The following is a 72,089-nucleotide window of genomic DNA, read 5'->3' as shown; positions in this document are numbered from 1 at the left end:
GTAGCACAGAGGCCACATAAGGCCGGACCACACTGTACGCAAAGACAACACGTAAACAGAAACGTTACAACAACCCCCATGATCATCAGAATCTTCCAACCCCAAGTTGCTATCAGGCCCCAAATCCATCCTAGAAGCGTCCAATTACCCTCGTCCGCGTGTATGGACTCGGAGATCTTATGCAACTTCGAGATGGCTTGGTAAACAGTTGGAGCGTTGTCAGGAATGAAAATGCAACAGCTCGAATGGATAACTTTGCACACACCACCTCTATCTGCAAGAACAACATCTAGAACCATACGGTTCTGCAACGTCATAAGTCTATCCGCCTGAAGTTCCGCTGTTAAATTACCAAGAGCACTCGCAGTTATGTTTGCAGTCAATTCTACCACACGGGTCAACTGTCTCAGGTTCCTACTATTAACCATAGGTCCCCAAAACGGCAAGAAACCCTTAAAGAAGTCTCCTGCTTCTTGACCCGCAGTGTCTTCTTTGCTGACAACGCCTCTCACAACTCTAGTTTTATGATAGTCGGAGGCAACTGTAAAAGTCGGTGGCAAAAGATTCGCAATATAACAGGTTCCCGAGAAGTCACGGGGCAACCATGTATATGCACGCTCATAAGATACGAAATAGGTACCCTTGGCAGTCAGGAAAACAGGGGAAGAGAGCATCGGTAGAACGTACGTGTCAGTACAAGCACTGTCCCCAAGCTGGGCTCTCGGATTTCGACCAAGACCTTTCAAGCAGAAATTACCGAGGTGGGGTACGATCCATATTGGAGACGAGCTCTTGAGCTGTCTATCACCCACTGACATACTATACTCAGCCTCACTCAGATCTTTATATGCTTGTATCTCTGCATCTGGAATAAGTGATACATCAAAAATATCTCGATCGAGATCAGCAATCGCTATCGCCAAAGGCTTGTGGTACGAACCAGGACCAAAGTTCGTGGAACGTGGCTCTCGACTGGGGTAGGAATCTAGTGCACTACGGAATATAGTTTGGAATGCTCGAGCTGACCCCTGGGAACTATAAGGAAGAACCAAATTCGGAATACTTCTATCCATGGTATGTGGCATTAACCCACACACCCAACAGTTGGTAGTATTCATCACCAACTGATGCTGATGCAAGAGTTGAACAAAGGAGTTATTCATGAATTCCGCACGTCTAACCTGCTCATGTTGGGGCAGAGGATGAAAGGAATGTGGAGAAACAGTAGTAATGGAACTTAGTTTAGGAGAAAAGGTAGGTGAAACAGAAGGCAATAACGACTGTATCCCAAAATACACTCCGCCCACCAATAGCATAGAAACAGTCAGAAACAGTAGAAATACCTGAAACAAAAAACATTTCGTTCGTACAATCTTATGCAATTTTGATCTTTGCGCCGACATCCTTTCTACTTCCAACAGCTTAGAGAACACCATCCTCTAAAAACCGTCCGTATGTTCTTGACGCACTTCGTTCTGAGTAGCAATTATCAATCCCCAGGAGTTCCCAGGAATCGACAAAAGGTAACTGACCTAGTATCAGGAACCTGCTAAACAGAAGGAAGTACCCGCACGGCCCTACGGTTAACCCAGATGATAGGTTTTCTTAAACAAACATCCAACTTAATAAAAATCTCTTAGCTGTAAAAAAATGCACGTAGAAGGAAACTCAAAAATCAGCTTAATGTTCGTGGCAACAGTAAAGGAAAATATAGAAAAAATTATTAGTCTTTGTCATGTGAACGAAGAAAATATCGACATCTTCCAGGTCGAGTCTGCTCTTCAAATAATTGTTCAGCTGGTGAAACAATGTTCAATCGATCAGATGACAATTCAGACCTTGAGTTCTCCAAAACTGACGACTCAACAGATGTGTCCGGCTGCAATGAATTGTCTACTACAGGTTGAGCATCACTAAACGGCACGTAACGTAGAGGAGTCTCAGTTTCCGCTGTCGCAATACCAGTTCTCACCCAATTATCTGCTGGTGAAGGGATCGAAACCTTTTTGGTATGGGTGGCATGCACCCAGTTCTTTCTGCCTTCCAACCGAACTGCAGTCCTTGTTGCCAGCAGCACCTGAAAAGGGCCCACAAATCTCGGCTCCAGATTGCGTTTTCTGCCAAAATTGCGGGTAACAACCCAGTCACCCGGTTGGAGCCGATGTCCAGGACCCTCTGTCTGTGCCGGTAAAGCTTCAAAGACCTGTTGATGAATTAACCTCAGTTTAGCAGTCAGATCATGAAGATAATCAATTAACATTGGATACTCAAGGCTATCAAAGGCCTTAGGCCTCGGGACTCCCCAAATGTTTGCAGGGTGGCCGAACACAATCTCATATGGGCTAAGCCCTACTCGAGAGTGCACAGTCGCCCTGGTTGACAAGAGAGCCAGAGGCAAAGCATCAGGCCATGACAAACCAGTCGTAGCTTGTATTTTTGCAAGTTTCAGTTTCAGAGTACCATTGTACTCTTCAACCAAACCCGCTGCCTGAGGATGATTGGCGCTATGGAATTTCTGTCGAATTCCAAGGCCCTTACACACACTCTGCATCACACTTCCCACAAACTCACTTCCATTATCTGGCCACACAATCCGTGGCATTCCATACCGAGGAAAGTATTCCTTCAGTAGGACTTTCGCTGTGGACAAGGCAGTATTATCCTTGAGAGGATAGGCCTCTATCCATCTGGAGAACGCACAAACCACAAACAAAACGTACTTCAGATTATTGCATCTCTCCATATGGATGAAGTCCAGCTGGATAACCTCAAAGGGACATGTAGGAGGGGCAAAATTGCCAGGTGGAGTGGGAGTGCCCTTGCCAGGATTGTACATCAAACACACCATACAATTCTTAACCACTCTCTCAGCACATTTAGCGATACCATCATTCTTCCATACAGGAGACAATAGCTTACATATACCTTTCGCGCTAATATGTGACAAGCCGTGAGCCATAGTCACAACGGCTAGCACATATGCATCTGGTAACATCCACCTCTGACATTCTGACAAGTCAACCCAACATCCATAGGTATCTAACTTTCCCGTACTTTCTTTCCACTTGGTCTTTTCAGTTTTAGTGGCCTCGTTCTGAATTGCTTTCACGCTCCCAACAGTGTCTTCACACATACCAGTCTCCGTCGGCCACCGCACTGAACTCGTAACATACATTCGGGATGCAAGATTCCTTGCCGTTTCCTTAGCTATCTCATCCGCAAATGCATTACCACGACCAACATCATCCGTAACCTTTCGATGCGCACTACATTTAATGATCGCCACCTGTTTAGGCAATGTAAGTGCATCCAAAAGATCATTCACAAGCTGTCCGTGTTGGATCTTCGTACCATGCGATGTCATAAATCCTCTCTCTCTCCACAATCGGCCAAAGCTATGTGCAACACCAAATGCATACTGACTGTCAGTAAACACATTCACTCGCTTTCCCTTAGACAAGACACACGCTCTCGTTAACGCAATCAACTCTGCCTCCTGCGCTGAATTCTGACTCAATCTCGCAGTTTCCACAACCGTACTCAACGTCACCACAGCATACGCAGTCGTCACATCACCATTCGGCAACTTAAAACATGAACCATCAACATACAAAGTGCCATCGGGGTCTATCAATGGAGTGTTTTTCAGGTCCACACGACCCTTCGTTTCTTCTTCAGTTCGTAAATAACAATCATGTGGTGATACATCAGTTGATTCCACAATAATCGGCAACAATGTCGCCGGATTCAGCACATTACAACGCTTGATCTGTATATGACTTGCCAAAAGTGTTAACTCGTAACCGGACAACCTTGCACTCGTCAGATGTTGAGTTTATGTACGATTCAGGAGAGTGTCAACTGCATGCGGAACCATCACTGTAAGCATATTATCCATAACCAGACCTGCGGATTGTCGAATAGACACCGCAGCTGCCGCTGTCGCTCTCAAGCAACTCGGCAACGCTCTAGCTACCGGGTCTAAGGTCGAGGAAAAATATGCACATGGACGCTGCTTACCACCAAATTGTTGCGTCAAGACGCTCAACGCACAACCTTCTCTCTCGTGAACGTATAGTGTAAATGGCTTACTGTAATCAGGAGTACCTAACACAGGAGCCGAACACAACGCATCACGCAGTTCAGAAAAACTTTTCTGACATTCTTCCGTCCATGGCAAAGGAGTCGAAACATTCTTGCACGTGAGAGCTATCAATGGCTCGCTAACAGTGAAAAGTTTGGGATCCACTGTCTGCAGTATGACGTGATACCTAGAAAGGCACGCACATCTCTCTGAATTGTTGGCACCGTCATTCGAGCAATCGCTGCAATTCTTTCTGGGGTCAACCTTCTTCCCTCCTTTGACAATAAGTGACCGAGATAGGTTACTTCTTGACAACAATATTGCAATTTAGAGGGTGACACCTTGTGATGTAAGTCACATAGATGCTGTAACAGTGATACTGTAGCAGTTTTGCAAATCTGTTCAGTGTCAGCAGCTACCAACAGATCGTTAACGTACTGAATCAAGGCCGCACCAGTCGGTAACACAAACGCATCAAGTTGGCTCTTAAGCGCTTGACTATAGATCGATGGACTCTCACAGTAGCCCTGAGGTGCCCGTTTAAACCTGAAACTGCGACCACCTAACGAGAAACCAAATAGATCTCTGCTTTCCTCAGCAATTGGAATGCTAAAGAAGGCATTCTTCAGATCGATTACCGAGAACCATGATGCAGAAGCTGGAATCAGAGTCAGCAAAGCCGTAATGTCGGGCACTACGGGGAACTGTGGATTCACAATTTTATTTACCTCCCGTAAATCAATAACAAAACGATACACAGGAGGCTTAGATGGATCAGTACGTTTCAAAATAGGTAACACAGGACTATTACACACGTTACCCCGAGTTTCTTCGATGACATCTTTATCGATCAAATCGTAAATGATCGCTAATAGTGCTCGCTCACCATCAAGAGAGATACGATACTGGGGAATGCGTGGTAAGCGCACATTTGATTTCAATTGAACAACATAAGGCGGTATATCCAACAGGCCCACATCGTTGGGACCCGTCGCCCACAAAGACTTAGGAAGAGAACTCAATTCCGGTGGGAGCTTACCAGTCGACAAATACATAGGAGAGATCACTTTCTGACCCAACGTAAGCTCCACTCCCGCAGGAGAACAGTACAAAGTCGCATATAACCGCTTCAACAAATCCAGGCCCAAAAGATTCTCACCACAACCAGTAGTCAAAAGCAAAGGAGCTTCTAACTCACAAGACCCAATTGTAAGGGGCAACGGGCTAGAAACTGGATTGCTAACGGGGGCGCCAGAGAATCCAACGGAAACATTCGTTAAGCCAGACAAAGGCGCGCCAGGGAGTTTCGAATGCATGATGGAGCTTTTCGCTGCACCAGTATCCAACAGAAAAGGCTCAACTACGCCCATTGTGGCAACTGTAACGTAAGGCCCTCTCTGATCAACCGGAACCGATACCACTCCCTTTCTTTGTCTATGGCTGTCCTAATAAGGACCGTCAGCAACATCATGCTCAACATAATAGTCGTCCACATGATACTGTGCAGATCTACCAGCCGATAAATCGCGCCGATCAAAGCAATTTTGCGAGTCTGCTGAAGTGGCAAAACGCTCATTCTGATTCTGAGTAACACCGCGACCTCTACCACGTGATGCTTGTTGAGGACCACTACGACCTCCTCGAGCCAAAACACCATTGTTTCGGTCACGCAAAACTGGACAATTAAACTTCAGATGACCCTCACCCCTACAATATGCGCATTGATTATACCCCAACATAGTTCGCGGTGTAGAGGAGTCGGTACGCGACTGTGACCTAGAAAACTGCGACTGTAATCAATTTTGCTGTTGCGAGTTATTTTGATTTGAGCGCGGGGAATACGCTTGCTGCAATAAGACCTTAGTTTTAAGATCCTTCGTTTTCTTATCTGCACGTTCGCTTTCTTCTTTCTCTCTATTTTCGTAGTATTGGGCCGTAGCTAATATTTGAGCAGTGGTAGAAACAGCCCACGAACTTTCAGAATTCTTCAATTTGTTGCTTAGTTCAGGCAGCAGATTCGATACAAATTTATCAACAAACAGTCGCTGACCTCCCTCAGTGCTCATATCCTGACCACTGTGATCAATGAATGCCTCCTCAAATCTCGTAAAGAAATCGGAGACACTCTCGTCCTTCTTTTGTTTGCACGCGGACAGTTTATCCCAGTTAACTCTTATTGCCGGCATAAGTGTCTTCATAAGTGTAATTATCCTCTGGGGCAGATTCTCAATGAGCTGTTCAGGTTTAGCCCCACCAACTTGCCGTGCGTCAGCCGCAGCAAGAGCAGCCCAATCACCGCCTAACTCGGCTACGTGATTCTCTTGGCGGATTTTCGCCCAAATCGGTTGAGGTACTACATTACCGAACAACATGTCGATGTCAGCAAGGTTCATAATAGTAGCATCCACTAGTTGGGATAACTCCTTATAATAACCTGCCGGATTTTTGCGGGGGTCAGGCAAAGTTTGCTTCACCTGCAAAACTTCCGATCGCTTCCAGGGGAGGTGTATCCAAACTCTCTGAAAGTGTGGCGGAATGGCAGGGTTAGCAGCAGCATCACCTGGCATCCACACTGGGGGAACTTCCCGCATAGGGTACTGACCAGATTGTGCCATCCGCTCCTCAGCTTCGTCCTTAAACAATGCTCGAGGTGATACCGTAGATCGAAAAGATAACAAACGCTCTAAAGCATGTCGGACATTACTACCCACAATCATACCACTCGAAAAGTGATTCTGAAGTTCAGTCATCTCGGGCGGTACATTGTCTACCGCATCAATATCCCACTCTTCTCGCAAAGATTTACACATTTCCTCGTACACAAATCTTTGTGTGGGCTCATTAAACTGAGAAAATGTCTCGAAGACTATACGCGAAGTGTACTTCGCAGGATAACTAATCCATTTACGCGCCAGTTTTACCAACGACTCACGTTCCCTACCATCAGGAATTTGGCTACGCCTCTGAGAGACATCAGAAAGATCGGACCCAAGTATCGGCCCAAAAAGCGGAGAATAGAGATTAGCGACAGCATTAAATATGCGACTACGAACAGAAGGGGAAGAAGAAGGAAGCACAGGAGTAACTACATCAGGGGTAACCGTAGAACTAGTAGAAGTAGTCGAGATAGCAGGAGTAGTAGTAACAATAGGCTGAAGAGGTACAGGCAAAGGAGCAATAGGGAAAAGAGCGGGTAGCGGAGGATGAACAATTTGCGGCACAAGAGGATTCGGAAGAACAGGAGGAACAACAGGCTGTCCAGCAGCCGCCAAGACAGCAGGTTTGGGAGCAGGAGGAATCACAGGACCCACAGTATCTGGTGCATAGGGAGGTGGTGATTTCAATAGATAAGACAATAAGGAATCCTCGACCGTTTCTTCTCCCGTCTTATCAGGACTAGACGGTAAAACCGGATAACATTTATCCACCGCCATATGATGCAATCTAGCAGAAACTTCCTGCTCCTTCTCATCCTTGTCTCGCTGATACTGTTCTGCATTTTGCATCACCGCAATGACACCTTCTCTCTTATTTTTCTTAGACTGTTTAATTTCTTTCTGCTTGGCCTCTTTACGCCATAACCGAAAGGAATCAAACATGGCTGGCCTAGCCTTCTTTTTAAACAATTTAGTTTCAAGATTATCCAATATTGCAGTTTCGAAACTACCATGTGGTGGCCAACTAAGAACACCATCATTTTTAGTATATCGAATCCAATATTCATTATATACGATAGGACCTACTCCATGGCGACTATAGAGCTCATAAATTGGAGTTCCAACTGGAGGTATCGGACATGAATCCTCTAGTCGGGAATCCGTGCTGCAACATTTAAAGAGACCAAACAAAGTACTACGGCCAGGCATCGTGCACACTAACCGAGTCTACAAACTTCAAGGGCTATCGAATTACGATGTCCTCGCAAAAAATGCAAGACCCTTGGTTTTTGGCAATTGCAATTGTCAAATAAAACCCAACAACTAAGAACCAATGACTAAGAACCACAAATGCAATGGAACCATGCAAACAACCAAGTCTACTTTGGGAGCGACCCACAAATACTTAACTGAAAGAGCAATGGCGTCACCAGGAAGGCCCGTCTATCGTCTCGCCGTACAAAGGACTACGCCAGGCGCCAAAACAGGTCGACAGTCAGGGCATCAGTCTGTCGCAGCCGTCAGGAGGCGGGAATCTTCGCGGGAAAAGTCTTCAGGCCACTTATTTCGACAACTGGATCAATGAAGCGGGGTGCACCTTCCCTCGGAGATTTCACACGAAGTTCCTCACGATCGTCGGGCTTTGGACCGGTACCGCTGATGTCGCCCCACGTTGGGCGCCAACTGAAGGACTGGGCTATTCTAAGGCCCAGCGGTGCCAGGGGACAACACCTGAAACCTTCGTGGGTTACCTGTTCCGGCGTACAAAACACAGAGACACGGGACACTTCCTGCGGCGTCAAAGATCAGCATTTATTCACTGCAGGGATACAGAAATCGCAAGAAGTACACAACGTGTAGGTTCTGAGAGACTGCTTCGAATTGCACAAGTGGATCGCTCCTTTTATACACATTTTCGTCATTGCTCAGCATGGCGAACAAAAGGTTACAGCTTAGTTCCCATAATAAAGTTCAAAAAGGTCGCATTCATGTTTTCAGAAACCCGAAACATAATTACAGCAGCATTGCCGGTTCCCAACTGTAAAAGCACATTAAGCACATTTCATTCTGACCATAACGAATTAGAGGAAGGGACAGAAACAGATGCAAAGGAAAAAGATATGGATGTACAACAGTTTAGAAAACAGTGTAGAGAGCAATAACGGAAACTTGATTGCAGGATCAAAGGACTCGTGCCTAATGTATGCACGACTGAAACAATAAACGGCATGGCAAGATGAGCCTTAAGCGGGGCCATCTGCCTTTGCCGTGTCAGCCCCCTCACCATAAAAGACACCTTCAAAGAAACATGTGTCCTCCACGAAAGCTTGGGAATCCCAGGGTCACGAAGCGGACAGTGTCCGTTCGCTGGCTACTTGAGGGCAAGAGACAAAATGGACGTCGTATCTAAAATGGAACCCAAGGGTTCAGATGGACATACCCAAGAATGAGACGAACCATACATAGTAGCGTAGCGAAAACGCGTACACCCACTAAACTCGTCATTTGCGGTTCGTAGATACCAAACTCATCCATATTCGAACATACCCAAAATGTCAGTCAGATTCTCACGGAACCTCACTATACACCTCCTGAAGCCGCGGGGCCAGTTGGTCCAAGTATCTACCATAAAATTCTATCGGCAGGCCGTCTAGGCCCGGGGTTTTATTCCGCGCCATTCGGTTCACTGCCCCTCTGATTTCCGCGAGGTCGATATCTCTGCCCAAGGCCTCTGCGTCTTCCCGGTCAAGTCGCGGCAGTTGTAGTCCTTCTAAAAAGCCGTCGATATCCTCCTCCCGTCCCTCTAGCGCGCTTGTGTAGAGCGTCTCGTAGTACGTGCTAAAGTCCTCCAATATATCCATCTGGGCCGTGACCACCCCGCCTCCCTCCCTGTTCAAGGCCAAGATTGGTTGGCTACGTTTGTTGGGGTTGGCCAGCCAAGCCAGCAGCGTCCCCGCCTTATCCCTCTCCGCGTGCGCCCTCACCAGGTAGTTCTTGTAGTCGAAGCTGCGGAGCCTCTCCACTTCAACTGCCACCGCCTCTCTCGCGTCACTCACCGCCTCTTGGCGCTCGGGGTGGCCAGGCCGCGCCAACTCCGCCGCCCTCAACGTCCCCTCCGCCTTGTCCAGGTCCACCAACAGAGTCCGCCTCACCCCGGCATATTTCCCTATGCAATGCCCTCTGATAGCAATCTTGAAAGCGTTCCACTCTATCGCTCTAAGCGCCGTGGACTTATTGTTCTCGTCAAAGTATTGGGTAATCCTATCCCCGAGTGCCACCCGGTATGGCGGGTCGTCCAGCGTTTCAGGCCTTAGCTGCCACGTTGGGACCTTCGAAATCTCAGTCACCCAGTCCAGCATCAGTAGCAAGGGATGATGATCGGAGAGTGTTCGGTTTAAGTACTCGGTGTGCGCGACTGATTGTATCACGGTCGAGGAACCTAGAAAAGTGTCCAGCCTAACATGGAGGTCATGCAGTGTCGAATAATATGAGTAGTCCCTCAGTGTGGGGTGCTGCGCCCTCCAGGCATCCTCCAGGCCCCATCGCCCCTGCCATTCAAGCCTACGCTTCGCTAGCTGGTGTACCGGGGACGTGGCTAGAGGTGGGTGGGATCTATCAAGCACGGGGTCCGCTATCCCCCCAGAAGGATAGGGCCCGCCAAGTAACCGGCCAGCACTCCGGAAAGTCTCGCAAAGTACGGCCCCTGGTCCGTATTAGGTACGTATACGCTACACAGTACTATATCTCGGCCCCTAAGTTTACCCTCAACCGCCACATACCTGCCCTCTGGGTCTATCGTGTGCCTGATTACCTGGAAGGGGGTCCCCGCACGGATCCAGATCAGAGTGCCCCTTGCAAAAGCGGAGTATGTGGTGTGAAATAACTGCCCTCGCCACCTACGCTGCAGCGCTATGCCCTCTTGCTTTGTTAAGTGCGTCTCCTGCAGAAGCGCAATCTGAACACCCCTGCGCACCAGGTAAGCATGAATCTTATGTCGCCGTGCCATCGTGTGAAGTCCCCGTACATTCCATGTCACACATTTCACCATTCCAGTATTAACCATAGTCCCATGTCCATGGCCAGGTTGCCTCTCCCCTCCAAGTCCAGTCACAGTCCGTGGCGCTATCCCTCCCTCCCCCTAAAGAACCCTGTACCCCCTCCAACTCCCCCGCCTCGAGTCCCCCCAACTTCTCTCAGCCCCACCCCCCCAGAACAGGACCTAACTTCGAAAAAGCAGCTCCCATCCAAACGTAAGGAAGAGCAACCTCGCTCGACCACCCACCAAAGCCGCAGTCTACACTGCGGCGGCCTTAAGGGCCTCTAGGGTGCGACCCGGTACCAAGGGCAGCAACCACAATCCCGTCCCCCCGCCCCTCAATCCCCCCCATAGTCACTCACGAAAATCCAAGCATTGCGGCAGCTTGGCTCATCCTCAGGAAGAGCCGGATCCTCCGGTCCCTGCTCTCCAGCCACCCGGGAGGGCCCCTCCTTCAGCCTTCCACGATTTCTCCCGAGGTCTGCGGGGTCACCACCGGGCCCCTGGCCCCACCAAGTTCGGATTGGTCCGTGTCCGAGCTTGTGACACGGCTCTCCGACCCTGACTCGCGGGTCGACTGGGCCGCCGCCACCCCCGACAAGCTCACCACCGCCTGCAGGGCCGCCTTCCTCTCTTCATCAGTTTCCTCTGCCGGAGCCTCTGCGATTTTCGCACAGGTTGCCATCGTTGCTCCCCTGCCACTCTGGGTCTCGCTCCGTCTGTTCCCGCCTTGCGCTCTTCCCACCACGCCCAGGCGTCCTCCGCCGTGGGGAAGAACACCGTCTTATTGTCGACCACCACTCGCAATTTGCCGGGAAAAGGAGCGAGTACTGGATTCCCTCTGCTCGCAGCTCCCACTTGAGCGGCAAGAAGGAGGCACGCAGCTTCTGAGTCTCAAATGTATAATCCGGGAACATGGTAACGTTGCTGTTAGCCACTCGGAATGGGCCCGCATCCCTTGCTCGCTGCAGTAGCCAGTCCCTGTCTTTGTAATGCAGCAGCTTCATCACCACTGGGCACGGTGGCTGGCCCGGCCTAGGGGGTCTTGCCGGCACACGGTGCGCCCGCTCCAGCGTGAAGAAGGGCGAGAGCCCGTCCGGAGCCACCTCCGTTCGCAGCCAGGCGTCCAGGTACCCCACCATGTCATCCCCTTCTGTTTTCTCCGGCAGGCCCACCAAGCGAACGTTGTTCCGCCTGCTGCGGTTTTCAGCTTCTTCCGCCCGCCGCTCCAGGACTTGTATACGGTCCAGCGCTTGAACCAGCCTCCCCTCCAGTGACTTGCGCGCCGGCACCAGCTCCTGCAGCGTGTCTTCCACAGCCGTGACCCTGTCCTTCAGTTTACCATGGTCTGCTCGCAGGATTCCCAAGCCGGACGCCACTTGAGCGATATCCTGTTGCAGTGCGTCTTTTGTGGCCGCTATGGCCTCCAGGATACAGTCCCGCATCTGTTGTAGGTCTGCAGGGCTCTGGGTGGCCCCATCTCTCACCTCCGGCTCAGACACCGCCTCTCCACCTTTAACCCTGGGTTTGCCCATGGTGCAGTCACGTCCGCCGATTGCGGTTCTCTCGCAGTGCCGGTGCCGTCCTCCAGGTAGGTCTCCTCCAAGGTACTCAGGGGGCCCGCGGGCTCGCGCCACCCGTCCCCGGGTTCATCGCAACACTGCTCGTCCTTGTTCTAGGGATTCCGCCGCTCCGCCGGCCTTCAGCGGCCTTGCGCGGGGTGCCACCGAAGCGCGGGGGCCAGCGCAGCCCAGTGCCTCTCCTCCTCAGGGCCTGCTCTCCGGCAAGTGCCTCCCCCTGTACACCTTGTGGGCGCCGTCCCCGCCTCGGCCTACCGACTCTCCCAGGCTGCAGGGCGCAGTTCTCCCCCGATAGGGCGCTCGGTCGTCGTACTGCTGACCTCCGTTTCAGTCCGCCACTGCAGTCCTCGCTGGGGGCCCCGCTATTCGAAGGAGGCGCTATCTGGTGCCCCTCCACCGCCGTCTTCAGGCGCGTCCGTGCCGGTCCAGGGGCCGCGGCAGGGACAGTGCCCCCCAGATCTCGCCCCCACTCAAGCTTCCATCTGGGAGCGTCCCCTCAAGCTCTTCGGTCTCCTCCCAGCACAAGGGATCCCGGCGTCGGGGGCCCCCGGCCTCTCACCTCCTTCGTGCCATCCGCCGCCCCGGCCGCCTCGCCTGCCACACAGGTGCCGGCCCCTCTCGCCAGGTCCGCCAGCACCTCCACTGTTCGGTGTGCAGGCCCGCCGTTTCAGCGCAGGCTGCCCAGATCGGCAATCCATCTCCGGGGCCCCAGACAGGGTCCACCAGTCCTCGTCCTCTCTGGGCAGCTCCCTCCACCTCGATCCGCCGCCCCAGAAGGTCACAGGCCTCAGGGAGTGTGCCGGGGGAGCCGCATTCTCTGACGGCCGATCCGCCGCCCGCCCAGCTACCACCAGCAGGACTCAGGGTTTCATCCCCAATCTCCCTTCCTCAAGCAGGGTCATCGCCATCTCCAGCCCTGCAGGGTCCTCGCGGTCCCGGTCCCCGCTAGCAGCGCAGGTCCGGAGTCGCGGCCGCCATTTTAGGCCGCGTCACTCGCCAGGTCGGCACTTTCCTGCCCCGGTCGTTCTTCCTTGGATCCGCACCGGAGGGCGTCCCTCGAGTCGTCGCTGCCCACCCCGCACTCGGAGCCCCACAGGGGCTCGGTGTGCGTCGGATTCCGCGCTGTCTGCAGGATGTTCGTGGGGATCGGGAGCGGAGCTCTGAGCTCACGCCGCCATTCCCTTCGGCATTCAAGACACGCCCCCTATACAACCTCTCATACACCCACTCACACATGCAAACAACCAATCATGTACCCATTCACAGACCCATACAAGTACTCACAGAACCAGTTACTCATCTATAGATCCACTCACACAACCACTCACTCACCCATACAACTACTCATATAAGCAGTCACTCACCCATACATCCACTCACACAGCCACGCACTCATCCATACAGCTACTCACACACACACGTATTCACCCATACAGCCACTCACACAGCCACTCACTCACCCATACAACCACAGGCACATCCACTCACTCACCAACACAGCCAATCACACAGCCACTCACTCACCCATACAGCCACTCACACACGGATACAGACAGCCACACAATCACTCAGGTGACATATGTTAGAAATAGTATCACTCATAAGTAGTAGAAAAGTCAGTTAACTTATGCAGTAGCTTAGTATATATCTTTAAGTCTCAGAAACGTTTATGAAATATTTGCACTCAGCATTAAGCAGTGCATTGCAGGAGCGTATGATATAGGTAGCTCAGGTAACTATAACTGCTGAATATAAATATATATATTTATTTATTCAGCAGTTATAATATCTATATATTATTTATATATATATAAATATATATATATGTGTATATATATATATAAATATTACCTACTGGCGGTCGCCAGTAGGTAGTTATAGTTAGGACCCTGTTTCCATAGGAAATCCGCAACATTCTATTTTGAATAACTTTGGCGCCGGTCGACGAATCCTCGCGAATTTCTCAAAATAGGTGGGGCGCTACGCTCCGCTCCTACCCTGAAAGTCTCGGGGGGATTCGTCAAGCGGGGGCTGAGATAAAAGGGGGGTCCCAAAACGCGTTTTTCCCATGCATTTTTCCATAGGACCTTTAGACAGGGCTACAGCCCGAACGGCTGAACAGAATTACTAGAAATTTGGCAGAGAGGTAGTCCTCAGGTCAAGGAAGTGCCTTTTGTAGGTTTGGTGTAAATCTGTTCAGTAGATTCTGAGAAAATAGCCTTTAAATCAATATATATATCTGAGCCAGCTTACGGTACGCTTACCGTAAGCTTACCGTACGCGTACGGTGGCGTGCGCGAGCGCGATTCTGATTGGCTGTTAGATCTTAGTAAACATTCGAATCGGCAGAAACCAGGAAGCGGCGGCCGCCATTTTGTGTATTTCACTCCGGTAAAAAAGAGTGATATCTTGAAAAGGGGGCAAGGGAGAGAGTTACAGACCCCCTAACATTTGTAAGGGGGTCAAAGAAGGACAGAAAAGTACAAAGAAAACATTTATTGATTTAAAAAAAAAATCGCGGGGTACGCGTACGGTAAGCTTACGGTAAGCGTACGGTAGAAAAAAAATGAAAAAAAGAAATGAAATTCAGATTTAAGTGTTTAGATATTAGGGGGCTCTAAAAAGAGCCGTTGTGTTTATTAAGTGATTTTTTAGTGGTACCTACAAGTAAGTACCGATGCAGAGTCTAAGGTTCAAGAGGAAGACTCTGTTCCCTTCATCATTGAAGTGCACACCATCTCCTCTATAAATGTCTTGCATGTCGTAACGCAAGTTGTTGTGGTAAATGGAACCCATACCATAGTCACGGAGGAAAGCAGAAACAGATTTGTTGACGTGCTTTCTTGCTTTGTCAATCTGCGGACAGAAATGATTGGACCAGTTCCATTTTTGCCTTTGGCATATGTTAGAAAACACAAAGGCAGTTTTAGGGAAAAGTGAAAACAGTTGTGCAAAGGTGTCCTTCATAAGCATTTCCAGACCTACCCCAGTCAAAGTGCCTAGGTCATTGCCACCACAGTGCACTATTATGAGGTCAGGGTGTTGGATTTGCATGAAGGATTTCACCAATGGCATCAATTGGTGCCACTTTAACCCTCTCTGACCAATCCCTTTAATGTCTACATTTGGCAAAGCAAGGTCTCTCACCATACCTGTTTTCTCTGCAAACTTTTCACTCCAGAAGACATAGCTGTGCCCTACAATCCACACTGTGAACATCTTCAAAGGAGAACTGGATGCACTCAGGAGGTGTCTTTCAGTAGAATGGCAATATGAAAAGAAAGACAGTTTGGAAATGGAGGCATACATATTTTTTTCAAAAAAAAAAGAACTGATTGGCTGTTTCATACCATTCTAGAATAAAAACTAGGCTGTATGTGTAAATTAATAGAAGCATGTTTTGTATTGGTACAGAAAAATGTGTTACCAAAGAACAGTACTATGGATTTGCTGTTAGGTTTGAAAAGTCAAGCACTCTTGCTCTGTGGAATTGAAACATTGTTTGGCGAACTTCTGACCTGACTCCACACAGCAGTGTTCCATGAGCTGTTGCTATGGTAGCAGGCAGAAGTCAAGTTGGGGGAAGGGTACTAGGCAGAAGTCAAGTTGGGGGAAGGGTACTTTTGGAAAAGGGTTCGTTTTCAACCAATAGAAATGTGTGATTACATTTGAAAAAAAGGGGGAAGCACTGAGATTTGAAACTTACATGTATATGTGTGGAAAAATAGAGGGAAACTTTGCCATTATCTGGTTCTGCTGAGAGGAGAGAGGTGTAGAGAACAGAGATCCTGGCTCTGATAATCTGCTGTTTGAGTGCCACATTTCTTTCACAACTAACTAATTTTAAAGGTGAGTTTAGAGTTTGAGAGGAGATGTATATGGTAAATTAAGAAATGAATAATAGAAATGTAATTCTTTTTGTTGAAGTTGTGTTTATTATTTTCTGTTTTGGGAGAAATTTAAATGTGAGGAACATGTAAAATAATATGGACTATGTTTTCACGATAAATTAAGGTGTATTGGTATAAAAAAAGAATAGTTTAAGGGTTTGCGGTTGGACTCAGTAATGCAAATACATTCAGCATCACTAAGGCTGGTTGCCCTTGCTGGAGTGTAGGCAGTCACCCAGGATACACATGGTGGTGGTCTGAAAAAGCAGTCTGGACATGGGCTTTTTAAAAAATCTGAAAAGTGGATTCATAATGTGTCAGTCTGTAAAAGTGATTATCACTTGCCAAAAAAAAAGAGCAGTAAGTGTGCTTTCAAATTGGCAAAGAAATTTCGTTTTGTGACTAATGTGAAAACATGACTCTGTGTGCAAATAGGAATTACAGGCAGAGATTTATTGCGTTTTGCTCTGGTGATTTCACAGTTGCATTAGTAGGAAAAAGGGGGAGCGATTTTTTGGTGCAGAAGCAGACTCTTAGCACACACCCAGCTCCTTTCCATGTATAATCATGCACAGTATTTACAAGCGAGTGGGGTTTGAGGTTTCAGTCTGTAATGCAAATACATTCAGCATCACTAAGGCTGGTTGCCCTTGCTGGAGTGTAGGCAGTCACCCAGGATACACATGGTGGTGTTCTGAAAAAGCAGTCTGGACATGGGCTTTTTAAAAAATCTGAAAAGTGGATTCATAATGTGTCAGTCTGTAAAAGTGATTATCACTTGCCAAAAAAAAAGAGCAGTAAGTGTGCTTTCAAATTGGCAAAGAAATTTCGTTTTGTGACTAATGTGAAAACATGACTCTGTGTGCAAATAGGAATTACAGGCAGAGATTTATTGCGTTTTGCTCTGGTGATTTCACAGTTGCATTAGTAGGAAAAAGGGGGAGCGATTTTTTGGTGCAGAAGCAGACTCTTAGCACACACCCAGCTCCTTTCCATGTATAATCATGCACAGTATTTACAAGCGAGTGGGGTTTGAGGTTTCAGTCTGTAATGCAAATACATTCAGCATCACTAAGGCTGGTTGCCCTTGCTGGAGTGTAGGCAGTCACCCAGGATACACATGGTGGTGGTCTGAAAAAGCAGTCTGGACATGGGCTTTTTAAAAAATCTGAAAAGTGGATTCATAATGTGTCAGTCTGTAAAAGTGATTATCACTTGCCCAAAAAAAAGAGCAGTAAGTGTGCTTTCAAATTGGCAAAGAAATTTCGTTTTGTGACTAATGTGAAAACATGACTCTGTGTGCAAATAGGAATTACAGGCAGAGATTTATTGCGTTTTGCTCTGGTGATTTCACAGTTGCATTAGTAGGAAAAAGGGGGAGCGATTTTTTGGTGCAGAAGCAGACTCTTAGCACACACCCAGCTCCTTTCCATGTATAATCATGCACAGTATTTACAAGCTAGTGGGGTTTGAGGTTTCAGTCTGTAATGCAAATACATTCAGCATCACTAAGGCTGGTTGCCCTTGCTGGAGTGTAGGCAGTCACCCAGGATACACATGGTGGTGGTCTGAAAAAGCAGTCTGGACATGGGCTTTTTAAAAAATCTGAAAAGTGGATTCATAATGTGTCAGTCTGTAAAAGTGATTATCACTTGCTAAAAAAAAAGAGCAGTAAGTGTGCTTTCATATTGGCAAAGAAATTTCGTTTTGTGACTAATGTGAAAACATGACTCTGTGTGCAAATAGGAATTACAGGCAGAGATTTATTGCGTTTTGCTCTGGTGATTTCACAGTTGCATTAGTAGGAAAAAGGGGGAGCGATTTTTTGGTGCAGAAGCAGACTCTTAGCACACACCCAGCTCCTTTCCATGTATAATCATGCACAGTATTTACAAGCGAGTGGGGTTTGAGGTTTCAGTCTGTAATGCAAATACATTCAGCATCACTAAGGCTGGTTGCCCTTGCTGGAGTGTAGGCAGTCACCCAGGATACACATGGTGGTGGTCTGAAAAAGCAGTCTGGACATGGGCTTTTTAAAAAATCTGAAAAGTGGATTCATAATGTGTCAGTCTGTAAAAGTGATTATCACTTGCCAAAAAAAAAGAGCAGTAAGTGTGCTTTCAAATTGGCAAAGAAATTTCGTTTTGTGACTAATGTGAAAACATGACTCTGTGTGCAAATAGGAATTACAGGCAGAGATTTATTGCGTTTTGCTCTGGTGATTTCACAGTTGCATTAGTAGGAAAAAGGGGGAGCGATTTTTTGGTGCAGAAGCAGACTCTTAGCACACACCCAGCTCCTTTCCATGTATAATCATGCACAGTATTTACAAGCGAGCGGGGTTTGAGGTTTTAGTCTGTAATGCAAATACATTCAGCATCACTAAGGCTGGTTGCCCTTGCTGGAGTGTAGGCAGTCACCCAGGATACACATGGTGGTGGTCTGAAAAAGCAGTCTGGACATGGGCTTTTTAAAAAATCTGAAAAGTGGATTCATAATGTGTCAGTCTGTAAAAGTGATTATCACTTGCCAAAAAAAAAGAGCAGTAAGTGTGCTTTCAAATTGGCAAAGAAATTTCGTTTTGTGACTAATGTGAAAACATGACTCTGTGTGCAAATAGGAATTACAGGCAGAGATTTATTGCGTTTTGCTCTGGTGATTTCACAGTTGCATTAGTAGGAAAAAGGGGGAGCGATTTTTTGGTGCAGAAGCAGACTCTTAGCACACACCCAGCTCCTTTCCATGTATAATCATGCACAGTATTTACAAGCGAGTGGGGTTTGAGGTTTCAGTCTGTAATGCAAATACATTCAGCATGACTAAGGCTGGTTGCCCTTGCTGGAGTGTAGGCAGTCACCCAGGATACACATGGTGGTGGTCTGAAAAAGCAGTCTGGACATGGGCTTTTTAAAAAATCTGAAAAGTGGATTCATAATGTGTCAGTCTGTAAAAGTGATTATCACTCCCCAAAAAAAAAGAGCAGTAAGTGTGCTTTCAAATTGGCAAAGAAATTTCGTTTTGTGACTAATGTGAAAACATGACTCTGTGTGCAAATAGGAATTACAGGCAGAGATTTATTGCGTTTTGCTCTGGTGATTTCACAGTTGCATTAGTAGGAAAAAGGGGGAGCGATTTTTTGGTGCAGAAGCAGACTCTTAGCACACACCCAGCTCCTTTCCATGTATAATCATGCACAGTATTTACAAGCGAGCGGGGTTTGAGGTTTTAGTCTGTAATGCAAATACATTCAGCATCACTAAGGCTGGTTGCCCTTGCTGGAGTGTAGGCAGTCACCCAGGATACACATGGTGGTGGTCTGAAAAAGCAGTCTGGACATGGGCTTTTTAAAAAATCTGAAAAGTGGATTCATAATGTGTCAGTCTGTAAAAGTGATTATCACTTGCCAAAAAAAAAGAGCAGTAAGTGTGCTTTCAAATTGGCAAAGAAATTTCGTTTTGTGACTAATGTGAAAACATGACTCTGTGTGCAAATAGGAATTACAGGCAGAGATTTATTGCGTTTTGCTCTGGTGATTTCACAGTTGCATTAGTAGGAAAAAGGGGGAGCGATTTTTTGGTGCAGAAGCAGACTCTTAGCACACACCCAGCTCCTTTCCATGTATAATCATGCACAGTATTTACAAGCGAGTGGGGTTTGAGGTTTCAGTCTGTAATGCAAATACATTCAGCATGACTAAGGCTGGTTGCCCTTGCTGGAGTGTAGGCAGTCACCCAGGATACACATGGTGGTGGTCTGAAAAAGCAGTCTGGACATGGGCTTTTTAAAAAATCTGAAAAGTGGATTCATAATGTGTCAGTCTGTAAAAGTGATTATCACTCCCCCAAAAAAAAAGAGCAGTAAGTGTGCTTTCAAATTGGCAAAGAAATTTCGTTTTGTGACTAATGTGAAAACATGACTCTGTGTGCAAATAGGAATTACAGGCAGAGATTTATTGCGTTTTGCTCTGGTGATTTCACAGTTGCATTAGTAGGAAAAAGGGGGAGCGATTTTTTGGTGCAGAAGCAGACTCTTAGCACACACCCAGCTCCTTTCCATGTATAATCATGCACAGTATTTACAAGCGAGCGGGGTTTGAGGTTTCAGTCTGTAATGCAAATACATTCAGCATCACTAAGGCTGGTTGCCCTTGCTGGAGTGTAGGCAGTCACCCAGGATACACATGGTGGTGGTCTGAAAAAGCAGTCTGGACATGGGCTTTTTAAAAAATCTGAAAAGTGGATTCATAATGTGTCAGTCTGTAAAAGTGATTATCACTTGCCAAAAAAAAAGAGCAGTAAGTGTGCTTTCAAATTGGCAAAGAAATTTCGTTTTGTGACTAATGTGAAAACATGACTCTGTGTGCAAATAGGAATTACAGGCAGAGATTTATTGCGTTTTGCTCTGGTGATTTCACAGTTGCATTAGTAGGAAAAAGGGGGAGCGATTTTTTGGTGCAGAAGCAGACTCTTAGCACACACCCAGCTCCTTTCCATGTAGAATCATGTGCTGGAGCAGAGTTTTCAGTTTGAAAATTCTGGGGCTTTTTGAAGCTCTGGCATGTCTATTCGTTGTATTAATTTATTAATAATTAATAATTAATTATTTGTCTTGTGCAAGTGCGTTTATATTAATTAATCCGTTTGTCCTAACAAGAGAGGAGAGAGTTACACGTGAGTGTGCATAAATGTGCTGTTTTAAAAAATAACGTGCATGTTTTCATGTTTAAACGTTGCTATGTGCTGTTTATTTTTTAGCACAAAACGCTTTCTGAATTAATGCTTTTCTATGTTGCAAGTGCTAGATAAATGCATACACATAAGGGTATTAGTGGGGTTAACACTGTTTAAATCACTATGCTGTAGTAACGTTGTTTTTGTCTCTTTTAATTAAGATGGTCTATTAAGGACTATGTTGGTCTAAGAAAGGATGGCCGAATTATGAGCCTGGCTGTGATTTATAATATGAAAACTGTGACGAGGGAGACCCGTGCTGGAAATGGTCCTGAAGCTAACTGACCATGGTCCTTGTTGAAAAACTTTCCATGAGGACAGCAGCAGTTTTTGGGAAGTCTCCAAGAGAAGTGAAAGTGTCCTTGGCAGCCTTGGGAAACAAAGGAGCCTTAGAGAAAAGCTCTGAACTGTGGCTCGATGGCCGAGGAGAAGCAGGATAATTGTGATACATGTTTTATTTTCTTGGTTCCTGTTCCGTAGTTTTCGTTATGTGTATTTTTCCTGAGCGGAGATTCTCAAATGTAGCAATGTTACATCCTTTCCTTCTCGCTCTGCTCAGCAAGTCCAGCGGACATTATAGTTTTTTCTATGTTCCCAATGTATCTTTCTATTGTTTAGAAACTATAAGAGATGTTAGCCTAGAGAGGCCATTTGTCACTTGCCATTTTGCCTTTGCCGCGTACCGAATCTGCGTTGCTGAGGATTGATGCTGAAGGGACTTCGTCTTGAGAGACATTTACCGAGAGACTTGTCCTGACCCGTTCTGACATTTAGCTAGAATAGGTAACTATGAGAAATGATTTACTCTGATTGATTTCCTTTGACTAATTTAGATAAAGCAATATAATTTTAAACATGGTGTTGGATATTCTTTCTTGTCAATTATTGGGTTTGCGTTATTGATTATTATTGTGCATATTGTATAGATTATGCTTAGGGACAGTCACAAAAACCAGGTCTTATCGACCTCGGTATAGATGCAGGGTGTTTAGGAGTGTTTTCTTTCCACAGGTTTATTGCTGGTAGAGTATTTGAGCGTATGTTAGTGAAATGGGCCCTAGCGTATGACGTATGCATGTGCGTGTAACTGTGAGATTACTTTATCCGTGGTAGTGGGAATATTGTACACACCCTGATCTCTATCACATGCACAGTATTTACAAGCGAGCGGGGTTTGAGGTTTCAGTCTGTAATGCAAATACATTCAGCATCACTAAGGCTGGTTGCCCTTGCTGGAGTGTAGGCAGTCACCCAGGATACACATGGTGGTGGTCTGAAAAAGCAGTCTGGACATGGGCTTTTTAAAAAATCTGAAAAGTGGATTCATAATGTGTCAGTCTATAAAAGTGATTATCACTTGCCAAAAAAAAAGAGCAGTAAGTGTGCTTTCAAATTGGCAAAGAAATTTCGTTTTGTGACTAATGTGAAAACATGACTCTGTGTGCAAATAGGAATTACAGGCAGAGATTTATTGCGTTTTGCTCTGGTGATTTCACAGTTGCATTAGTAGGAAAAAGGGGGAGCGATTTTTTGGTGCAGAAGCAGACTCTTAGCACACACCCAGCTGCTTTTCATGTAGAATCATGCACAGTATTTACAAGCGAGTGGGGTTTGAGGTTTCAGTCTGTAATGCAAATACATTCAGCATCACTAAGGCTGGTTGCCCTTGCTGGAGTGTAGGCAGTCACCCAGGATACACATGGTGGTGGTCTGAAAAAGCAGTTTGGACATGGGCTTTTTAAAAAATCTGAAAAGAGGATTCATAATGTGTCAGTCTGTAAAAGTGATTATCACTTGCCAAAAAAAAAGAGCAGTAAGTGTGCTTTCAAATTGGCAAAGAAATTTCGTTTTGTGACTAATGTGAAAACATGACTCTGTGTGCAAATAGGAATTACAGGCAGAGATTTATTGCGTTTTGCTCTGGTGATTTCACAGTTGCATTAGTAGGAAAAAGGGGGAGCGAGTTTTTGGTGCAGAAGCAGACTCTTAGCACACACCCAGCTCCTTTCCATGTATAATCATGCACAGTATTTACAAGCGAGTGGGGTTTGAGGTTTCAGTCTGTAATGCAAATACATTCAGCATGACTAAGGCTGGTTGCCCTTGCTGGAGTGTAGGCAGTCACCCAGGATACACATGGTGGTGGTCTGAAAAAGCAGTTTGGACATGTGCTTTTAAAAAAATCTGAAAAGTGGATTTATAATGTGTCAGTCTGTAAAAGTGATTATCACTTGCCAAAAAAAAGAGTAATAAGTGTTTTCAAATTGGCAAAGAAATTACGTTTTGTGACTATTGTGAAAAGAAATGTAGTAATATATTTAAATAAAATAAAGGATTTTTTTTTTAGTTTTTTTCAGGTATTGCTGAAGAGCAGTGAACAAAATTTAAGATGCCTACAAAATCCAGAGTTAAAAAAACCCACAAAAAAAACCTATATTTGAAGACAACTGGAGGACCAAAGTTAGTAGAAGATGCTCATGTTGGGAAAAAGAAAAAATCTTCTGGTAAGCAGACAAAACAATTTCTAAAAAATATATTCAAAAGAAGGAAAAATGTACAAAATGTCTGTACTGGAAAGAATGTTTTGAAAAGAAAAGGACAGGAAAAAATTGAGAATTTAGTTAATGCAAATATACCTTCTGCAACTGAAAAGATTTACATAAATAGAAAAACAGCGTTTAAAGAGATACGTAGAAAAATGTTTCAGAGAAGAGTTATGTCCAATTTGATAAAGGATGTGAAGAAATATAAGCAAAAGACTAAGTTTTATAAAAGAAAAAAAGAAATTGAAGCCATTGCAGCAAAGGCATTAGAATTAAAAAGGAAACTATTCATTTTAATTTTGAATAGGATGTGTACATTAGACAAAATGGTTAATGTACTGAAATCACATAGCAAAAGGAAAAGAGTAGTGAACAGAACAAACTTTTGTAAAGTGTTTTTAGGAAAGTGGATGCATAGTTCAAGTAGTGAACCTTTTTTTAATGAAGAGAGCTATTTTCAAAGTAATAGTTTGCTGCATGCAGTTGACACCAGAGGTCGTGCTTACGAAGTGAAAAATGGTTGCATAATGGAGAAGGAGATAATGGTTCCAAGAGATGAGGTAGAAGTGATGGCGGAAGAGGCTATGGGGAGACGTCCTAAAGCCCCAGTGTACACTTGGAATTGTAGTAGTATTTGCACTGTGCGTCAGGAATCTATTGACAAATTTCGTGAGTTTCTAAGAGAATATAGTAAAAAAAGTATAAAACAGAAGATTAAGGTGCTTCAAAGTCTGGATCCATGCAGAGTGAGAGAGAATACTGGTTTGCAGGGTCATTCTCTGGCTTGTCTATCTAGAAAAGTGTGTAATAGTGTTTTCCATCATTTTAGGATGCTGGCTGTTCATCATACTGAAATGAGAAAGTTTGTGAGACGGTTGTATTTTGCCAAAAGTCCAGCAATAAAGTTAAATGAATTGAATAGGGCTCTGTTCCGAGGAACGGTATCAGATGTAGAGAAGGTTGTTGATGAAATTCAGTTTTGTTACTTTGGTCCTGAACAAAACAGTGCAGAGAAGGACACAGTAAATGAGGAAGAAGTGGAAGAGAATGTAGAACCCTCTGTAAGTAAGACATTTAATGATCACATAACAAAATTTGCAATAATCTCTAATGAAAGACCAAATGTTACTTGTATTTGTTGCCGCAGAACTCATTATAGAAAACAAACCAGGTATGTTGATCTCTACAGAAAGAGTGAAAATGAAGATAATTATAAGTGGAAGGATTTTGCCACATATATATTTCTTGAAAATTGTTTTGAATTGGGTGAAGTTCAGCGTATTTGTAAATACTGTTACAACAAGTTAGAGGAAAATAGAAGGCCGACCAGAGCTGTACATAATAATTTAGAATTGGATGCTATTCCTGCTGAACTTTCTGAATTAAATACATATGAGTCTATACTCATTCAATGTGTTCATCCGTTCCAGACCATAGTACGTATGGAGCCCAAAACTGGTAAATTACCTCCTTCAGATTTACTGAGAGGTTTAAAAGGTAGAGTGGTGTATTTGCCCTTGGATTTGAAAAAAAATATGGAAACTATTGATGCGGATACTTTGGAAACTGAACCATTAATTATTCTGGTTAATGGTGTACCTACAAAGAATAAGAAGATTTGGCAGGAGCTGGTAGATGTACGGAAAGTACAAAGAGCAAATTTGTATTTGAAAAGGAATAACAAATGGTATGAATCAATTTATATAGAAGAAGAAGAAGAAGAAGATTTACAAGAAGACACAGAAACACCAACTGGACAAATTGAAAAAGTGGACAAGTCAAAGGAAGAAGAAATTTATGAACATTTTAGTATACATCCTCTTCATTCAAAAGAAGCTATGGGAGACAATATTGATCTGTTTCAGATGAAGAAAGCAAAAGGAACTCCCGTGAGTGTATGGGAGGAGAGCTTGGAAGCTCGATGTTTTCCCCAGCTGTTTCCTAAAGGAAAAGGAGGACGATACGATGAACGTCCGGAACAGATTCCAGCTTCTGAGTATCGGACTACAAGACTATATGCTGAAGATCCCAGATTTCGACAAAGTATTCCTTATTTGTTCCATCTTTTATTTGAAAGCGACTTGTCTGCACTGTCTTATGCAGTAAATCACATTTTAAAAAGTGGAGTACATTTACAAAATGTGTCTGCTAAGGATTTTATGGAGAAAGTGCAGCACCGAGATGATCATTTGGAAACACAACTGATCAATCTGATGGCTTGTCAGCGTGGGACAAATGAATATTGGTACCGACGCCATGGTGAATTAAAATGCATGTTACGGAATTTAGGAACACCAACATGGTTCGTTACCCTAAGCTGTGCTGAGTACGCTTGGGATGATTTACTGGATTTTCTACGAGAGGCAAATTCAAACATTAAAAACATCGAATACAAGACAGCAGGAGAACTGTGCTCATTGGATCCGGTTAATGTTTGCAGATATTTCAATCATAGATTTGAGGCTATGATGTCCTTCATCTGCAATAAAAAAAATCCACCTCTTGGAGAAGTAGTAGATTTCTTTTGGAGAAAAGAGTACCAGGCAAGAGGTGCTCCTCATATTCATATGCTGTTGTGGATCAAGGATGCTCCAAAGTTTGGAACAGATACTGATGAAGCAGTGTTATCTTACATTGAAGAATATGCAACATGTGCTATACCAAAAAGCACAGAAGAGAAAAAGTTAAAGGAGCAAGTTTTACGTTTCCAAAGTCATCGGTGTGGAAAATACTGTCGACGGAAATACAAGAGCAAAGATAAATACTACACTAAATGTCGATTTGGATTTCCTAGACCTGTTCTTTCAAGTGGAAGAGTAAACAGTTTTATGTCAGCTGTGAGACATACTATCACAAGAAAATCACCTAAGAATACCTACAACCTAAAAAGAAAAGAAGAATCAAAAAATATAAATGACTACAACCCAGTCATTTTATCCATGTGGAACGCTAACATGGATATACAGTATGTAGCTGACAATTCCATTGCTGTTGCTCGATATGTAACGTCTTACATTACGAAATCAGAAAAAACAGAATTGAAGGAAATGTGGGAAGAGATTTCTCACGAGAAGACTGTCAGTAAGAAGCTGTACAGTTTCAGTTTGAAGATGTTATCGCATCGAGAAATTGGATCCTACGAATGTTCAGATAGGTTATCTTCTGCAAGTCTCTACTCGAAATCAAGAAGAATAATTTGGGCAAGTTTAGGCCTTGCAGCAATGAGAAATCGGGTACTAAAATCTGTTGGAGAAATTGAATATTTGGCCGAGAATGACCCAGAAAGTACAGATATTTTGAAATCAAACATGTTGGACACATATTATCCCAAGAGAAGTCAACATCTGGAGAACATGTGTCTCTATGAAGTGCTGCAGAACTACATTTATTCACGGAAAGCCGCAGAAGACATCAACAATGGAAAATATAAAGTCATTGGTGAGGAAGGATGTTTGGTAAAGCAAACAAAAGGAAGTTTGATAAATCACAGGAAGCTGAGTTGCGACACTACTGACAAGAAGGAATTTTACTACTTGGCTCTTTTACAGTTGTTTAAACCATGGCGTACAGAGGATGAACTACTGGGAGAATTTCAAAGCTATGAAGATTCTTTTAATGCTTGCAAAGACAGCATACAATGCAGTACATTCTCAAGTTATCTGCAAATGTTAAATGAAGAAATTGAACAGGAAACTACAATTGCAGCAGAAATAGCTAGAGACAGTTCTCAGGACAGCCAAAGTTCAGAAACACTCAGTCAAGATCCCCTAGGACAACCAATCGTTGAAAATGAAACATCAATAGCCATGAATGAAGTGGAAACGGCTATGAATCAAGCTCAAGAAGAATTTATAGACTTACAAAATTTGGAAAGACAACTGAATGAAGAGCAGCAACAAATTTATGAAGAGATCAGAAAAAAATTGATCACGGATTTCTACATGAAAAAAAAGAGTGCTCATGCACATCATTTTATCCAATCAGGATGTATGTAAGCGGACAAGCTGGAACTGGAAAAAGTTTCCTAATTAAAGTCATCAGAAGCTACCTACAGCAAAAAACGGATTCTACTTTGTCTTGTGTGGTTACTGCTCCAACTGGGTTAGCAGCATATAACATAAAAGGAATCACTTTACATCGTTTGCTAATGTTACCAGTGGAGCATGAGAACAAAATACAATACAACAAGCTAACTGGAGAAGCATCCTTGGAAGTTTCAAGAGTATTGAAGAAGATGCAAGTTCTCATTATTGATGAGGTGAGCATGGTTTCAAACTTAATGCTTGCCTTTGTGCTTTTAAGAATGCAGCAAATTTTGAAGACAGACTATGACATGTTATTTGGTGGAAAACACGTCATAGTTTTTGGAGATCTTTTGCAACTTACTCCAGTTAAAGGACAACCAGTGTTTAATACTGTCACACATGAAGACACGAAGAACTCATTGGGGAGCATCGGAAATACAAATATTTGGTCCTTCTTTGAGTACAAGGAACTTACTACTAATATGAGGCAAGCAAGCGATGAAGAATATGGAAGTATTCTGAAAGATATCAGAATTGGACTACTCACAGAAGTTGGCAAAAAAGCATTACAGAGTCGGCTGCTACATAATTTATTTCCAAAGGAAGAAATAGTTGCAGAGAAGATATACAAGAACATTGAAGAAAACAAAAGTGTCATCTGCTTAATGCCAACTCTACGTGAATGCTCAATATTCAATGAGGAGCTTTTGAAATTGGAAAAGGAAGAGATCAGGAAATTGGAAGCAGTGGACAAAATTGAGGATGGAAGAATTACTGTCACAGTAACAGGCACACTGAAAAATAAATTGGATTCACTAGAGAAGAACATTTCCAAAACAGCTGGATTAGAAAAAAATCTATATGTTTGCATGAACTGTAGAGTATTTTTAAGGAGAATTTTGGATGTTGAAAAAGGTTTAGTTAATGGAGCTATGGGAAGAGTTGTGGGTTTTATTAATTATCAGAAAAAAGATGGAATTGAATGTTTAAAAATAAAATTTGATCAGATAGAAGAAGTTAAAGACATTTGTCGTTGTACAGTTCGTTTCATGCTTGTGAAAGACTTATATGTACGTAGGAAGCAGTTTCCGTTTTCGCTAGCATATGCTGTAACTATTCACAAGTCTCAAGGATTGACTGTAGATTGTGCATTTGTGAACATTGGTTCAACTGTGTTCAAAGAAGGTATGGCATATGTTGCTTTGTCACGAGTGAAAACATTATCAGGTTTATTCATGATAGACTTTGATGACTCAAAAGTTAGTGCTGATACAAATTGTTTAAAGGAGTATAATAGATTAAGAAGAAGCTATGCTCCTCATTTAGGTCAGTATCCTGTGTTGGAGAAACGTGTAGTTTCTCGTAAAAGGAGAAATGAGAATATCTGTAATGAAGATGTAGAGAGGAGGAAAAAAAGAGGAGTGATGTAATTGCAAGCAAAAAGAGTAAGGAAAATGAAGAACAGGTTGTAGGATGTCATTTTGAAAATAGCTCTGGTGTCAACTGCTACGCTAATGTAGTGCTGAATGTTGCATTTTATCTGGAAAGTTTGCAAGAGCAGATAATAGTAAATCAGGGAAAAAGATTCTGTTCTGAGCTGAGTCTCCTTTTTCAAAAGCTGAGTAATGATAAAACTCAAATAGAAAGTGCTACTGAAATTAGAAAACTTTTAGATGTATGTTCAGGACGAACACAGTTTTCTCAAAATGAACAGCAAGATGCACACGAATTTTTGATGTTTTTTCTTCAGGTACTGGAAGAAGAAGAAGTTGCAATTGATAATTTATTTGGTCTCTCTTATAAATGGGAACATAGTTGTGAAAACTGTTATAATGTATGTGGCTCTAATGTTGATAATGAAAGGTTTATTTTTTTGACATTGCCAGAGAGTAAAACAGTCACTTTTGCTAAATTAGTTAAAGATGCTAATCATAGTATGCAATGCGGTGAGTGTCAATCTGACATGTTTTCAACATTAATTTTAAAGGAATACGGACAGTATGTAATTTTAATGATGCAACGATGTAGAGCTGATGGTTCAAAATTGGATACTTTAATAAAGAAGTTTACAGGACAGCAATTATCAATTTCAGGAAAAACTTTTGTAACTGTTGCAATAATTTTCCATGAAGGACCTACTGTTACTTCTGGACATTACACAGTTTATCTTAAATGTGAAAAAGGCTGGACACTGTGTAATGATTCCCAATTGGTTTTTAAGCAACGTTTGCCTTTTGATTTAGCAAATTCCTATCTAATCTTCCTGAAACCTAAATTTTAGAGAGACTTGGCAAGATCTGGACAAAACAATTTTACCATTTTATTGGATTACCATTGGAATTTTCAAAAATAAAGATTTTTTAAATTATCATTTGGCCTAATGGAAAGATAACCAATTGTAATGTAGACTTTTTTAATTTTTAATGAAACTTTTGAAAACCAAAAATTTAGAGAAAATCGGTAACATCTGCACAATTTAAATTTTGGAATGTTATTGGAGTGCCATTGGAAATTTTTTCAAAAAAGATTTTTTAAATTACTATTTGGCCATGTGGAAAGGTAACCAATTCTATTGTGGACTTAATAAATTATTAATAAATCTTTCGGGAACCAATATGTTACAGAGAATCGGTGAGATCTGTACAAATAAAACTTTAAAATTTTATTGGATTACCATTGGAAATTTAATCAAAAAAGAATTTTAAAATTACTATTTGGCCTAAAGAAAATGGAACCAGATGTATTGTGGAGTTATTTGAGATATAATATTGTGATTATACTTCTGAAACAAAAATATCAGACGGTATTTTAAAGAAATAAGTATTGATATTAGATGATATTTTTTTAGAATATTATGCATTTCTATAATGTTAAGTTTAAGTAAAAAGAGATTCTGGGCTTTTTTAATACAATCTTTGAGATTGTTATTTTTTTTTTGCCCGCTGTTAAATGATGAATGCAATTGCTTTCACAATTTATAGTGAAATGCAATATATTCTGAAAACAGCAAAAATAAGGCAAAAATATTTTTTGATAAATATGTAAATATGTGTACTGTATTATAAAATGTTTTAAAAATATTAATACTTTTTTCTTTTTTTTCAGATTGATATAGAAAATTTTCGAAAACTAGAACCATTTTTAAAGCAATTTTTTTAAAAAACAAATGAATAAATATTTTTTTGAGTGGGTATGGTAAGTCAATAATAATAATTGTAGTCTCTCAAGGACCTTGTAATATGATAATTGATTTTTAGTGTTTTTTAAAAAAAAAAAAAAAAATTACGCACACCGTACGCGTACGGTAAAAAAAAAAAAAAAAAGTTTTTAAAAACATATATAAAAAAAAGATGAAAGATAAGGTTGGCTCTTAAAAGAGCCGTTGTGTTCATGCAGGGACAGAGGAAAGAAAGATTGGGAATATTAGACGGTACGACAAGTGTGCTGATCTATTTTACTGTTCACCAGGGAAACACTGGTCTCCCTATAAGTAATTAGATCGTGACAATGGGCGCACCGTACTTCAACCCTCGCAAACCGAGGGTTAATTTCCAGAGGGCCAGAAAAAGGAGATGCTCCCCCCACAGATGAAGGGCTCACCTGACCTGCAGAAGAAGGACTCGGCTCTGCAGATGATGGTCCAGGCTGAGCTGCTGTGGATGTGCTTGGTTGACTTACTGAAGGGTTACCTCCAGTAAGTCGAGCATGTGTCCTTCTGTGTACATCCTTGAGGTGTCTCATCATGGTATGATTCCCAAAGGAATACTTCCTGTCAGGATTACCTCTTGAAAGTACACGCTTACACAGCTTACAAGTTACTAAGGGTGCATTTACCTTTTGCTGGCCTTCAGGAAAAGTAAAATAATCCCATACATAAGAGGTCTTTTGTTTCCTCGCTCTCTGCCTCAAGGTAGTGCTGCTAGTGCTAGCCTCACTCTCAGAAGAGCTCTGCTGTTCTGCCATCGTATCACAAAGACAACCCAGCTCCTTCTCCTAAGGGATCACAAGCAGAAATGAGGGGAATGGGTGTGGTGTAGGAGAGTTCTAGAACTGAAAGTAGTTTCAACCAATCAAAAGTTGTGTTTCATGATCACATGACCTACCGTACGCTTACGGTACGCTTACGGTGCGCTTACGGCAAAAGTACGCATGCGCGTAAAAAAGACACGCGCTTGCGCGCATGCGCTTAACAGTTACTCCCCGACACTTCCGCGTAACGTGCGCGTGTAGCGTACACGCGTACACGTCCCACGCAGAGTACGCGCGGCTACGCAAATTGCGTAAATATACGCAAACAGCGTAGATAAATTACGGACGTTGCGTAAACCGTACGCTTACCGTAAGCTTACGGTACGCGTACTAAAAAAAAAATAAAAAAAAGGAAAAAATGTACTGCAAATAAATTTTACATGTTTATTTTATAAAATATATTAAAAAAAACATATTAAAGAATTTTAAAAATTTAACCATAGTCTTTATAAAAGGATAGAAAATTAAAATAAAAATATGTTTAAAAAAATAGAAGAAAAAAAAAAAATTTGCATTTAAAAAACCTTGCAAATTCACTGAAAAAACCATGGGTTTCACACACGTTATAGTTAGGAATTAGCATTTAAAAAACCTTGCAAATTCACTGAAAAAACCATGGGTTTCACACACGTTATAGTTAGGAATTAGCATTTAAAAAACCTTAGAAATTCAATGAAAAAACCAAAGGTTTCACACATGTTATAGTTAGCTGGACATTTCACTCGTAAAAAACCAATGAAATTCCCCCGTTATAGTTAGTTCAGCTAACTATAACTCGCGCGCCCGCAATGCACTGCTGATGACGTCACATATTACATCACTCATGACATGGTCAGTGACATCACTCATGACATCACTGATGACATCTCAAATGACATCACTGATGACATCACTTATGACATCATCCTTGTGATAGAGTGGCAGACCTCCTCTTCCCCTAATATAACCTTTGATACACACATTCAAAAATAGAAATTAAAATTTTAAAAACAATGGACATACCAATACCAGTTACAACAACCTATACAGTAATTCTAAGATCCAAATACACATCCACTCATTCACCAACAGTCCTATACAGTCACTCATACATGTACTCACTCATCATATGTACTCATACACGTATACACCCTGTTACACAATGCCACTCATCCATAGAGGTACTCACACACATAGTCACTCATGCTAATAAAGAATCAAACATACATTTACTTGCATATACAGTTATACACACACCGCCACACTTACTTCTACAGAAACTTACACATACTTAGTCTTTTAAACAATCACTTATAGAAACACATACTTATTCATACAGGAACTCTTCCAATCTCTCACTCTCACATATACTCACTTATATACACCAATAGTGACATATACTAGTTTAAAACATATGTAGTTACTCATAGAGACACTATTGAGACAGTCATTCACTCACTAACACACCCATGCACACACTCATCCACCCATAGAGTCCTGCACACATGCTGTCTTCAACACATACAAAGAGTGAGTCATTCATTCATGCACCTATGCACTACGTAATACCCCCCACCGAACCATACAGACATCAGACACTGATACTCAAAAAACCAACTAATAACCTATATAGACACTCATGTAGCTACTCACCAACCCATGCAGCCACTTCTACACAAAGTGAGAGACTGATACAGATATGTACATATTTAAACATTACTCACTAAGCCATGTATTCACTAAGATACACTTAATCAGTCAGTTATACAATCAATTTTTCAAAAACAAATCATCCATTTAGACACTTATATACCCATTTATTCTTCCATCGACCTTGAGATATACATATATAAAACATATGTAATTTCAGAAAAACACACATTCACTGGATGATGTCATCAGTGATGTCATCAGTGATGTCATTTGAGATGTCATCAGTGATGTCATGAGTGATGTCACTGACCATGTCATGAGTGATGTAATATGTGACGTCATCAGCAGTGCATTGCGGGCGCGCGAGTTATAGTTAGCTGAACTAACTATAACGGGGGAATTTCATTGGTTTTTTACGAGTGAAATGTCCAGCTAACTATAACATGTGTGAAACCTTTGGTTTTTTCATTGAATTTCTAAGGTTTTTTAAATGCTAATTCCTAACTATAACGTGTGTGAAACCCATGGTTTTTTCAGTGAATATATATATATATATATAGATATATAATATATATATATTACCTACTGGCGGTCGCCAGTAGGTAGTTATAGTTAGGACCACGTTTCCATAGGAAATCCGCAACATTCTATTTTGAATAACTTTGGCGCCGGTCGACGAATCCTCGTGAATTTCTCAAAATAGGTGGGGCGCTACGCTCCGCTCCTACCCTGAAAGTCTCGGGGGGATCCGTCAAGCGGGGGCTGAGATAAAAGGGGGGTCCCAAAACGCGTTTTTCCCATGCATTTTTCCATAGGACCTTTAGAACGAGCTACAGCCCGAACGGCTGAACAGAATTACTCAAAATTTGGCAGAGAGGTAGTCCCTAGGTCAAGGAAGTGCCTTTTGTAGGTTTGGTGTAAATCTGTTCAGTAGATTCTGAGAAAATAGCCTTTAAATCAATATATATATCTGAGCCCGCTTACGGTACGCTTACCGTACGCTTACGGTAAGCGTACGGCGGCGTGCGCGAGCGCGATTCTGATTGGCTGTTAGATCTTAGTAAACATTCGAATCGGCCGAAACCAGGAAGCGGCGGCCGCCATTTTGTGTATTTCACTCTGAAAAAAAAGAGTGAAAACAAGGAAAGGGGGCAATGAGGAGAGTTACAGACCCCCTAACATTTGTAAGGGGGTCAAAGAAGGACAGAAAAGTACAAAAAAAACATTTATTGATTTTAAAAAAAATCACGGGGTACGCGTACGGTAAGCTTACGGTAAGCGTACGGTAAAAAAATAAAAATAGATAAATGAAAAGCAGATTTAAGAGTTTAGAAATTAGGGAGCTCTAAAAAGAGCTGTTGTGTTTATGAAGTCATTTTTTTAGTGGTACCTACAAGTAAGTACCGATGCAGAGTCTAAGGTTCAAGAGGAAGACTCTGTTCCCTTCATCATTGAAGTGCACACCATCTCCTCTATAAATGTCTTGCATGTCATAACGCAAGTTGTTGTGGTAAATGGCACCCATACCATAGTCACGGAGGAAAGCAGAAACAGATTTGTTGACGTGCTTTCTTGCTTTGTCAATCTGTGGACAGAAATGATTGGACCAGTTCCATTTTTGCCTTTGGCATATGTTGGAAAACACAAAGGCAGTTTTAGGGAAAAGTGTAAACAGTTGTGCAAAGGTGTCCTTCATAAGCATTTCCAGACCTACCCCAGTCAAAGTGCCTAGGTCATTGCCACCACAGTGCACTATTATGAGGTCAGGGTGTTGGATTTGAATGAAGGATTTCACCAATGGCATCAATTGGTGCCACTTTAACCCTCTCTGACCAATCCATTTAATGTCTACATTTGGCAAAGCAAGGTCTCTCACCATATCTGTTTTCTCTGCAAACTTTTCACTCCAGAAGACATAGCTGTGCCCTACAATCCACACTGTGAACATCTTCAAAGGAGAACTGGATGCACTCAGGAGGTGTCTTTCAGTAGAATGGCAATATGAAAAGAAAGACAGTTTGGAAATGGAGGCATACATATTTTTTTAAAACAAAAAGAACTGATTGGCTGTTTCATACCATTCTAGAATAAAAACTAGGCTGTATGTGAAAATTAATAGAAGCATGTTTTGTATTGGTACAAAAAAATGTGTAACCAAAGAACAGTACTATGGATTTGCTGTAAGGTTTGAAAAGTCAAGCACTCTTGCTCTGTGGAATTGAAACATTGTGTGTCGAACTTCTGACCTAACTGCACACAGCAGTGTTCCATGAGCTGTTGCTATGGTAGCAGGCAGAAGTCAAGTTGGGGGAAGGGTACTAGGCAGAAGTCAAGTTGGGGGCAGGGTACTTTTGGAAAAGGGTTGGTTTTCAACCAATAGAAATGTGTGATTACATTTGAAAAAAAGGGGGAAGCACTGAGATTTGAAACTTACATGTATATGTGTGGAAAAATAGAGGGAAAGTTTGCCATTATCTGGTTCTGCTGAGAGGAGAGAGGTGAACACAACAGAGATCCTGGCTCTGATAATCTGCTGTTTGAGTGTCACATTTCTTTCACAACTAACTAATTTTAAAGGTGAGTTTAGAGTTTGAGAGGGGATGTATGTGGTAACTTAAGAAATGAATAATAGAAATGGGAATTGTTTTTGTTGTAGTTACACATGGTGGTTTCATAATGTGACAGTGTGTAAAAGTGATTTACACTTGCCCCGAAAAAAAAAAGAGCAGTAAGTGTGCTTTCAAATTGGCAAAGAAATTTCGTTTTGGGACTAATGTGAAAACATGACTCTGTGTGCATAGAAGAATTATAGGCAGAGATTTATTGCGTCTTGCTCTGGTGATTTCACAGTTGCATTAGATGGAAAGGGGGAGCGAATTTTTGGGGGAAGAAGCAGAGGCTTAGCACACACCCATGTGCTTGCCATGTATAGTCATGCGCAGTATTTAGAAGCCAGTGGGGTTTTCAGGTTTAAGTCTGTAATGCAAATACATTCAGCATCACTAAGGCTGGTTGCTCTTGGTGGAGTGTAGGCAGTCACAGAGAATGCACATGGTGGTGGTCTGAAAAAAAAACAGCTTGGACACGTGCAATTAAATAAATCAAAAATAGTGGTTTCATAATGTGTCAGTCTGTAAAAGTGATTTCAAATTGTAAAAAGAGATTTTCACTTGGCCCGAAAAAAAAAGAGCAGTAAGTGTGCTTTCAAATTGGCAAAGAAATTTCGTTTTGGGACTAATGTGAAAACATGACTCTGTGTGCATAGAAGAATTATAGGCAGAGATTTATTGCGTCTTGCTCTGGTGATTTCACAGTTGCATTAGATGGAAAGGGGGAGCGAATTTTTTGGGGAAGAAGCAGAGGCTTAGCACACACCCATGTGCTTGCCGTGTATAGTCATGCACAGTATTTAGAAGCCAGTGGGGTTTTCAGGTTTAAGTCTGTAATGCAAATACATTCAGCATCACTAAGGCTGGTTGCCCTTGGTGGAGTGTAGGCAGTCACAGAGAATGCACATGGTGGTGGTCTGAAAAAAAAAACAGTTTGTACACGTGCAATTAAATAAATCAAAAATAGTGGTTTCATAATGTGTCAGTCTGTAAAAGTGATTTCAAATTGTAAAAAGAGATTTTCACTTGGCCCGAAAAAAAAAGAGCAGTAAGTGTGCTTTCAAATTGGCAAAGAAATTTCGTTTTGGGTCTAATGTGAAAACATGACTCTGTGTGCATAGAGGAATTATAGGCAGAGATTTATTGCGTCTTGCTCTGGTGATTTCACAGTTGCATTAGATGGAAAGGGGGAGCGAATTTTTTGGGGAAGAAGCAGAGGCTTAGCACACACCCATGTGCTTGCCGTGTATAGTCATGCACAGTATTTAGAAGCCAGTGGGGTTTTCAGGTTTAAGTCTGTAATGCAAATACATTCAGCATCACTAAGGCTGGTTGCCCTTGGTGGAGTGTAGGCAGTCACAGAGAATGCACATGGTGGTGGTCTGAAAAAAAAACAGCTTGGACACGTGCAATTAAATAAATCAAAAATAGTGGTTTCATAATGTGTCAGTCTGTAAAAGTGATTTGAAATTGTAAAAAGAGATTTTCACTTGGCCCGAAAAAAAAAGAGCAGTAAGTGTGCTTTCAAATTGGCAAAGAAATTTCGTTTTGGGTCTAATGTGAAAACATGACTCTGTGTGCATAGAGGAATTATAGGCAGAGATTTATTGCGTCTTGCTCTGGTGATTTCACAGTTGCATTAGATGGAAAGGGGGAGCGAATTTTTGGGGGAAGAAGCAGAGGCTTAGCACACACCCATGTGCTTGCCATGTATAGTCATGCACAGTATTTAGAAGCCACTGGGGTTTTCAAGTTTAAGTCTGTAATGCAAATACATTCAGCATCACTAAGGCTGGTTGCCCTTGGTGGAGTGTAGGCAGTCACAGAGAATGCACATGGTGGTGGTCTGAAAAAAAAACAGTTTGTACACGTGCAATTAAATAAATCAAAAATAGTGGTTTCATAATGTGTCAGTCTGTAAAAGTGATTTCAAATTGTAAAAAGAGATTTTCACTTGGCCCTAAAAAAAAAGAGCAGTAAGTGTGCTTTCAAATTGGCAAAGAAATTTCGTTTTAGGACTAATGTGAAAACATGACTCTGTGTGCATAGAGGAATTATAGGCAGAGATTTATTGCGTCTTGCTCTGGTGATTTCACAGTTGCATTAGATGGAAAGGGGGAGCGAATTTTTTGGGGAAGAAGCAGAGGCTTAGCACACACCCATGTGCTTGCCATGTATAGTCATGCACAGTATTTAGAAGCCAGTGGGGTTTTCAGGTTTAAGTCTGTAATGCAAATACATTCAGCATCACTAAGGCTGGTTGCCCTTGCTGGAGTGTAGGCAGACACAGAGAATGCACATGGTGGTGGTCTGAAAAAAAAACAGCTTGGACACGTGCAATTAAATAAATCAAAAATAGTGGTTTCATAATGTGTCAGTCTGTAAAAGTGATTTCAAATTGTAAAAAGAGATTTTCACTTGGCCCGAAAAAAAAAGAGCAGTAAGTGTGCTTTCAAATTGGCAAAGAAATTTCGTTTTAGGACTAATGTGAAAACATGACTCTGTGTGCATAGAGGAATTATAGGCAGAGATTTATTGCGTCTTGCTCTGGTGATTTCACAGTTGCATTAGATGGAAAAAGGGGGAGCGAATTTTGGGGGGAAGAAGCAGAGGCTTAGCACACACCCATGTGCTTGCCATGTATAGTCATGCACAGTATTTAGAAGCCACTGGGGTTTTCAGGTTTAAGTCTGTAATGCAAATACATTCAGCATCACTAAGGCTGGTTGCCCTTGGTGGAGTGTAGGCAGTCACAGAGAATGCACATGGTGGTGGTCTGAAAAAAAAACAGTTTGTACACGTGCAATTAAATAAATCAAAAATAGTGGTTTCATAATGTGTCAGTCTGTAAAAGTGATTTCAAATTGTAAAAAGAGATTTTCACTTGGCCCTAAAAAAAAAGAGCTGTAAGTGTGCTTTCAAATTGGCAAAGAAATTTCGTTTTAGGACTAATGTGAAAACATGACTCTGTGTGCATAGAGGAATTATAGGCAGAGATTTATTGCGTCTTGCTCTGGTGATTTCACAGTTGCATTAGATGGAAAGGGGGAGCGAATTTTTGAGGAAGAAGCAGAGGCTTAGCACACACCCATGTGCTTGCCATGTATAGTCATGCACAGTATTTAGAAGCCAGTGGGGTTTTCAGGTTTAAGTCTGTAATGCAAATACATTCAGCATCACTAAGACTGGTTGCCCTTGCTGGAGTGTAGGCAGACACAGAGAATACACATGGTGTTGGTCTGAAAAAAAAACAGCTTGGACACGTGCAATTAAATAAATCAAAAATAGTGGTTTCATAATGTGTCAGTCTGTAAAAGTGATTTCAAATTGTAAAAAGAGATTTTCACTTGGCCCTAAAAAAAAAGAGCAGTAAGTGTGCTTTCAAATTGGCAAAGAAATTTCGTTTTAGGACTAATGTGAAAACATGACTCTGTGTGCATAGAGGAATTATAGGCAGAGATTTATTGCGTCTTGCTCTGGTGATTTCACAGTTGCATTAGATGGAAAGGGGGAGCGAATTTTTTGGGGAAGAAGCAGAGGCTTAGCACACACCCATGTGCTTGCCATGTATAGTCATGCACAGTATTTAGAAGCCAGTGGGGTTTTCAGGTTTAAGTCTGTAATGCAAATACATTCAGCATCACTAAGGCTGGTTGCCCTTGGTGGAGTGTAGGCAGTCACAGAGAATGCACATGGTGGTGGTCTGAAAAAAAAACAGTTTGTACACGTGCAATTAAATAAATCAAAAATAGTGGTTTCATAATGTGTCAGTCTGTAAAAGTGATTTTCACTCGGCCCGAAAAAAAAAGAGCAGTAAGTGTGCTTTCAAAATGGCAAAGAAATTTCGTTTTGGGACTAATGTGAAAACATGACTCTGTGTGCATAGAGGAATTATAGGCAGAGATTTATTGCGTCTTGCTCTGGTGATTTCACAGTTGCATTAGATGGAAAGGGGGAGCGAATTTTTGGGGGAAGAAGCAGAGGCTTAGCACACACCCATGTGCTTGCCGTGTATAGTCATGCACAGTATTTAGAAGCCAGTGGGGTTTTCAGGTTTCAGTCTGTAATGCAAATACATTGAGCTTCACTAAGGCTGGTTGCCCTTGGTGGAGTGTAGCACTGTGGACATGGGCTTTTTAAAAAATCTGAAAAGTGGTTTCATAATGTGACAGTTTGTAAAAGAGATTTTCACTTGCCCAAAAAAAAGAGCAGTTTGTGTGCATTCAAATTGGCAAATAAATTTTGTTTTATGACTATTGTGAAAACAAATGTAGTAATATATTTAAATACAATAAAGGATTTTTTTTTTAGTTTTTTTCAGGTATTGCTGAAGAACAGTGAACAAAATTTAAGATGCCTACAAAATCTCGAGCTCAAAAAACGCTAAAAAAAAAACTATATTTGAAGACAACTGGAGGACCAAAGTTAGTAGAAGATGCTCATGTTGGGAAAAAGAAAAAATCTTCTGGTAAGCAGAAAAAACAATTTCTTAACAAAATATTCAAAACAAAGAAAAATGTACAAAATGTCTGTCCTCGGAAAAATGTAACAAAACATAGAGAACAGCAAAAAATTGAGAATTTAGTTAATGCAAATATACCTTCTGCAACTGAAAATGTCAGACGGTATTTTAAAGAAATAAGTATTGATATTAGATGATATTTTTTTAGAATATTATGGATTTCTATAATGTTATGTTTAAGTGAGAAGAGATTCTGGGCTTTTTTAATACAATCTTTGAGATTGTTATTTTTTTTTGCCCGCTGTAAAATGATGAATGCAATTTATAGTGAAATGCAATATATTCTGAAAACAGCAAAAATAAGGCAAAAATATTTTTTTGAAAAAAATGTAAATATGTATACTGTATTATAAATTGTTAAAAAAATATTAATACTTTTTTCTTTTTTTTCAGATCGATATAGAAAATTTTCGAAAACTACAACCATTTTTAAAACTATTTTTTAAAAAAACAAATGAATAAATATTTTTTTGAGTGAGTATGGTAAGTCAATAATAATAATTGTAGTCTCTCAAGGACCTTGTAATGTGATAATTGATTTTTAGTGTTTTTTTTAAAAAAATAAAAAAAAGGTACGCGCACCGTACGCGTACGGTAAAAAAAAAAAAAAAGGTTTTAAAAAACATATGTAAAAAAAAGATGAAAGATAAGGTTGGCTCTTAAAAGAACCGTTGTGTTCATGCAGGGACAGAGGAAAGGAAGCATGGGAAAATCATTCAAAGCTACAAATGTGCTGATCTATTTTGTTGTTCACTAGGGAAACACTGGTCTCCCTATGACAAATTAGACCTTTACAAAATGTGCAATGAATATCAACCTTCCGAAATCGAAGGTTCATTTCCAGAGGGCCAGCAAAAGGAGATTCTCCCCCCACAGATGAAGGGCTCACCTGACCTGCAGAAGAAGGAGTCAGCCCTGCAGATGATGGTCCAGGCTGAGCTGCTGTGGATGTACTGGCTCGTCTTTCTGAAGAGTTACCTCCAAAAAGATGACCATGTGTCCTTCCGTGTACATCCTGGAGGTGCCTCTTCATGGTGTGATTCCCAAAGGAATACTTCCTGTTAGGATTACCTCTAGAAAGTACACGCTTACACAGACAGCAAGTAACTAAGGGTGCATTCACCTTTTGCTGGCCTTCTGGAAAAGTAAAATAATCCCAAACATAAGAAGGCTTTTGTTTCCTCGATCTCTGCCTCAAGACAGTGCTGCTGGTGCTAGGCTCACTCTCAGAAGAGCTCTGCTGTTCTGCCATCGTATCCCAAAGACAAACCAGCTCCTTCTCCCAAGGGATCACAAGCAGAAATGAGGGGAATGGGTGTGGTGTAGGAGAGTTCTAGAACTGAAAGTAGTTTCAACCAATCAAAAGTTGTGTTTCATGATCACATGACCTACCGTACGCTTACGGTACGCTTACGGCAAAAAGTAAAAAAGACACGCGCTTCCGCGCATGCGCATAACAGTCACTCCCCGGCACTTCCGCGTAACGTGCGCGTGTGGCGTAAGCGCGCACGCGTCCCACGCGCAGTACGCGCGGCTACGCAAATTGCGTAACTATACGCAAGCAGCGTAGATAGATTACGGACGTTGCGTAAACCGTACGCTTACCGTGAGCTTACGGTACGCGTACTAACAAAAAAAAAAAAAAAAAAAAATCTGGTAATAAATTTTACATGTTTATTTTAAAAAATATATTAAAAAAAAATATTTAAGGATTTAAAAAATTTAAGCATAGTCTTTATAAAATGAAAGAAAATTAAATTAAAAATATGTTTGAAAAAAATGAAGAATAAAAAAAAAAATTAGCATTTAAAAAACCTTGCAAATTCACTGAAAAAACCATGGGTTACACACGCGTTATAGTTAGGAATTAGCATTTAAAAAAACCTTGCAAATTCACTGAAAAAACCATGGGTTTCACACACGTTATAGTTAGGAATTAGCATTTAAAAAACCTTAGAAATTCACTGAAAAAACCATAGGTTTCACACACGTTATAGTTAGGAATTAGCATTTAAAAAACCTTAGAAATTCAGTGAAAAAACCATAGGTTTCACACATGTTATAGTTAGCTGGACATTTTACTCGTAAAAAACCAATGAAATTGCCCCGTTATAGTTAGTTCAGCTAACTATAACTCACGCGCCCGCAATGCACTGCTGATGACGTCACATATTACATCACTCATGACATGGTCAGTGACATCACTCATGACATCACTGATGACATCTCAAATGACATCACTGATGACCTCACTGATGACATCATCCAGTGAATGTGTGTTTTTCTGAAATTTAAATATGTTTTATATATGTATATCTCAAGGTCGATGGAAGAATAAATGGGTATATAAGTGTCTAAATGGATGATTTGTTTTTAAAAAATTGATTGTGTAACTGACTGATTAAGTGTATCTCTCACTTTGTGTATAAGTGGCTGCATGGGTTGGTGAGTAGCTACATGGGTGTCTATATAGGTTAGTAGTTGTTTTTTTGAGTATCAGTCTGAGTGTCTGTATGGTTCGGTGGGGGGTATTACGTAGTGCATAGGTGCATGAATGAGTGACTCACTGTTTGTATGTGTTGAAGACAGCATGTGTGCAGGACTGTATGGGTGGATGAGTGTGTGTATGGGTGTGTTAGTGAGTGAATGACTGTCCCAATAGTGTCTTCAGGAGTAACTACATATGTTTTAAACTAGTATATGTGACTATTGGTGTATATATGTGAGTATATGTGAGAGGGACAGATTGAAAGAGTTCCTGTATGAATAAGTATGTGTTTCTATAAGTGATTGTTTAAAAGACTAAGTATGTGTAAGTTTCCGTAGAAGTAAGTGTGGTGGTGTGTGTATAACTGTATATGCAGGTAAATGTATGTTTGATTCTTTATTAGCATGAGTGACTATGTGTGTGAGTAACTCTATGGATGAGTGGCATTATGTAACAGGATGTATAGGTGTATGAGTACATATGATGAGTGAGTACATGTATGAGTGACTGTATAGGACTATTGGTGAATGAGTGGATGTGTATGTGGATCTTAGAATTACTGAAGAGGTTGTTGTAACTGGTATTGGTATGTCCATTGTTTTGAAAATTTTAGTCTCTATTTTTGAATGTGTGTATCAAAGCTTATATTAAGGTGAGAGGAGGTCTGCCACTCTATCACAAGGATGATGTCATCAGTGAGGTCATCAGTGATGTCATTTGAGATGTCATCAGTGATGTCATGAGTGATGTCACTGACCATGTCATGAGTGATGTAATATGTGACGTCATCAGCAGTGCATTGCGGGCGCGTGAGTTATAGTTAGCTGAACTAACTATAACGGGGCAATTTCATTGGTTTTTTACGAGTAAAATGTCCAGCTAACTATAACATGTGTGAAACCTATGGTTTTTTCACTGAATTTCTAAGGTTTTTTAAATGCTAATTCCTAACTATAACGTGTGTGAAACCTATGGTTTTTTCAGTGAATATATATATATATATATATATGTATGTATATATATATATATTCACAGAAAAAACCATAGGTTTCAGGGGTGTTATAGTTAGCTGGCCATTTCACTCGTACAAAACCATAGAAATTCCTCCGTTATAGTTAGTTCTGCTAACTATACCTCGCGCGCTCGCACTGCACTGCTGATGATGACACATTTTGCATCATTCATGACATGGTCAGTGACATCACTGATGACATCTCAAATGACATCACTGATGACATCACTGACATCATCCAGTGAATGTGGTTTAGTTTGAAATTTAAATATGTATTGTGTATATATATATATATATATTTAATCCAATGTGCCCCAAAGCATTAGGAGCGCACTCAACACCTCCAGTCATTTGACTTTTAAACATGCAGCCTGCAGTCCGGATATACATCATTTTCATATTTGCCAACGCGTTTCAAGGTTCTCTGACCTCTTCATCTTGGGCAGAACAAACGGCATCAGAAATCCCACCTGATTACATTTCCGGCTTTTATTGGTTTGCATGTTAGCTTCTGCCCTCAGTGGGCGTGACTTCATTTAATCACAATACAATGCCTGATGGGATAGTGAGTTTTAACATCACGATAATTGTTCCTTTTGTAAGTACTAATAGTCCGTTTGCTTATTTATTCAAATTATTACCTTAGTAGGCTGTGTGCCAGAGTGCAGGTTCAATCTGCAGAGGAAGTGTGCTTAGCCAGATTCGAAGGTTCGATCCGACGGCCTCGTTCAGCTGGACAGTATTTCCACCACCTGCTCGATGGTGCTGCTCCCCACGGCCGGAGCCGCCGTAAGAAATATTTAATCCAATGTGCCCCAAAGCATTAGGAGCGCACTCAACACCTCCAGTCATTTGACTTTTAAACATGCAGCCTGCAGTCCGGATATACATCATTTTCATATTTGCCAACGCGTTTCAAGGTTCTCTGACCTCTTCATCTTGGGCAGAACAAACGGCATCAGAAATCCCACCTGATTACATTTCCGGCTTTTATTGGTTTGCATGTTAGCTTCTGCCCTCAGTGGGCGTGACTTCATTTAATCACAATACAATGCCTGATGGGATAGTGAGTTTTAACATCACGATAATTGTTCCTTTTGTAAGTACTAATAGTCCGTTTGCTTATTTATTCAAATTATTACCTTAGTAGGCTGTGTGCCAGAGTGCAGGTTCAATCTGCAGAGGAAGTGTGCTTAGCCAGATTCGAAGGTTCGATCCGACGGCCTCGTTCAGCTGGACAGTATTTCCACCACCTGCTCGATGGTGCTGCTCCCCACAGCCGGAGCCGCCGTAAGAAATATTTAATCCAATGTGCCCCAAAGCATTAGGAGCGCACTCAACACCTCCAGTCATTTGACTTTTAAACATGCAGCCTGCAGTCCGGATATACATCATTTTCATATTTGCCAACGCGTTTCAAGGTTCTCTGACCTCTTCATCTTGGGCAGAACAAACGGCATCAGAAATCCCACCTTATTACATTTCCGGCTTTTATTGGTTTGCATGTTAGCTTCTGCCCTCAGTGGGCGTGACTTCATTTAATCACAATACAATGCCTGATGGGATAGTGAGTTTTAACATCACGATAATTGTTCCTTTTGTAAGTACTAATAGTCCGTTTGCTTATTTATTCAAATTATTACCTTAGTAGGCTGTGTGCCAGAGTGCAGGTTCAATCTGCAGAGGAAGTGTGCTTAGCCAGATTCGAAGGTTCGATCCGACGGCCTCGTTCAGCTGGACAGTATTTCCACCACCTGCTCGATGGTGCTGCTCCCCACGGCCGGAGCCGCCGTAAGAAATATTTAATCCAATGTGCCCCAAAGCATTAGGAGCGCACTCAACACCTCCAGTCATTTGACTTTTAAACATGCAGCCTGCAGTCCGGATATACATCATTTTCATATTTGCCAACGCGTTTCAAGGTTCTCTGACCTCTTCATCTTGGGCAGAACAAACGGCATCAGAAATCCCACCTGATTACATTTCCGGCTTTTATTGGTTTGCATGTTAGCTTCTGCCCTCAGTGGGCGTGACTTCATTTAATCACAATACAATGCCTGATGGGATAGTGAGTTTTAACATCACGATAATTGTTCCTTTTGTAAGTACTAATAGTCCGTTTGCTTATTTATTCAAATTATTACCTTAGTAGGCTGTGTGCCAGAGTGCAGGTTCAATCTGCAGAGGAAGTGTGCTTAGCCAGATTCGAAGGTTCGATCCGACGGCCTCGTTCAGCTGGACAGTATTTCCACCACCTGCTCGATGGTGCTGCTCCCCACGGCCGGAGCCGCCGTAAGAAATATTTAATCCAATGTGCCCCAAAGCATTAGGAGCGCACTCAACACCTCCAGTCATTTGACTTTTAAACATGCAGCCTGCAGTCCGGATATACATCATTTTCATATTTGCCAACGCGTTTCAAGGTTCTCTGACCTCTTCATCTTGGGCAGAACAAACGGCATCAGAAATCCCACCTGATTACATTTCCGGCTTTTATTGGTTTGCATGTTAGCTTCTGCCCTCAGTGGGCGTGACTTCATTTAATCACAATACAATGCCTGATGGGATAGTGAGTTTTAACATCACGATAATTGTTCCTTTTGTAAGTACTAATAGTCCGTTTGCTTATTTATTCAAATTATTACCTTAGTAGGCTGTGTGCCAGAGTGCCGGTTCAATCTGCAGAGGAAGTGTGCTTAGCCAGATTCGAAGGTCCGATCCGACGGCCTCGTTCAGCTGGACAGTATTTCCACCACCTGCTCGATGGTGCTGCTCCCCACGGCCGGAGCCGCCGTAAGAAATATTTAATCCAATGTGCCCCAAAGCATTAGGAGCGCACTCAACACCTCCAGTCATTTGACTTTTAAACATGCAGCCTGCAGTCCGGATATACATCATTTTCATATTTGCCAACGCGTTTCAAGGTTCTCTGACCTCTTCATCTTGGGCAGAACAAACGGCATCAGAAATCCCACCTGATTACATTTCCGGCTTTTATTGGTTTGCATGTTAGCTTCTGCCCTCAGTGGGCGTGACTTCATTTAATCACAATACAATGCCTGATGGGATAGTGAGTTTTAACATCACGATAATTGTTCCTTTTGTAAGTACTAATAGTCCGTTTGCTTATTTATTCAAATTATTACCTTAGTAGGCTGTGTGCCAGAGTGCAGGTTCAATCTGCAGAGGAAGTGTGCTTAGCCAGATTCGAAGGTTCGATCCGACGGCCTCGTTCAGCTGGACAGTATTTCCACCACCTGCTCGATGGTGCTGCTCCCCACGGCCGGAGCCGCCGTAAGAAATATTTAATCCAATGTGCCCCAAAGCATTAGGAGCGCACTCAACACCTCCAGTCATTTGACTTTTAAACATGCAGCCTGCAGTCCGGATATACATCATTTTCATATTTGCCAACGCGTTTCAAGGTTCTCTGACCTCTTCATCTTGGGCAGAACAAACGGCATCAGAAATCCCACCTGATTACATTTCCGGCTTTTATTGGTTTGCATGTTAGCTTCTGCCCTCAGTGGGCGTGACTTCATTTAATCATAATACAATGCCTGATGGGATAGTGAGTTTTAACATCACGATAATTGTTCCTTTTGTAAGTACTAATAGTCCGTTTGCTTATTTATTCAAATTATTACCTTAGTAGGCTGTGTGCCAGAGTGCAGGTTCAATCTGCAGAGGAAGTGTGCTTAGCCAGATTCGAAGGTTCGATCCGACGGCCTCGTTCAGCTGGACAGTATTTCCACCACCTGCTCGATGGTGCTGCTCCCCACGGCCGGAGCCGCCGTAAGAAAAATTTAATCCAATGTGCCCCAAAGCATTAGGAGCGCACTCAACACCTCCAGTCATTTGACTTTTAAACATGCAGCCTGCAGTCCGGATATACATCATTTTCATATTTGCCAACGCGTTTCAAGGTTCTCTGACCTCTTCATCTTGGGCAGAACAAACGGCATCAGAAATCCCACCTGATTACATTTCCGGCTTTTATATATATATTCAGTGAAAAAACCATAGGTTTCACACATGTTATAGTTAGCTGGAAATTTTACTGATAAAAAACCAATGAAATTCCCCCGTTATAGTTAGTGCAGGCAACTATAACTCACGCGACCGCAATCCTCTGCTGATGACATATGTGTCTTTATGAAAAAAAAATATTTGTAATATATGTATAGCTAAAATTTAATGGAAGAAGACATGGGCAAATAAGTGTCTAAATACAGTATTAGCATCAGCAGAAGATTGCGGTCGCGTGAGTTATAGTTGCCTGCACTAACTATAACGGGGGAATTTCATTGGTTTTTTATCAGTAAAATTTCCAGCTAACTATAACATGTGTGAAACCTATGGTTTTTTCATTGAATTTGCAAGGTTTTTAAATGCTTATTCCTAACTATAACGTGTGTGAAACCTATGGTTTTTTTCAGTGAATATATATATATATATATATATATATATATATATCTCACTCAAGAAAGGTTGCCCTCAGACGAAGATGCACTCCCAAACAGGTTCAAACTATTTATAATGGAATGCAGCAATGCCAGCAACATACAGAGAATTATTTTTTCTTCTTTCAATGGCCTAACGTGGGTCCGACTTCCCCAGTCTTTGCTCACAGGCCAAATGCATAGCAGTTTAGCAGATTGATTGCAGGCACCTGCTCACCAAATTCTTCCCTGAAGTGGGCCTCTAAAGTGAGTATCTCAACAAGTGCATGTCGGTATAAGTAGTCCTGCATATTTAATTTTATCCCAAGTGGGTTTGCTGAAGCCAAACCATGGATTTGCTCGGATTTGCTCGGCTTGCCCAGATAGGTTGGCCTTTGGTGCCTGGGGCATGTTGGACGTATGTATTTCTGAGGGTTATTTCCCACCCTGTGCTTAGGTAATCACTTCCCGAACCTGACTCATCACTCTTTGCTATCTACAACATTCTATGGGCTTGAGTAATGCTGCTCCGGGATTGCGGTAATACAATTCGGAAGTCTTGATTGCTACGGGCACTTTAACATGTAACTTCGTCTCATGTAGCCCAAGGGGACGGGTTTTAGCACTTCGGAACCTTGCTGCTTTGTCTGTGCGACACGGGCACTTCAACATGTAATACATATGACATACATAGCACCTATCTTGTAGGTTGGATATGCTCTTAGACATTATGGTTTTGGGCTCCTGTACTTCCAGGTTCCAGCGCAAGTAGGTAGTTTATTCCATGTTACACTCATTACTCTTGGGTATAAGATGAGTCTGTATGTCACCTGACACACATATTCTTTCCTTCCAGTAAAGCAGTGACTTTTCCATTCTTATCAGGATCAGGTCAGAATTGTTACATTACAGCACCTCATGCATGTGACGCATGTAATGTATATTCCCTCCATGGATTGATCGCCTGGCACAAGATATCTCATCATAGCTTCCCTTAGCCAAGTATTTTATTTATTTGTTTGCGTATCACCATGCCCTTCCTGTTTGGGGTGCCCCCACCGTGGGATTCATAGCTCCACATGTACCACCAACATTGACCTGCACGTTTTTCCCTAACACGGTATGGCCCAAGTCTTGAGACCTACAGTGGAATGATTTCCACACACGTTTCTAAACACCTCGTTTATCACTTAAGTAGGTACTTGATTCCCCCCCCTGATTAATTGCATGTGGTTTCCCTTGTTCCTATAGAAACAAAAACTTATAGGACTATCTCAGAGTATTTTTTATTTGAACTTACCCCTGATTTATCGGGCTAGATAAGACAACTCCTTATTTGTCTTCCTCTTACTCAGTCAGTGTATCGACTGAGTCGAGACTGACCTTCTGTATACCTTACTCTATAGGTGACTACCATTTGTCTGTTCTGATCAAGACCTCGGACGATTTCCCTAATAAGGGGTCAAAATGTCGACTTCTCAGGGGCCTACCCACATCATTCATTGCTGGATACACAATATCAAATGTTCACAACACTGTGTTTGTAATTGTTTCAATCACGAAATTCAAGGCTATCGGCCATCTGTACATATTGTAAATACCTACACCGGCGTGTTCACCTTTAGTTGTAGTGTTCGCAAACGTCCCTGTATTGTGTAAGGGCGTAAAAGAGGACTTTGGCTAATTAAAAAATAAGGTGTTCTACTGGATCACAAAGAATACCTCGGTAGTAAACAACATCTGGAAAGATATAATAATGGTACGTAGAGTGTCCTGGATTGGCAGAACTAGGAAGAATCGAGTTGGGGATTGTATTATACTTAATTTTAATAGTCCCACTCTGGTCAGACAAATCATTGATGAGTCCATATTCAACGCCAAGTCACAATCGAAGGGCATTGAGATCCTCCCACTTGATTATTTTTATAGGGAGCTGAACAGACCAAACCCAAGTAAGGTTATTGCGTACGGGGGCAGGAAGAGCTATCGCACCCCTTTAATCCCAGGATGGAATTATCCTAGAAAGATGTTCCCTAACCGGATGTGGAGAGGGAATGACGGGCAATATCAAAGTTTTGAAGGGGTCAATCTCTTCTCTGTTTTGAGCGGACTAGAAGGAGTTGACTGACGCCAAACAACTGAGACTGCTGTCACTTCTGATCCGAAAGTAACAACAGCGGTAGCCAGTGCAGGGGTTCAACCAAAGGCAACTAACCTGTCTGAACAACCGGGGGTTGTAACTAAGAAAGGGACCAGGATTGCTTTCTGGAACGTAGCAGGTCTCCGTTCCAAGATAAACAATCCTATATGGATTGATTTTATCAAGGACATAGATATTTTATGTCTACAAGAGACTTGGTCTCTTGATGCCATCCATATTACTGGGTATAAAACCTACCATCAACCTGCTAGTTCCTCTAATTTTGGGAGGAGTAAAGGTGGCCTGACCATTTATTTATCTAATTTGCTGGAGATATTATCATCAAGTACGGTGGCCTCTTGCAGCTACTATCAAATTATTCTAATCCGGGTGTCCCCCAAGGTGGAGATTATTATTATCAATATGTATAACAACATTGAGAAGGGGTTAGCAAATGGTATGATAAATACCCTTATCAAGGAACTAAGGGCCCTAGTAGACACATCTCTAAGGGATTCAATTATTATCTGGGGAGGCGATTTCAACCACCACCTTTGTAAACAGTATTTGAGTGGTTGTGGCGACCAGGAAAATTATAAATCTGAATATCAACCCCACTTTGCCCACAATAGCGGGGGCGACTCATTTAATGACATGATGGCCACATTCGATCTGGGTTTTGTCAATTTGCTCTGTAGGCCCCCGGTGGAGTTTAGCTCAACGTACGTGGGGAGAGGGTCTAGTACGCTGATCGATTTTATTACCATCACAAATTCTCACTCACGCTGGTTATCAGATTTTGCTACACACACAATTGGGGTGAGAGATCATCTCCCACTTAGCTTCTGTATTCAGCTCCCCTGCAAAATAGATCGTCCTCCGGTAGAGAAATTAGCCTGGACAACAAATTGCACCTTAAGCAGTTTGAACGGGTACTCCCTTAGATGGTCACAGAACAACCCAGAGGTCACTAATAGAAATATCATTAAACAGGCGTTAACCTCTATTAATGTATGCCTCCAGGATGAAGTATCACAAATAGACGTCCTGGACTCTTTTGCAAACATCACTAAGACTATTTAAGAGGTCCTACAACGTCCATTTAAAGAGGGGAAAGTAAGTAGGAAAGGGTGGTTTGACTCCGCTTGTACTAAGGCTCACATTCTCTTAAAGAATGCTCTAAGAAAAAACCCAAGAAACCAAACTGAAATTAGGCTTCTCAGACATTAATACAATCAGGCCAGAAAGTCACGTAAACGCGAAATTAAGAATGACGCGTGGCTAAGTCTATATAACGCGTCTTTGGAAAGGGATTGCTCTGCCTTTTTGTTCAGCTGTCAAGGCTCCTTTTTTTCATCAGGGGAAATTGTTAGAATGGAAGTGGCAATCACAGAAGATTCATGGATAGATTTCTTTGCCGAGGTCTACAACCCAGGAGGGAAAGATAAACTGGTAGAGTTGGAGACTGTTACCCAGGGACAAACCGAGGGTAACTTCACACCGATCAACTTAGCTGTTACTGTAAATGAAATTTCAGACACCATCACCCAGAGCAGGGGCAACAAAGCGCCAGGCGCAGACGGCGTTCCTATAGATCTTTTCAAATATCAGCCTGAGCTCTGGTCACCCCTACTCACGCGTGTATTGGAAGCAAGTTGCGTGCGGGGCTTCATTGATACCTGGGCAGACTCTATAATTATACCTATATTCAAAAAAGGGGACCGAGAAAAACCCTCCTGTTATCGCCCTATATCCCTACTGGATTCTTTTATGAAAATCACTGGGCGCGTTATTTTGAACCGCCTACAACAATGGGCCATAGAGGCTAACATTTTATCCCCGGTACAATATGGCTTTCGCGAGGGATGTGGCACCTTGGAACAGGTCCTTAACTTTACTTTAATCTCAGGAAAATATACCCAGGCCAAAGAAGGCAAACTTTTTGTAGTGTTTGTAGATCTAAGCACTGCTTTCGATTGTGTCATTCACAATCTTTTATGGCAGATCCTGAGGGACATGAAGGTGGACGAAGTACTTATCTCCTTTTTAAGACAACTGTATGTAGGGGCCAGGGCGAAAGTCAGATACGGCACCAAAGGTGAATGCACCAAGCCTTTTCATGTAAAGAGGGGAGTGAGACAAGAGTGCGTACTCGCCCCATTTTTGTTCAATTTGTACATTAATGACCTAGAAAAAGAGCTAGTTGCCGTGGTACGCGATTCTCCCCAGGTTAACCAGCATCAAATCGCGTCCCTTTTATATGCAGACGACGCAGTGATCATGTCTCGGACTCAAAGAGGTCTTCAAACTGCTCTGGACACCTACTTAAATTTTATGGATAACAGGGGGTTAAAACTTAATGTATCCAAATCATTTGTAATGACCTGTGGCAGATCTAAGAAAAAAGAGTGTTGTTTGTTTGTTGGGAAGGAGAAACTTGCTTCAACTAAAACTTTCTCATACCTGGGAATAGTCCTTGAAGAAACAGGGTCCTGGGGGCCAGCCATTAGAAATAGGACTTTGATATTTAAGAAAGCCACTGCTGCACTTATGTCTTTTTCGAAAAAACTGGGGAAGAGACCACCTGCGATTCTCCTAAACATCTATCAGGCAAAGTGTATCAGTACTGCTATATATGGGGCAGGTATCTGGGGGATTCATAACTCTTCCTCAATACAAAAGGTAGAGAACGCATTTCTGAGATTTATTCTGTCAACCCCGGTTAGCTCCCCTGTTTTTAATTGTCATGCAGAGTTGGGTGTGCGTTATGTGAGTGACCTGATTAGTATACAACCAGTTTTGCTCTGGCACAGAATTTGGACTTCACCGGACCTAATGTTAAACAGAAATATCATCAAGGATTGTATGGGGCTGGATAGGGCCTTCAGGATACCAGGATGGTTGAAGTTCATTTGCAATTTTACCAGGGATCTCGGAAGACCTGAGTTTTATCACCAACCTGAGTCAATGTGCAGGATTACTAGAAAGGACCTGAAGGAGTTGTGCTGGTATCATGTTGAATCTCTTAGACTAGGTGTAGAATTAAATAAGAACCTTGTTCTGCAACATCAATGTACCCTAGTCTCTTATACTATCCAGCCTTATCTAAACTAGTGTCAGGAGGGCTTTGACCGTTATTTATTAACTAGACTTAGGTTCGACATCTTCTTTCGTCTAGTCACTTTTCCCGCAGTAAATGACTGGGCTAGAAATCTTTGTAACTGCCCGTGTGATAAATTGTCTTCCCAATCAACTCTGCATGTAATTTGTTTTTGTAAATTTTATTCGTTGGAACAATCAAGATGGATCAAGCCACTCTTAAAAAAACATGGTTCATGGAGACAATGTTGCCCTGCCTTATTGTTTTTAGTCTCCTTAAGTGATGAATACTGTGTATCAATTATACTGGGCTTTTTAAAAAGTATTTTAAGGAAAAGGAAAAGTTTAATTAATTTTTAGGATACTTCGCATGTTTTTATAATAACTGCTCTGTGGTTTACCTTTGTCTTTGTAATGAACTTGTTGCTTTTATGACTTCATGAATTTTGAACTCGAATAAAGTATATTAACTAACTACTCATCTTTGTACTTTCTTTCTTTGTTTGTTATGTCTCACTGACTTTCACTGTGCGCTGTCACTTGAAGCATCTTGTTATTTGAATACAGTATGATGATCAGTCGCTTAAAACCAATGCTTTAAATACAAAACAGAAAAATCTGCATCTTTTGTTGTACTTCCTTTTGTTTTTTAGATAAACGTATGATACAATTTTTCGTTTTCGTGAAACCCATGACTGTATTAATAATTTTTGTTTTGATATTGAAATCCTTGTAGAACAATTGTTGTTTCGTACTTTAAGTCCCCTTGTTCTAGGGAACACAGGGTGCCCCTATTTTTGTGCTACATATTTCAAAATTAAGCACTAGCCATAAAGACAAACATGCTGATTCAGAATTGGGTAGACACATAAAATCCCACGATTTCTGGGGAATGTGTTAAACCAGAAGCAGAATCGACTAGCAGAATTTCTTCCACCATTAAGAAAATACCACCAGATTAATGTTCTCTGGACTGAGCACTTAAATTTAATAAATTGGAGTCCTTTCCGTAACCAACCAACTTCAAAATCGCCCCGATAAAAAAATATAATAAACTGGAATTAAGAATCTATTGTACATAAAAACCTAACATTTCATGCAGGAAGAAAAGGCCTATTAAGGACAATATATGGAGGAAGTCAAGCAACTACTGTGTAAATCGCAAACATAACTTGCCATAAAAAACAACAGACTAGCCCCAGGCCAAATATTAGTTTGAGACAGAGCTAAACTAAACCAATCCCTCTTGCTGTTTATTTATGTAATTTATTAAGCCTAAGGACAGCTAAAAAAAAATCCTTGCTGATTTAATATTTACCATAAACACCCTAAAATACACATTTGTTTACAAAAAAGTTAATAAATATTATATAGATGAGAAATATGCACAATATTTTCAAGCATGGGAGAATATTCCCTCTTTTATTTGAACTGGTATGTAGAGCACCAACCTGGTGCCTGAAGGCAATGCTCAAGCGCTCCACAATGGAGAATAAAATGCATGTAACCGAAAACAATGTTGCATCCTTTCCTCTTAAATGTTCTAAAAAATGTCCCATTAACAGTTAAATGGATGTAATGCTATATAATACATAGGCTCCTTGCCACAAAGGAAATGCTGCATAAAGTGCTATGTATACAAATATTTGCAAGACCAGTGTTTCTACATTGGGTTACACTGAGGATTTGGCATTTTGCTTGCTTGTGTGGGTTAAGCATCCTCCCTAAAAGTTCAAGACAAATGTCCCATAATTTGCACACTTATCCTGCTTGGATTAGGGAGCTCCTCTGAATTATACATTGTCGTTTTTGGGGAACTCCCCAGTGCATTGCTTCTTTCACTTTTTTGAAGTTCTGTAGGGAAAGGCATGCTTCTAAATTAATCAAGAACATATTGAAAAAAAGGTGTTCTTAACCCTGCTCCTACTGCCAAGCAAAAGCAGCCCTTGAAAAATTATTCAAACCAGCCCCGCTTTTACTTTTTTTTCTCTTTCTCACTCACCCTCATCTCTCTCTCCTCCTCCTGTAGCTGCTACCACAATTCCTGGAGAGCTGGAGAGTAACAGATGCAACAGCCGTGGGCTGTACAATGGGCCTCCAGAGGGTACAGCCATCTGGATAATTAGCCAGTCTGGTCCTATTGCTAGCTGTCACAGAGAATCTGTGGGAGGATACTTCTGGACAGTTGTTCGATATGCTTTCCTCCACCTTTTATGCTAAAAACAAAATAAAATAAGCAGAGCTGAAAGACTGCACTGCAAACTCTAAAGAAAACTGGGAGGAGGTTTTCATTTAGGAAAAAACACCAAAGGCCCCATTCCGATCCGGTTAGGAAATCTTCCCAACCGAATGGGGTTGGGAATGGTTTTCGACCCACTTGGATCGGGAGAGTCTGACTGACCGAGTACGATGCATCCAGATAATTCCAGAAACGATTCCCATTGAAGAAAGGGGTGGCTGGGGAAAATCAGGCACCCTGTGGCAGTGGCTTGTAAGGCCAGATTAGGAATGCAGGGGGGTCTGCTATGGGCCCTCAAAGTCTAATTCCGACTGCCGATTCGAATCCAGCATCATACTCGGTCGTTCGGAAACGCAGCCCACAGAGACATATGATTCTGCTCTGTACGGCTCAGTCATTCCGAATGCCTTCGGGTTCGGTTTGGGATTTTCCTAACGCCTAACTCGCATTGTACTCCATTGGTCGGAAACCTTTCTGAGTCGGTTGGAAAGACAGGCTCCTGATCTGATTCGGACAGAGAAATTCCTAACCGCATCGGAATTGGGCCCCAAATAGTCATGAAGGGGCCAGGGTATAAATCAACTGATCTTTAAACTTCCTCCCTTTAAGAAAATGTGCACCATCTAAATGGATTTATTTGCAATAATCTTGCAAACTTTAAAGGGGAAGGCAGCAGGGAGGTATAAATATGTGTTTCCTTGTCTCTACTATAGTTACATTTTCTACACTAGGAAAATGACTGTTTTGCAGCTTGGCATGAGACGCACAGTGTAAATAAATAGTACGTTAGCCACTCTGTGGGTTTAGTTAGGATTACTAGATGTAGGAATTCCTCGGATGTTTGATCAGTAACAATTTTGCTCCTGTTTAATGGAACTCAATGAAACTTTGAAGACCTATTGTTTTTTCCACATTGGCAAATGTTTTTTCTACATTGGTGAATGCTGCAAAGTTTTGTGGTGATTAGTTAAGGGGGTGCAAAGAAAAAGAGGGTCCCAAAATGAGTTTTTATACCAATGCATTTTTCATAGACCTTTTAGACAAACGTAGCAATTAAACGGTGGAACGATTTTGATTAAATTTGGCTGGACTATAAGTTATCGTCTGGAAAGGATCCTTTTTGCTATTTTATGAAAATCCGTTTAGTGGTTTAAAGTTATTAGGCACAGAAACGTACTGATATTGCGGGCCACAGTATACTGCAGTACTTGCAAAATTACCGTGGGATACCGTGACCTAACACATCACTAAGTTTTTGTCCTTGTGGTCCAGAGTCAAAATGGTAACCTTACACTTTTGTCTACGTTTACGATTGTTTTCTATTCACAAATACAGTTTCCTAGTACTATCTTTATGACTGTGGAATTTTCCACACTTAAAAAGATAGGACTGTCCCATCTATTAATGTGCGGAGACGAAGCAGCCGTAAAGATATTACTCGTAAAATACCTTTGTGAGTAGCAAGCAATTGTAAACATACACAAAAATGTACGTTTATCTTTCTGAATCAGGCCATATATCTTTAAAGCTATTGAAATATTTAGGTGTACTACCAAAAAGGACCCTTTACACTCCATAATTTATATTTGTGACATATTTAATTTGCATCTATTCAGTCATTTTCACACTACTTCTGTTTAGACAATATGCTATGACACAAAACGCCACTCCACTCTATGGCACACCACTGCAGTCTACCAAATGCCACTCCACTGGACAAAACGCCACTCCACACTATTACACTTAATGACATGCCACTCCACCCAACAACATGCCACTCCACTCTATCACACCACTCCACTGTACGTCATGCCACTCCAGTCTGCACCATTCCAGTTCACTTTGCACCACTCTACTTTACGCCATTCCTCTCTAAGACACTATACCACACACCACCCTGTAACACCAACCCACTTTCCTGTTACGACACGGCACTCCACTGCAGAACACACCACACCACAATACGACAGTCCACACCACTCAACTTTACAACATTTCACTCCAGTCTACCACATGCCACTCCACTCTACAACATACCTCTTCAGTCTTTGCCATGCCAATCTACACCTCTCAATTCTAAGACATTGTACTACATACCACTGCATCACACACCTCTCCACTGTACTGTAAGAGATGCCACTACACTCTGCACCACTCCACAACACTATACTCCACTGTATGCCTCTCCACTGTACGCCACTTTATGAGACTCCATGAGACTCTATGACACTCCACTCCACTCTGACGAATCTCCACTCTACTGCGTGCTACTCCACACTATGGCACTTCACTCTATGCCATACAATTATTTTAGTACTTTAATTAAAAACAATTTGCACCACCAGAATGTGTCTACAACACATTCCTATCAAACAGATTAGAACTCATCGCATTTTGTGTTAAACATTTACCCCAAACTTGATTTAATGTAATTTTACCTTTTAATATACAACTTTCCCTAATAAAGTGATTACAGCTACACAACACATATTCCATATCTTACCTGGTATTATTTTTCATCCTATCGTGCATGCTTGTATCAACAGTTTTTGAATATATATTTATGAGGACCCATACAATATTTACATTTACATAAGGTTTCATTTTCATGGTGTTATACCTTCTAAGTGCATAATTTCTAATTTAGGAATCACTGTTGAAAAGACATATGTCAGACATTTGCTTACCAATTTATTCTTCAATCTGTCTTGTAAATATTCCTTTTATTCTCTACCATTGCTTATCTTTATGTCATACTAGAGTCCTGTTCTCACTCAAAATTACACAAAAGAAACATGCTACTCCCACATTTATCAGGGAGAGTTTTATTCCAAAGAATGATGCTTTGTTTCTCTAACATCACTTATCTGTATATCATACTTAAGTCCTATTCTCAAACACATACTCAACACAGGGCACACGATAATCACACTTCTCCCTGTGATGTAGAGTGGATATGTTTTTGCTGTGTACAAGTTAGATATTTGTTTATCCACTCATGGAGGGGTATTACATTGCCATACTTTGTAGACATTTGTATGGGTATGTGTCCATTTTCATGTGTGTACCTTACACCTACTTTATCTAATTGTGTCACAAATTATGTTACTGCTGTGTTTGCTTTCAATGAATTGCACTTACACATTTCCCACATATGCATGGCACTTAGTTATGCTATTGGTTGTCTCTGATATACTTGAATCCCCAGGTCCTGTGCACATAGAGGTTTTGAGGCATGTGCAAAGTGGTAGAGGCATACCTATTCTGCAGAGAGAATTTACATTGTCACCTATGAATGCTTCTCACACTGATTATTTTGAATCCCATTTACCTGACATTACCTTTTAATGTGGGTGATGTGTGAGAGCCAATAACAGAGATTTAGCAGAAAAGGTTTGTTTTAGTTTCATGACACATCCATACAGTTGTATATTTGATATCACAACAGGACCTAGCATGTGAGCAATGTCAGGGTGAGATAGAGATCAATAGATGTGATCTTGACAAGGAGGTGCTGTTGTGTGACACAATTTAATGCACACATCCCTATCCCTGATTATGAGATGTGAACATGTGGAATATGCCTGTGCAGTGTCAGGGACATGGCCAAAGAGGGCCTAATTGAACTTTAAATGGATCATACATTGTGAACAATTCCAAACAGGGGCCCACAAATGACGTTTGATGCAGGGACCCCAAACCCCTTGTCAGGTCCATGGTAGGGTATCTATTTGCTGAGGAGTCTCTGGAAACGGGTAAGAGTATAGCTTGATGTTGGTTGTGTCCATGGCAGTGTCGGTTTCGAATGTCATCAAGCAGGAGTGCCAGCATGTGTATGATCGGCTTCATGGTGGTACAAAACATGTGACGCTGAATACAGGTGAGTTTCAGCCTTATATCTCTCCCTTTCACCCAGATTAGATGTGGTGGTTGGACGGCCATCGTCACATTGTCGGTAAGTCACATTGTAATTGGGCCGGCGGTGACATTGGCAGTCCAGTCTCTGATAGAGGCATTGGCCTATAAAAAATGTAGTACATTTTTAAAAATGTTAAACTCCTCAATGTCATAAAAAAATTAAAATAATTGTAAAGTATAAATTAATTAATAAATAGCATAACATATATACAATTACTTAAAATGCACTATGAAATAGTTCAAATAATTTAAAAATGTCATTAAGAATGTATTTAAATAATTTAGGTGCACATGCATCAACAAATCCAACAGCGATTCCTTAATAGCGATAAATAAGGAATCGTTATTAAGGAATCGCTTTTCAGGATGCATCAACAGATTCGGCAAAAATTAGCGATTCCTTAAAAATCGCTAATATTTACCGAATCAACATAAGCGAGTCCAGCAAATACCGAAATTGCTATTAGCGATATCGGTATTGCCGAAATCGCTAATACCGATTCCAGTAATAGCGAAATCGGTAATAGCGAAATCGCTAATAGCGATTTCGCAAAAACGGGTCGCTCTGGGAACGGTCTAATGACATCACAACCAGGAAGTACAGCAGCCCCACCCTCATTCACTCGGCAGAGGAGCAAACAGGAGCAGGAACTGGAGACAGCCTGAGCCCAGTGATACACCACTGACAGGACTACCACCCTACCCAACCAGGATGGAGAAAGATGCACCAGCCAGCGCAGAATCTGCCAGAAAGAGAAAGCGCAAGGTCTCCGACCGGGAACTGGAGCACCTGATCGAGGGGGTGAGCAGCAAACACGATCGGCTGTTCGGGAAGCTGTCCCTAAAGGTGCCAGAGGCTGAAAAGTGTCGCATATGGCTGCGCATCAGAGAGAGGGTCAATGCGGTGGGTGTGACGCCACGCAGCATCGACGATTTAAAAAAGAGGTGGTACGACCTCAGGAAGCGGGCCAAGGAGAGGATCGCTGAAAGGCTCCGGGAGGCTGCCAGAACAGGAGGGGGACCATCTACAGTGCCAGAAAACACTGCCCTGGAGGAGCTGGTAGAAGGTACCATCGAGCCAGAGGCCGTCGTGGGAGTCACACAGATGGACACCTCCGGCGCAGCCACAAGTGCCCAAGGTAAGATGCATGTCTGTGCCCATACTCAGCATTGCGTCCAACCATTCCCAAACCCCCAGCACGATCACAGTGTGCATACAGAATTGCCCCACACATCTTCACTCATAACAATAGTGCATCATGGGAGTCGTAGTCATGTCAGGCCGGTGTGCATGTACAGGGAGAAAAAATATACTTTAGTCAAGACATCTGTAGAAGCTAGAAATAGACTTTAATTAAGTGAATCATAGTAAGACATGTATGTAGCAAAATACACCTTAGTAGCAACAATCCCACTAACCATGCACTGTTTCACACACAGATGCATCTCCTTGCGACTCCGACGACAGCGGCCGGCTTATCATATCAGAGACACCAGCCGATTCGGACGTCGATAGTCCGGCAGAGCCGCATTCACCACCTCCACCACCACCACCACCACCACCACCTGCTGATGCGCCAACTGCAATGAGACAGCGGAGACGCAGGTCACAAGTCCCACCCATGCAGGTGATGGATGCATGTCAGACACCTGCTACACCATCGGGCCAAAGTCCAGCATTCGTCCCACCGCCTGCAGCACCACCAGCACGTGTACGACTCCCACTGCGCCGCAGGTCTCTGCGCAGTACACCATATGTAGGCGAAGATGCAAGCTCCCCAAATGGTGGCATTGAAGAACAGATGCTGCGGGTCCAGCGCCTACAGGGGAGACACATGGCTACCATCAGCAGTCACATAGCGCGCCTGGCAAAAGAAATGCGCACCCTGACTGCGGCAGTGAGGGACATGACCACTGTGGTGGCAGAGGGTAATGGGAACCTGAGGGAGGACATACAGGAACTCACCCGTGCCATGAGAGCAGGGCATGACAGTGAAAGAAGGAGGCACCGGCAGAACTTGCTCCCGTCCGCAGCCTCTACAAAGGCCATCACTAGGCTGTGCAACGGCACAGCTGTTCTGTCACGCCGCTCAGTGTCACTGCAGGTGGACCTGGGCCATTATTGCGGTGATGTTGCCAAGGCCCTAGGCCAGGTGACCGCTGCAGTGGAACACCTGCAGAGCGGTACTTTCAGTGCTAGCGCATTGGGAGGGGAGGACGGCAGTGAGGCTCCCTCAAGTGTGAGCAGTGTTTCCGTGGCGGAGGCCAGCACCAGGAGGCGCAATTCGCCCTGCTCCACAGCCACAGGGACAGGCCGTGGTGAGGTAGAGGAGACACCTGAAAGGAGGCTGGGCGTTCGTGGCAAGCGCCACTAGACTGACTGAAGGCCATCCATGACCATGGTGGGGTAACCAGGGTCCTCTCCTATTTGACACTTGCACACCCGTGACTACAACAGGCATGTTTTGTTACACTTGTTTTGGGGAGCTCTTATTTTGTATCATGTCTGCCCGCACATGCCTCAGTGCTCCTGTGCATTAAACAGTAGCACCACAAATGCACTCGTCATGGTTCATTCTTACCTGGATCAGAAATGATGTTGCGTGATGTATGTCCGCCTCCTTTGCCCCTCAGCTGTTTTAGGGAGGTGTGCCTGTCGGTGTTGTGCGGGTGGTTGGTCATCCCGGTAGACATTATTCCTGTCCACCTCTATGGGTATCCCCCTTCTGGTAGCGATGTTGTGCAGCATGGCACATACAGCTACAATCCTGCAGCAGGTGTCAGGTTTGTATTGCATGGTACCGCCAGTCTTGTGTAAGATTCTAAAGCGACTCTTCAGAATCCCAAAGGTCCTCTCTATTACATTCCTGGTGCTTATGTGGGCCACGTTGTATCGTTGATCCTGTGGTGTTGCTGGATTGATGTAGGGGGTGAGTATGTATTCCCGCAGGGCGTATGCACTGTCACCTAAAAGATGTAAGCAAAGGCTTAGCAACGGTGATGTATATACATGTGTGGTGATCATGTTTGGAAGAGGTATGTATACGTACCAAGCAGAAGTCCCTCTCCAAATTCTCCGTTGAGTAGGCGCCTGTGAATGCCACTGTGTCGGAATATGTAGGAGTCGTGTGTGCTCCCCGGAAATTGGGCCACTAGGTCCGTGATGATGTGCTTGGCATCGCACACAACCTGCACGTTGATTGAGTGGTATGACTTACGGTTACGGAATATGTACTCATTGGCAGAGGGTGGACAGATGGGGACATGCGTGCAGTCGATGCATCCAATGACATGGGGGAAATGGGCCACCTGGTAGAATGCCTGTTTGTTGCGGTCCAACTGCCGTGGGGTTGTGGGGAAGCTGATGTGAGTGTGTATCATTGTCAGCATGGCATCTATGAATTTGTGGAAGAAGCGTGAGAGTGCGCTTTGCGATACACCTCCGGCTACGGCGATGACCTCCTGGAAACTTCCTGAGGCCAGTAGGTGCAGGCTGCATAGGACCTGGCCGTGCGCAGGAATTGCATTGGTCCGATGAGTCTGGTGCTGCAGTAGTGGCTCGAGGTCTGCAATTAGGCGCATGATCATGGCACGATTCAGTCGGTACTTGTCGTACACCTCATCCTCATTCTGTCCTAGCAATGTGATACGCACTCTGAAGACTCTCTCCTGGACCCTTCTCCTGCGCTGTCCTGCTGCATTGATTCGCATCCTCCTTGCTAGCACGTAGAGGGCTGCCATTTTGTGCAAGCCAACTGGGTCTCCAGGGCCAATTTTAAGGGCTTACTGATTGGTGCCATCTGTGGCACATGTATTTTTTTTTCTCACCTTTTTTTTTTTTTTGTAACTTTACCTCCAGGTTCTGATTCCCCTTAATCTGCTCATGCAAAATAGCGAATTTTGGGATTTTCGCTATTTGCGATTTTTGATGCATTGAGTAGCGATTCGTTATTAGCCATTGGCACTTGCCGGTAGCTAATAGTGATTTCGGTGATAGCGAGTTCGGTATTTTGCGATTATTTATTTTGCGGGTTGGTTGTTAGCGATTCTTTATTTTTCCGGGAGATTATTTTGCGATTCCTTATTTTATCCCGATTCGTGTTGATGCATTGGGATTCGGTTTTTGACACTCGCTAACGGCTGATTTTACCGATTCGCTATTTTACCGACTGGATTTTTGCTTGATGCATGTGCCAGTTAATTACATTTTTTTAATAAATGTGTGAAAATGTAAACAACGAAAAATATGTAACGTAAATGTACAGTATACAAATATATTAATACTGGTGGATTTCTATTTTTTCACTGTAGAAAATACTAAAAGTATTTTTAAGTCATTTTGTAATTACTTTTATTTTTACTTTAAAAATATATTTGTTAATATGTAAAACTTTACAATAAATTAGAATTTTTTTTTTTATTATGACGTACTATTCCCACTCCTATCTAAATCAACTTGAAGAAGGTTGAACACTATAGAGGTGACATTTACTATTCCCACTCAAATTTATGCCAACCTGGGGAAAGTGTTGGACAATAAACAGGTGCCATTTACTATACCCTCACAAATCTAAATCAACTAGTTAAAATTGTTGGACAGTAAAGTGGTGACATTTACTATTCCCACTCTAATCTAAACAAACTTGGGGAAAGTTTTGGACACTAAATGGAGGACATTTACTATTCCCACTCCAATCTTAACCAACTTGGGGAAAGTTTAGACACTAAAATATCAAATTTACTATTCCCACTAAAAATCTGAACCAACTTGAACAAGGTGTTTGGCATTAAAGGGATGACATATCCTATTCCCACTCCAATCTAAACCAACTTGAAGAAGGTACTGGACAATAAAGGGGTGACATTTACTATACCACCTCAATTTATATCAACTTGGGGAAACTGTTGGATACGAAATGGTAACATTTACTATTCCCGCTCCAATCTAAATGAAATTGGGGAAAGTGTTGGACACTAAAGGAGTGATATTTACTACTCTCACTCCAATCTATACTAAGAGAGAAAAGAGATTGGAGACTGAAATCTTCAAAAAGTACAATTCCAATTCACATTAATACTTATGTACATAAAATATTCTAAATTAAAAAATTTAAAATACAAATTTACTGCTAAACAATCTGATATTTCAGTAAAAGAATAATGCTTTTTATTCAAACACTGTTTTAAAGTGCTAACCTTTAAATTAAAAAAAAATACATACCATTTAAATGTATACATTAGAAATGTAAATAAAATCTAGAAAGTTCCTTTAATATTTCTTACCATTTATACACTTTTAAAAATCTAATTAATAATACTAATAATAATCTTTATTTTGCATTGTTTCCAGAGCAAATAAAGTACATGATTAAAAATATCTCTAATAAAATACCACATGGGTAACAATAAAACTTCATCAATAAGAATCCACTACATACACAAATACATTGTGCCTTCAAATTTGGGCACCCCACCACTTTGAAGTGCATTATTGCTTTGAGTTTAATCATCACAATAATCTAAAGTGCATTGTGCCCTCAGGAATTAGTTTCAGTCATTCTCTTTTTCATCGCCAATCTATCAAACCTATCCAATAATTTGGGATTATCATCAAATATGCATAAATATAATATCACAAAAATCTTTCAAATGGATTTAAAATATAGATTTAAAAACATGTATTTAAAATGGCAACCCACATTATATTGTCATTCTTAATGTCCAGTATTTCCCTTTTCACCTCCACTATCCCATTCTGTCAAGAACTTCCTTTTAGTCCACGTGGACCATAAAAACAAGGCTGTACTCTGAGGATTAAATAATTGTTTAATACAGTAAAGTGCAAGACGACATTGTTTAAATTGGAATTTTCGCAAAAGGGAGAGGATGTACATCTTTCTATATGGGGTAGAAAATCCACAGAAGAATAGTATATGCAAATCAGATTATACAGACCTTTTATCACAGGGGTATACTGGAAGTTCATTTATTGAAAAATTATTCTTTGGAAAGCCCATCATTAGTGCAATAAAATTCATATGGAATCTGGCTTAGATAAAAGTATGTTGGGGTTTTGTCACAAATATCAAATATGACTCATTCACATGAGAGGAAAGGGGGCATGTAAGATATAGCTTTACTGAATTTTTAGTGCGACTAGCATCAGCACAATCACTTGCAGATTTTCTAAGAATATTTGCTTAGCTCTATCTTTGGACATAGTTCTGCAGCTGGACGGATAAGCAAATAAGTCCTCCAGCCCCAATCTCTCCAGCCCTGATTTCACATATTGCAGCCAGGCAGCCATGTGTGCATTGTCTAGGGCCAAACAGTCCTTAATAATATTTTGAGTCACAGTGACCATATCTCTCTTCCAAATCAAGTGCCATAGCATAATAGGGGCCTGTCTCACAACATCTGTGATATATGGGACCTCTAACTCACTGTGGGAGATGTAATTTGCTCAGTTGCTTTGGAGTGCTAACTGTCTTTTAGAAAAGTTATCTACTATTCTTTGCAGTTGGTCAATTGCCACCATCCCCCAGACCCCAGCCCCATAAGATGCTGCAGGAACAGCTTTTGCAGCATACATCTTTTTTTATCACATCAATCCTCTAAGCACCCAACTTCTTCAATCCATCAATCAATCAATCAATCAATCAGGTAATTGTAAGCGTGCTACTCACTTGTGAGGGTCTCAAGGCACTGGGGGAGTTCCGCAGATCTGTTTAGCCAAAGAGCCAGGTCGTGACGGTCTTCCTGAAGGTGTTCAGGAAGGGGGCACGTCTGATGTCTGCCGGTAGCTCGTTCCAGGTCTTGGCTGCAATGTGAGAGAAGGATCTTCCACCTGCTCTTGCTCTGTGGATGCACAGGGTTTTGGCCAGTGCGAGTTTGGAAGATCGGAGGTTTCTTTTGGGTACGTGGAAGTTGATTCTGTCTTTGAGGCATTTGGGTCTGTTGTTGTGTAGGCATTTTTAGGTGTGAGTGAGGATTTTGAAAGTGACTCTTTTCTCCATGGGGAGCCGGTGGAGACTTCGGAGGTGCAGGCTGATGTGTTTGTGTCGGGTGATGCCGAGGATGAGTCTGGCGGTGGTGTTCTGTATTGTCTGGAGTTTGTGGAGAAGGGACTTGTTGATGCAGCGTAGAGTGCGTTTCCATTGTCCAGTCTGCTGGTGATGAGTGCGTGGGTGACTGTCTTCCGTGACTCAGGGGGGATCCACTTGAAGGTCTTGCGGAGGATGCAGAGGGTGTTGAAGCAGCTGGAGGTGACGGCGTTGACCTGTCGGTTCATGGTGAGTGATGAATCGAGTACGATGCCGAGGTTCTTGGCGTGGTCTGAGGGGGTAGGTGGGCTTCTGAGGGTGGTTGGCCACCAGGTGCTGTCCCATGAAGAAGGGGTGGTACCGAGGACGAGGTCTTCTGTCTTCTCAGCGTTGAGTTTCAGGCAACTGTTGGTCATCCAGACTGAGACGTCTTGCATTCCTTTCTGGAAGCTGAGTTTGGCAGTGGTGGGGTCTTTGGTGAGGGAGAGGATGAGCTGGGTGTCGTTGGCATAGGATACAATGTTGAGTCTGTGTTGTTGGACGATGGCTGAGAGGGGGGCCATGTAGATGTTGAAGAGGGTGGGGCTCAGGGATGAACCCTGTGGGACTCCCAGGTGATTTTCATTGGGTGGAGAGGAAGGGTGGGAGTCTGATCCTTTGGCTTCTTCCGGTGAGGAATGATCGGATCCAGTCCAGGACTGTTCCTTGTATGCCTGCGTCATGTAGTCTGGCTACTAGTGTGCGGCGGGAGACGGTGTCGAAGGCCGCTGATAGGTCAAGGAGGATGAGGGCTGCAGAGTGGCCTTGGTCCAGGAGGGTGTGGATGTCGTCTGTGGGGGCGAGTAGGGTGGTCTCTGTGCTGTGGTTGCTTCGGAATCCGGATTGGGACGGGTCGAGGACGGTGTTCTCATCAATGAATCGTGTCAGTTTCCTGTTGACTGTTTTCTCTGCAACTTTGCCCGTGAAGGGGAGGAGCGAAATGGGCCCATAGTTCTGGAGGTCGGTGGGGTCAGCTGTGGGCTTCTTGAGCAGGGGTCTGACTTCTGCGCACTTCCAGTCATCTGGAAAGGTGCCTGTTTTGAAGGTGGTGTTGATGGTGCGTTGTAGTTCGGGAGCGATGGCGGCCGCGGCTCTGTGGTAGATATAAGGGTGGCAGGGGTTGATGGGGCCCCCGAATGGATGCTTTTCATGGTCGAGGCAGTGTCTTCGGCCGTGATTGGTGTCTAGTTGGAGATGGTGGGCAGGCTGGTGTTTCTGGGGGGCGGGGGGCCATCTGTGGCGCCTGGTGGATGGTCGATGAAGTTGTCGTAGAGGTTTTTGATCTTGAGGTGGAAATAGCTTCCAAGCTTGTCGCAGAGGTCTTGGGATGTGGTGATGTCTGTGGCGTCGCTGCGTGGGTTGGTGAATTCTTGAATGACACTGAAAAGTTCCTTGGAGTTGGTGGAGTTGGCCAGGATTTTGTTGTGGATGAAGTTCCTCTTGGTGGCTCTGATCTGGTTGTGGTAGTCCGTCATGGCGTCCTTGTAGGTGGTGTGGTTTTCGGTTGTCTTGGTGTTTCTCCAGTTCTTCTCCAGGCATTTGCAGGTGCATCTGGCTTCTTGGAGAGCGGTGGTGAACCAGGCAGCTTTCCTGGGGCATTGTCTATCGGGGTTGCGTAGCCGGTCAAGCTCATCTGCGCAGTTGGAGATACAGGTGTGGAGTTCTCTGGCTGCGTCGTTTGCATCAGGTGCCCAGGTGTGGTTGTTTCGGGTGAGGGTGGAGTTAAGTTGCTCGGTGGTAACCTTGCTCCAGTTTCTTTGTGGAGGGCGTGGGGCTGGTTTGGGTGCCTTGGGTTTGTTGATGGCGAAGTGTACGCAGTGGTGGTTGGTCCATGGCAGTTGCGTTGTGGGGCTGAATTGGACGCTGTTTCCTGCTGTGAAAATGGGGTCGAGGGTGTGTCCTGCTCTGTGGGTCGGTGAGTTGTTTAAGTCTGATGCTGATGAGGTTGTCACGAAGGGTAGTGGAGTTGGGGTCGCTGGGGTTGTCGAGGTGTAAGTTCAGGTCTCCAATGAGTATGTAGTTTGTTGAGGCGATAGCGTGGGGTGCGATGAAGTCGGTGATGGTGGTGGTGAAGGGTGTTCAGGGGCTGGGGGGTCTGTAGATGAGGGTTCCTCGGAGTGTGGCTTTGGGGGTGGTCTGGATCTGGAAGTGCAGGTGTTCGGCAGAGGAGAAGGTTTCCCTGGAGGTGGTGAGGTGGAGGGTGCTCTTGTGGGCAATGGCGAGGCCCCCTCCTCGGTGGTTGGGGCGCTCATTCCTCTGGATCTTGTATTCATCTGGGACGGCGGTGCTGATGTAGGTGGTGGAGGATGCGTTGGTACAGATCTCTGTGAAGAAGGCGATGTTGGGCGAGAGAGGTTCCATATTTCCATGGCGTGTTTGTGTACGGAGCGTACATTGAGGAGGGTGCATTTTAGATTGTCACCGGTGCTGGCATCGGCGGTGTTGGAGGCCGGGGTGGCGATGAGGGTCTGGCGGCAGTGGAGGCAGGAGAACTGGCCGTGGGTCATGTTTGGCGAGGCCAGTTGGTATTCTCTAAGTCTTCCAGGCTTGAGTGCGAGGAGGGTGGTGGTGTAGTAGCGATGGGTCCAGGGTTCCTGGCGTTGGCTGCGGTCAGGTCACGGACGGGTGCAGAAAGGCTTGCATTTGACACGCCGGTGGCATGCCCGCTGCGCGACCACCCGGCGGCCGCCATTAAGTAGGGGAGGTGGGAGGAAGGAGAGGCTGGGAGGCGGGAGCGGGGAAATTCTAGGGGGAATTCTGGGGGGGAATTCCTGGGGGGAATTCCGGGGTGGAGGGGCTGCAGGGGCAGCAGTGGCAAAAGGCGAAAGCAACAGGCAGGCATGAGAAAATAAAAACAGTGGTGGAATTAGAGCAAGACACAGATAGGCACAATAACAGTTGCACAACAGGGAAAAATTAAGAAAAAAACTGCTGAGAAAGGTTACAGTGGTTGCAGGCAGTCTGGTCCCAGTTGGAGCAGGCAGCAGGCGCAGGAGCAGGCAGCAGCCTTGAACCTCCCAAGAAGGAGGTCGGGGTCTGGAGGAAAGAGACAGCACAGCAGAGCTGCGGAGAGAGATTGGACCTAGACCGAGGGTCGGAGGTCTTACTCCTTAGTAAAGGAAGAGATGCCCCTCATGCTTTTCTCCATGGCAAGGGCTCTATTACTCACCATATTGGACCAAGTGCTTTTTCTATCAAATACAACCCCCAGATAAGTAAAAGTATCAATCACTGTCAATCTGAGCTGCTCTATATGAAACGTTGGAAGTTTTTTCTGGTGAGTACCTGCCACCAACACAAAAGATTTAGCTTCATTCAGTCTAAAATCCAGACTGGACATACATTTCAAATAGGCCACTATCAGCTTCTGTAAGCCCAACCCAGTTCTTGTGATCAATAAAGCATCATCTGCGTAAAGCAGAATTGGAAGGGGTACTGCGTTAAAGGTTTGTAAATCGTTTGTTGCTCCCATCACAGCTTTCTCTATACCATTGGTTTATAGTGAAAACAGAAAAAGGGCAAGGGCACAACCCTGCCTTACTCCCCAATTTTCTTTTAAACAGCCGTGTGTATTCCCCTTCCCTACCGTACTGAGCACAAACAGTGGCCTGTGCATACATTTGATGAATAAAAACAATTATCGGGGGATGAATCCCCATTTCCTCCATGATGGCCCAGATTTTGGGGTGGGAAACACAATCAAAAGCGGCCGACATATCCATAAAGGCCATATATATTTTTTCGGATATTTGCTAAAGTCAGACTTAAGTTAAGACATTGATTGATTGTTCCCTTGCCTTTTTGGAAACTATATTGCACTGGTAGTAAAATGTTCTTCTCTGTGCACCATGCCTACAGTCTGTTCAGCAAAAGTCTCACCAACAATTTTGCAGTACTATCTAAAAGGGAGATAAGTCTATTGTTTTTTGGATTAGACTTATCCCCCTTTTTGAATATGGGAACTATTACAGATGTATTCTAAAAAGCTGGGGGTGCCACTTTACTTATAGTATTAAAAATGTTTGTTAAAAAAGGAATCCAAATGTTTTGGTAGGCGAGGACCTGAAGCTTTTAAGGGGGTACATTATGCCAAGCCCAGTCCCAGCTCTTCAATATTGAATACCAGGGGTGAATGTGAAACAGTGTAAGAGTGTTCCGGGAACTCATCACCTGCTCCAATGATTTGCTCAAAATGAGCCACCATCTTTCCTCCCCCACATGAGTATCTAAAGTGGGGTCAGACTCCTCTTTCAGATATGGCTCATTTATAACTCTCCAGAAAACCCTTGGATAATTTGTCTGCCCTAGACAGGTTATCCCATGCTTCCTCCCGCAACTCCCTAATCCTAGCTGCTCAAGCCTCACTATATAAATATTACATAGGGCATTTACCAGATTTCAGTGTCTTAGAGTGGCTCTAAGTGCATCATGCTCATTTTTTAGGGCTTTCAAACAAGTCTTGTCGAACCAGCCCACTAACGTATTATTGTGAGACGAAATCTTCCGAAAGAAGCTATCTTTGACCTCCCGCAATATATCTATCAAAGCTGTGATTAGTCTGACCATATCATGAGTTGGAGCTAAACATATCAAGACCTCGTCAGTGTTTTTAGACTATTAATTACATTATTTGTTCTCTGTTAACATTGTCCCATTTCAGAGAATACCCATTTTTTCTGGCCAGAGTTGGTTTAGGTAACTGTTTCATTGATGGGGTATTACTTTTTGGCCAGGCCATGCAACAAAATAAAGTAGATTGGTCAATAAATGATGAGAAGGATGCCTATGCTTGGGATAGTCTGCCAACAAGGGGTTCAGACACCAAAATATAATCTATGGTAGATCCTAATTCCGCAGTCCCAAATGTCTTTTGGGGCCTTCCAGAGTCAGGGTCTAGCTTATTAATAATCTTGTGATTCCAAGTAATAAGAAATTCATTAAGCAAGTTACCATACTCACTTTGAGTGAAACGTGAAGGTCCTTCACCCTCAATATCCACTATTCCACACACAGAGGTTGCCTCAATATCACAATAATGCGTATTAAAGTCACCCATCATAAAAATATGAATACATTTACAGTGTTCCTCATTAATCATATTTATATCCCTTATCAAAGTCCTATTTGCTGTAAAAACATTATTATAGCAATTGATCAGCAACCAATCCCAGTCACCTAGGTCCTCGCATAGTAGGAAGTGGTAATAGGGGGAGGAGTTAAAAAACTTCAACACATTTAGCCTGAGTGTGTTAGAAACTTATGTCACAATACCCTGCATAGCTCTGCCCCTCGTAGATGGTGATGCTGCATTTTGGAATGATCCAAAGCCCTC

This window comes from Triturus cristatus, chromosome 6, assembly GCF_964204655.1.
Source record: "Triturus cristatus chromosome 6, aTriCri1.1, whole genome shotgun sequence".
Classification (NCBI taxonomy): domain Eukaryota; kingdom Metazoa; phylum Chordata; class Amphibia; order Caudata; family Salamandridae; genus Triturus; species Triturus cristatus.
This window is presented reverse-complemented; position numbering follows the sequence as displayed.